Source organism: Pinus tabuliformis, chromosome X, assembly GCF_031772625.1.
Source record: "Pinus tabuliformis cultivar Carrire ecotype Pingquan chromosome X, CPIR1, whole genome shotgun sequence".
In the NCBI taxonomy this organism is placed as follows: Eukaryota; Viridiplantae; Streptophyta; class Pinopsida; order Pinales; family Pinaceae; genus Pinus; species Pinus tabuliformis.
The window spans coordinates 1746068360-1746140448 of NC_142308.1; the positions used below are offsets into that span (position 1 = coordinate 1746068360).

Below are 72089 nucleotides of genomic sequence, written 5' to 3' on the forward strand. Positions count from 1 at the left end.
GTTTTTATAAGTGAAGTTATTCGACTACATGGGCTACCCACAAAGATCATTTCTGATAGAGACTCTCGATTTACATCTAGGTTTTGGACAAGTTTGCAGTCGACACTAGGGACTGAGTTGAACCTCAGCACTGCATATCATCCAGAAACAAATGGGTAGACTGAAAGAGTAAATCAAGTTATGGAAGACATGCTTCGAATGTATGTCATGGATAATCAAACTCAATGGGAAAGGTACTTACCATTGGTAGAGTTTACCTATAATAACAGTTACCACAGTTCAATCGGGATCCCTCCTTATCAAGCTCTATATGGAAGGCCATGTAGGACGCCATTGAGTTGGGAAAAGTTGGAGGACCGAGTTATAGTTGGGCCACAATTAGTTCAAGAAATGGAGGAACAGGTAGGACATATTTGGCAAAGGTTAAAGGAAGCATAAGTTAGACAGAAGAGTTATGCTAATTCACATAGGATTGATCGCAGTTATGAAGTAGGTGACCAAGTTTTTATTTGTATCCTACCCAACAAAAGCACCATTCGGTTTGGGAAGGGGACAAAGTTGTCACCTCGGTTTGTAGGACCTTTTAGGATTAAGGAGAATATTGGACCAATTGCCTATCGTCTTGTACTGCCACCCGATTTGCATAAAACTCATGATGTTTTTCATGTATCTATTTTATGACATTATGTTTTTTATGAATCTCACAAACTGGATTGGAGGGAATTGCAGGTCTCGAACATGGGAACCATAGAGGTCAAACCATTACGCATATTGGATCGTAGGGTTTGACAACTCAGATGTCGCATGGTGGACTAGGTTAAGGTCCAGTGGGACAAGTATAGCCCAGGATCTGCTACCTGGGAGGATGCAAAGACTATACGTCGTGACTACCCCTCACTTTTTGAGCATCTGTGATGCCCATTTTGACTTAGATAGCTACCTATGCTAAGGCAATATTTTGCAGTCCATGTTATTTATTTATGAACGCTATGTAATATTGATGCATTTAGTTGGACATGTGAAACTACTTATATAAATCATTAGATGGATTAGGTATAGATGATGGAAATGTTTGATGTATGACCTAATGTATGACTTACTTGGTGATGATTTATCTAATGCATGACTTGTTAGAGTTATTGTTGTTTCATGTATGGCTTAAGTGGATATGATTTTTCTAATGAATAACTTAGCGAAATTATGATTTATGTAATGTAAGATTTATTTCCAGTATAAACTACAAATTTACACGTGGATACTAGACTTAATAACATGATGTTTAAGATCACTTATCTATATATATTATGTTGTTATATGTATGCATGAATGAGAACTAACCTGCAGATTGGAAAGAACTATATAATAGCCAAGATCTACTCTTCCATTGGGGAAGGTGGAGACATCTAATGAGGAAAGGTATGATGTACATTATTATATTACATTCTGTATCTACTTAATATGCACTCTTATGACATGGGTAAAATGTAAATGGCAGGTGACAAGACTACCTGACTGGATTATTCGATGACAAGTACCCAACCAGCGTTGTAGTGTGGTCCATATTAGGGTGTTGACCCTAGTTGTAAGGATGGGTGGAGGTATTTCCCACTATGTAACCTCCAAACCTAGAATCGTGGGAGGGAAGTGATGGACACGCTCCCCCTAGACGTGTGATGACAATTGCCAATTGCCTGCTGAGGAAGTTAGGTCAATGTAGTCGACACTTCCGCCATATTGGTTTTATCAGTGGTTAAATTGGTATAGCCGATGCCATAGTATATAGAAGCAGAGGATGGATAGGGTGGGAACGAAAGTAGGTTAGGAGGGATAGAAGGATATAGATTAGTTGGAGACTCTTAATGGGATGTGATGTCATTGTTTGACTTATCAAATTTTACTACTATAACTCTCTCTCTATTTTGTTATGCCTTATTGTCAAACTGCTTTGAACTCCTTGTATCTTTTCACTCTAACTTCGGGACGAAGTTTTCTAAAGGAGGAGTGTATGTAATGCCCTACTTAACCTTATCATGCAAATTTTATTAGTGTTTAAATTACCTGAAAATATTGACTTATAATTATCAAGAAATATTGGTACATACCTACATTGGTGAAACTGTAAATTTATTACTGATATAAATTTTATTATCGTTATTATTCAATTCCCAACTTGTCTTCTCAAATTTAAATTTTGATATGATATGGTCTCCTTCCATTTATTACAATTTAAATATCCATATCTCCAAAATTTCCTCTCAAATTTATTTGGGAGAAGATATGGTCCTCTCCAATTAATTACCAAATTATATATCCATATCTTATCCCCAAAATGTCCTTTCAAGTTTACTGGGAGAAAAATATGGTCATCTCCAATTAATTACTAAATTATATATCCATATCTTATCCCCAAAATGTCTTATCAAATTTACTTGGGAGAAGATATGGTCCTCTCCAATTAATTACCAAATTATATATCCATATCTTATCCCCAAAATGTCCTCTCAAGTTTACTTGGGAAAAGATAAGGTCCTCTCCAATTAATTACCAAATTATATATCCATATTTTATCCCCAAAATGTCCTCTCAAATTTACTTGGGAAAAGATATGGTAAGAAAAGTCAAATGAAAGGATGAGGGGGTAGTTATGACATTAATGATAGGTGGTTGAGGTGGATGGGAGAAAGAGGCATAAAAGGGGAAAGATGATGAGAGGAGAGGGGGATCCTTGGTCTTGGTTTTGGTTTTCGTTGTGGTTTTGGAGGATTTTGTTTTGGGAAGGAGGTGGAGAAAAGAGAAGGGAGAGAAGGAGAGTGTTTATTTAACTTGGACACACTATATCTGGTTGGACTTGGGCTTAGAGGGCTAGGAAATACTTCCTAGTTGGCTAGGAGGCAAATCCAGTCAGTTATTCAAGAGGAGCATCCCAACAGAATCAGGAGCTCAAGAGCATCTCAACTAAGCTTTTGGAACATGTATTCCTCTGTTTATTGGTTACTTAGTTAAATGGTTGAAATGAAATTCTTACTTATTTAATTTGTGGTAAATAAATTTTAATGGTATATTATCATCAAATAAATGTTTATATAGAAATAAGTTATTTCCCATTTTATTGTATTTAAAATTAGAGAAATTTAGTTTTGGTTAGAGGACCCTAGGAGGGAGCCTCACACTAATGGCATCGAAAGGTGACAATATATCGCCATTCCCATTGGCATTGGCTTGTGTTATTTTAAGAGAACGAGCCATGAGATTTTTGGGCCAAGTCTAAAATATTAACCTAGAAGCCAAACCTATCTTTTTATTTTTAATCCCTAAGGATTGTGCCATAACGAATCCGCTCAGAATATCAGTCAAGTTGATACATGTTTTTCAATTTTCAGCACAGGGTAATAGTTAATGCAATTGTCTAGATGGAGACAGTCTCTATCCAAATTAGTATTGGATGTTTGCAAAGGCTTACAATGAGGCAAAATTTGTACTTATTGGTGATGCAAAATATATGCATACCTATGAATACATTTACAAAGTATTATGATCCTTGGGGACCAAATATTTGTAAATTTTGTCAAAATAAACAAATCATGTCAGCCTACATACAATCATATAAAATAACAAATTCACTACGTAAAGTGAATTAAGGATAAAATCACAAGGAAAAACAACAATCTTAAAGAGGTCAAACAATTCATGATTTACAGGATAGATTTCCTTGTAACTTCTAATAAACGAAAATAGAAAGTGCATTCAGATGCATAGCTTTTACTCAGGGTGCAATCTTTTTCGAACCAAGACAACTTTTGCTACCTTATCTAGATGATCATTTCTAGCCTCCAATAAGGAACTAAATTTCACAACTCTGGTAAGTCAGGTGGAAATTCTTCTTGTTGGTGTCTTCTCTAACATGCGTGAAAAGCCCACATTGTTGCATGAACCAACATCCATAGTCATGAAGTAGCCATTGTACAAAAAGCACGACATTTATTAAAACTAGAACAAAACAAAACTACAATCTCTAAAACAAAAATTACCATGTGAACCTAAAAAGGTTGAAGGTTCAAAGCAATACATACTTGTGCATAATACTTTTGAAATGTTGAATGATATAATTCCCTGTAATTCCAGATAAAACAAATTGTTAATTTTTTGAAAGAAAGAAATTGAGCTCCACCTTGACTTCCAAGCAAAATGGCACAAGGCAAGTTCCAAGACCACAAAATCAAATCCCTTCCTAGAGAGAAATCATTATGGAACTGCTTTAAAACATCAAAGATAAAGAAATGAGAATTTCAAGTGCCCCAAAGAAGCATGTCCTGCGATATATATCAATCAATTGGGAAAAAATAGAAACTTATGAACAAATTCAAGAAGGACAATATAAAAAATTTGTCTCTTATCTATGGATAAGAAACTTAAACAAAGATAAACATATGACACAAATAAAATGAATAATAGTGTTTGTTTCTACCGATTGACATGATGAAGTGCAACCCATTGTGCCTAAAACTTCTATCTAGTAGTTAGACATCAATCAAGATTCTTTAGCATATTTGTTAGTATGCAAGTATTTTACAACTATGAACTCACCAAAAGAAGTTTACCAAGTGGAAACCAATACGCATAAAATGTTTTATATAGTAATTCGATACCAATCCATATTCTTTGGCATATTTCTTAGTGTGGAAGTGTTTTACAACTATAGATTGACCAAAGAATATGTGCATAAAAGGAGGTTGATTTCGATGTCTTTAACAATCAAAACCCTATTACCATATGCTATGAATCCTATGATAGGTATAAATTGGGTGCCGATTTTGCTAATTGACAGGGGGTTGTATGAGGACCTTCCAATATCGTATTGATTCCTGCCAAGGATAAACTTCCTAAATATGGAATCTACATTTTTTTCCTAATTACAAAACCCTGGATCTTTCATGGAATTGGCTAGTCTTCCAAGAAAATTGGCAAGCCTATTTTTGGAAATCAAAATCATTCAAAAAGGTTTGAGAGAAACAAGAGTTTTGAATCTTTAATAAGGTTCATATATAATCTGACATGACCCTGCAATTCTCTAACCGTTGAATTGAATCCAATGATTATAACCATGTCCACAACACCCAAAGATGTGTCTATGAAGTTTGCAGGTTTGTATGTTCTCTTCCAAAGGAAGCTAGGCGCAATAGTTATTGAGGCAATATGTTACAATAGTTTTAGAAATGCATGACAAATTGCTAGTGGACGAATGGTTAGAAAACACAACAGATTCCACTAATTTTAGAATTCTAAACATGTTTTTTTTTGTTTTTTGTTTTTTTGTTTTTGTTTTTGTTTTTTTTTTTTTTTTTTTTTTTTTTAAGAAGGGAACATACTCATAATTGTCCTAGAGATTGTGAAGGTATTACTTTTTAGTCGTAATACAATTTTCACATTAAATCAAGTAAGTAACTCAAATTTTGTTGTTCGATCATGTCACTATTGCCGCCTTTTCCGTTCCATCTTCCACATTCATATTAATGATGATACTATCAATTTGTCCCCTTGGTGTCTTTAAGAGTTTTATCTTCATTGTTAAATGATTGTTTGTATTCATTAATGAACCATTTTTTTCTCTTTTCTTGGGGATGATATATACAGAGATAAAGACAATGGATATAAAGTATATTGTGAATAACATAAGCATGTGATCACTGCCATATTTGTTCAAAATTATTTGAATAACAAATGTACAACACTAAAAGAAAGGTAGGAGGGAAATATTAAATTACAAGGTTGTGAGAAAGTTTTATATTCAAAAGTGAATCTTGCTTTATAGCACCAATCTGTTCATGTCCATGAGCATTATGAGAGATACATTGGTGCTCATTGTCAAGGACTTTAGTTGTCACATGAAAAATTGAGCTTTTATTACTGATAGGGAATGAATTTGCTATTTTTTTTGTATAATGATGTTCATGTCCATTGCATTATGAGAGATACAACTCTGCTCTTTTTTTATGACTTTAGTGGCCAAATAAAGCATTGATGTGCTATCACACTAATGAATGGTTCTCAGGACATGAGCTTTTTACATCTGGTGCTCCAAGGTGTTCATGACCATTGGAATTATGAGAGAATTTTTTTCGATTGATGTTGATACACATAAGAACAATGTTGCAAGATACAACCTAGTCTACAATAGTCTACTGGATAGGCTTGCCACCAATAGATGGACCAAGAAGAATAGATCTGGCAATATAGGAGGCAAAAATGTAACTTCCAAAACAACTAAAACCACCGACCCAAATCTCCAAACAACATAATAACTGAAACCACTCGCCACCAGCAGAATGGGCATAACATAAAACACCAACAACTCAAACCACCAGAAGCTAGAGTTGCAAGACAATAAACACTTCGAAGAAACCGAAGTTCCAAAACACAAAGGCACCAGACACCATATGCACTTCAAATTTCTAGAATGTAGGAGTAAAAGAGCACCAAATGCAACTTTAAATACACAGACCACATATAGGGAGATGACCTTACCACGAAGAAACCATCGCAGAGCATTTCACCGCCATTTACTAAATTAGTCACTCAAAACACACACAATTTACCATTATCTCCCCTAAGGCCAGGCAAGTGGAAAGACACACATCTTGTCAATTGTATTCTCTTAGAAGTTGGAAGACCTGAAATTTGCAAATTTCCTTTTGAATTCGAGTGATTAGGGAAAGTTTGACAAAAAATTAAATTTTCCTTGCCAAAGGCCTCACCATGTATGTACCATAATCGACGGGTCAAGTTACAAAGGATTTTCCAATGGAAATATCTTACCCATATTCTGATGATGTTGAAACCAAAATTTGCATGACAGTAATTTCTATTGGGCAGATCATGCATTCCAATAAATATAAAAATTTAAAATTAAACTTGTAAACAAATTTTTAAAAGTTGCCAAGCTCAAGATACAATATTTCAGACATGACAAATATTACACAATGTCTAAAACTTGGGTAGACTCGAGTAGGAACTTGGAATTGATTCAAAAAACAATAACTTTGACAATAAATATATTTTTCATTAATAAACAAAAATCACAACGTACCACCAAAAGGAATAATCAGTTGCCACCAATATTGCTGGGCAAGTTCACAATGTTCGACCCAAAGGTTAACTACTTGTTACCAATGTTTCTCAGAATTTGGCAAATTCCATGCCAACTGGTGGCCAGTTCGAATATCCTCAGTTAAACACTGGTTTAGACTCTACTCTACTCTACTCTGGTCAATCTAATTCAAATTTTCAATAATAACTCATTTAAAACTACATAGATGGCATTACAAAACACTTGAAACTCTAAACAATTAACAGATCTTATGGTTGTTTGTTGTGTAATTGGATAACAGATCAAGCCAAAACAATGCATTTTTTGTTTATTAGTCGTGAATGACTTGCAAATCACACACATTGGGACAATTTTACTTGTGTTTGTGACTTGCAAGACTGAATCACGCTTATGAGCACAATCCTAGAGTGTGGGCCTAAATTTACGCATAAATGTATTTTTCACTGATGTAAATGTTCACAACTGCCAACAACCTTTCTGAGCATTTGGCTAATTCCATGCCAACAAATGCCTAGTTTGAATCCTCTTGGGATTCTACACCCATGACTAACTCAAGTACACAATGTCTCTGTAATTCAAATTTCCAATAATAACTCATTTCCAAGTACATAAATGATACGACATATAACAACATAACTTGTAGTGTGGAGAATTAATAGGTCTTCCAATAGTCTCTCGTACAATTGGATAAGAAGATCAAGACAAAGTAATGCATTTTTTCTTTATTGATATAGAATGACTTAAAATTCAGGCTTGCTTGAGACAATTTGACTTGTGTCTATGTCTTACAAGATGGTGTAGCATTTGCAAAAGATCATTCAGCCGGGAGCTGAATTGAATCGATTCCTTCAAAATGGTGTAAAACTGGGGAATCAAACTCGAAAGAAACCCATCAAACAGTTAGTTTTAATAAATTTCAACCATTGCCCATCCTCCATATGTAGTTTGCATGGCTGAAACTACATACCACTAAACACCTTGGACTGTGGTAGTTTATAGGTCTTTCTGGTCATCTAATGTGTAATTAGAACAAATGATCAAGCCAAAGATATAGTTTCTTTGCTTTTAGGAGAGACTAACTTGTAAGTGATACTGTCATATTTATGAGTAAACTCCTAGAGTATAGAGCCGATTCAAATCAGTTTGTTCAAAGAGATTTTGCTCAGGGGTTAAAAGAGTATGGTGAACAATTTTTTCTAATCAATTCCAAATATAGCTCATTCTATTTTATTTTGTCCCAATAGGACGTGGAAATATATATTCTAGCAATAGTAGGAATCTAACTAAGCACAGTATTTAACATCTATTGGGTGTTAAGGTTTCCCCAAGTATTCCAACAATTTACATCCTATAACAGAAAATGCGGTCTAATACATGTAGTTTCCTTCACTATCATGTTGAAAAAAATGTATCTTTGATCCTCATCCTGACCTTATTTGATTAAAGGTATGCTAAAAAACTATCGAAAAGAAAAGCCATTTAAATTGAAGACATACAGATCACTAATCTTCCCCTACATGTAACAAACCATACGAGAAAGAGATAATGGTGGCTTATTGGTTGTTCTCATGAATAACCTCTTTAAAATCATTGCGTTGAAGCGGTTATTGGTTATTTTCACCAAAAGACGGTATAACTACATAATATCATAAAAACCCAAAAACAATTCATAATGAAAGCAAGCTAAGAATTTAAAGTAAACTCTAAAATGCCATGAAACCCTAACAAAACCAACTAAGGATTTTAAGTAAACTCTAAAATGCCACGAAACCTTAACAAAACCAACTCTCCTCACTAAGAACGACATAAGCACACAATATTACACAATCCCAGAAAAAGCCTGAAGGAAGATAGAATTAAGACTTACAAGAAGCCTTAAAATGTTATGAACCATGAAAAATGGGTATTTCGAATTGGATTAAAGACAAATACCTTGACAAGGAGCTTGAGGTAAATATCTTGGCTCTTGGGAGTTGTACGCTTAGTCTTCTTGCTCTTCCCACTGGTAATTAAATTGATACCCTACGATCCACAAATTTAGCAATTTTCAGAAGAGAAAATGTTAACATAGATGGATCCTACAGGCATTTTTCAAATAACCTGAACTCACAATCATTGTTGCTATAGAAATCAAACCCTTGACCCTCCTAAGGCCTCGCGAAAAATAAAAGAAGCAGTAAAAGCATGGAGGAAAATAAATAGGCAAAGATATGTGCATGTGTTTAAGGAGATTTTGGGTAGTATTGATTGATTATAGAACCCTGACTTGATGCCTTACTTTTTCTAATTTGGAAAAAAAACAGATTACCACGTAAATATCATCATGTTTACGAAAAGCTGACATTTAGGGGTTGAGGAGTTATGGGCAAACGAATGTGTGAAGTTGAAGAGTGTATAGAGGTTGGCACAACCCAAAAACCTTTGACTTCTGCATGTTGACTGGTTCTCTAAGTTTTACGAGTTTCCCAACACAGAAATGTTGGTATCTTTGGAGGAGTTGTGTGGAGGGTTGTGTGAAGCTGAAAAGCATACCACGATCACCTAGCCATAAAGCTTCGACTCTTACGTGTCGGTGGCTACTCTAAGTTAGACGAGCTACCAAGCATGGAAACATTGGTATCTTTGGAGGAGTTGGGAGCAAGGATGTGTGAAGTTGAAGAGGATACACACAATAAAGTTTTAACTGTTACATGTTGGCGGTATGTGTTAGAAAGTAAAAAACTACTAAGAATGTAAACATTTTTATTTGCATAGTAATGGACGGTCAAATTTTTAAAGCTAAAGCACATATGAGGTTTGACACAACCCATAAAGGTTCTAATCGTTTGTGTTGGTCGGTGCTCTTTGTTGGAGGCTTTGCCAAGGCGAAAACATTGGTATCTTTGGTGGTGTTTTCCGCAGACAGATCATGAAGATGCCTTGCAAGGGATTGGCTTCCACAGAGCAAATAGGGGAAGAGCAGGACCAACAATGACAATTGTTAGGTGGTGGTCATGTGGAAGAAGTTGAGGAGCAGGAGAAATTCCATGCTAGTTACCATGTGCCATGTGGTAAAAAATATTTCGCCAGGAGGATGAAAATCCATCGATTTGATTGGTTGGTCTTAACAATGTTTGCCGATTCCTACCCGCAAAGAGAAATGCCTATGACGTAAATATTACCAAAAATTGGCAAAAATTCCTTAGTGAATTTTGCACGCACAAAATTGGGAACATCACAATTGTGCTTAAAAATCTTGTTACTCGAGCCATTCAAATTTCTTCCTCTCAATACTTTTCCAAAGAAAAAGGCCATATTACCACAACCCTTAAAGCCAATGGTTACTTATCATCCTAGATAAAAAAGACATTCGATTCCACTCTCCACCCCAATCCTAAAATCCTTTATAGCAATTCACCCTTAGCCAAAGTCTCCCTTCCGTACATTTAAGGGGTTATTGATCATATTTCGAGAATCCTTTTTAAAAAGAACATCAAAACCTTTTTCAATCCCAAAAAATCCCTCAAATAGCTCTTCAGATCCGCCGATAAGAATGACCCTATGCTTAGCCCCGTAGTCTATGAGATCCCTTGCTCCTATGTAATGTCTTGCATAGGACAAACTGGGAGATCCTTCAAAGCTCACCTTAAAGAAAATATGGTTGACAACTACCATAATTGAATTATTAAATCTGTCATCACTTAACACTCCCATAATACCAAACATTTAATTTGTTTTGATAAAACCAAAATATTGGCCCTTGCCCCCTTCCACTCAAAACGTGTCATCATAGAAGCTTTAGAAATCGAAAAGCACCCTAACAACTTTAATGGCGAAGATGAGTATAAACTCAACCATTCTTGGAAATCCACTATCCACTTTTTGTCCTATAAACCCAATCCCCCTAACACTGATGTCAGTCCTAACCATCTTTAGTACCCTTTCCCATTCGTCATTCCCCTGATCTTCTTTAGTCTTTTTTTTGTACCTTGTTCCAACCCCCCTGCGCCCCCTTTTTCTAATATTATTCATCCTATCTAATTTCTTCTCTTAAAATAATCTATTCTTTTCTTATTTTTAATATTTTAATTATAATATAAGTAGTTAACTCTAATCCTAATGTAGTTTGACGTATATTTTCTATGAGTTTACCTACCTACCTAATATTTTTTTATCCTCTTAATGCCTTCCCTTTCTTTTTCATTATTGATTATTCTTTTCATTCTATTTCTATTTTAAAAATCTAATCTTTAATTTTATTTCAATCCCGTTTTAATTCTATTTTAATACTAATTTAATAGACATATTTATTTATAATCCTAATCTGACCAATACTCTTTTGTTATTGATAATCTATTTTTTAATTCTAATCAAATTCTATTTTAATTCTACACTATTTTAAAAATCTAATAACTTTAAATTCAACTCTACTTTAATTATATTTTACTAATATAATATTTTAAATTAATATTATTGTAATATTAATTTTATATCTAATAGAAATATTTAATTCTAGCGTCAATTTAGTTTGACTTCTATTTTCTATTATTTCACCAACCAATTTCAATTGTTCCTCTTATCTCTTTCTTATTTTAGTTTGACTTTCTCTAATTATTCTCCTAATCCATTCTTAGCTTAATCTTATTATTATTATTAATTTTTTTTTGAGACAAGGTTCGGTTGCTATATATTAATCTGAAAAAAGAGGGCAGCTTGTCGTACATAAGATGCTTCCTGAGCATTTTGAATCCAAGGAATTACAAAAAGTTTATTTTCCTTGATTCTTACTGTTGTTTTCCTTCCCTTAAGACTGCTTATACTACTGTAGACTCTTACAAACTGAAAGCCCCAAAATTTACATTTACAAACCATGACTAATCTATGTCGATATGGCTTATCTTCCTTGCAGTAGATCCTTCTGGGTCCAGGTCTGGTTCGATCTGCTTTGCACTAGAGGAGGATGTTGCGTCTTTGAGTTTTTTATCCATTATATCCTTGAGGATGGATATCGTTTCTTCGGCATGGCTGCATCTGTTGCTCAAACTATTAAACTGTTCATGCAGGGAGTGAACTCTATGCAAGAAGAGATTCATCTCAGCCCTGTATTTCTCGTGGAGAATTCTACATTGTTCTTCAAGCCTAGATTCCAGACTGCGCACTTGATCCTCCAGGGCTTGCTGTTGTGCACGCACCTCTTCGAATTCTGCTTGTAAATCCCTGCAATGGAAACACTGCTCTGGACGTTCCATTGGGTCTGGAATGCAGATGCTGACACTAATCCGCTTCTTATCTCGGTGCCTCTGGGGGCTTTTCTGACTTCTGGCGAAGGCCTCCGTTCGCACAGTGGCAGCGCCACTCTTGCAAACACAGATACCGCTTGAGGATAAGACCTCGAGCTTGTGAAGACGACCGCGAATAGCTTGGAGAGATGCAGCAACTATTCTACTCTTGGAGCTGTGACTATAACTTTCTCCTGTGGGAAGATGAGTCTGGACACCCGGGCCATATAAAGATTTTTGCAGAATGCTGTGTTGGGAGAAAGATCTGCGCTTCCCAATGTTCCACCGCACCTTCCAACGCATATCTTGATCAGGATCTGATCCCTGATGGTTAGGACGATTTCCTTCTGCCCGATGCCTGTTTCCCATGCTCTGCGTAGATTTCCTAATCTGGATTCTGATACAAATTCTTGCTACTTTACCTGTACTGTCCCCTGCACTGCTGATTTGCCTGCAGTCATGGATTCTGTTGGTTACAGTTCCCTTGGCATTGACTAGCTGCGTGGTTCTCATGGTAATGATTGGAAGGATAAGATATTATTACAGCTAAGACTTCCTTTGGGGCGTTCACAAGCCTTGTTGGCGTATTTGTCGGCAGCTTTATTTAGTCCACGTAATATATGGTAATATCGGACCTCCTCCAGTAAGTCATGAAGGATCTGGTTCCTACAGATGATTTGCTGCAGTAGTGTGTTTGGCGTGCTCTGCCTTTGCACCATGAGTCGGATGATGATTGCTGAATCGCCAAAGACTATCACCTTCTTAATTCCTATCTTGATCAGTTGGGTGAGACCTTGGAACAGAGCCAGTCCCTCTGCCCTGTTATTGGAGAGTTCTCCCAGCCCCCATTCGAAATGAAGAATAGTCTCGCCATTGGCATTGCAGATAAGTCCCCCTGCACCTGCTAGGCCAGGATTTGATTTTGAGGCGCCGTCGAAGAACATATAGAACCTATTGCACTTGCTCAGCCAGAGTGCGAATTCCTCCTCCTTGAGCCTCAGTTTCCAAGCACTGCTTGTCTCCTTCGATTGTAGATTCCCTTGCCTTGGTGCCTGGGAGCTTATTTTGTTTCCTTGTACATAATTGATTAAATTTCTTTCTTCAACGCTGTAATTGGCTGTCTCTATCTTGCCTTGAGTGTGGACTAGAATTGCTTCCACCGCTAAATTCTTAGCTTTGTGACACATGACTCTAGTATTGCATCCTTTGTCTTGAAATACCTTTCTGTTTCTTGCAAGCCATATGCGCCAAACAAGGGTTAAAGGTATGGTATTCCATATCCTTTGCGTTACTTTGCTCTTCTTTTCTTTCCAAGGACAATTTTTCCTCCAATTGTAGACAGTTTCTGCAATGGTTGCCTTTGGTTCCCATGTGACTTCCCCGATCGAGGCCATCTGTCTCCAGCAATCATCTGCTACCTGGCAATCTATGAACAGATGTTGTATTGTTTCTTCTGCTTGACAGCAGTTTGGGCACCTGGATGGGCCCATAATGCCCCGTTTTTTTAAGTTTTCTGCTGTTAGAATCTTCCCTTTCAGGAGAAGCCAGAAGAAGAATTTTACTTTAGGGGGGGCTTCAGCTCTCCAAACCAATTTCCATTGACTCCATATGACCTGTGGAAAGGCGCTGTCACAAAGGTGTTGATACCCTGCCTTGGCTGTATATTGGGTTCCCGTGGGGTCCCAGCGGTAGCTATCTTGCTTACCTCTTTGGGTCGGAGCTTTACTGTGCAGAAGGTTCTTTAAAGCTACAACGCTTGTTTCTAGCTCTCTAGGGTAGTCCGGAAGTTGCCAACCTTCCCAAGCTTGGGAATGGTTTCCCCAATGCGTTAATTGAGCTAGGCTCCATATGCCTCTGTCATTAAGCCAACTTGTGGCCGGAGTTGCCTCAATGTTTGATCCCATAGGATGTTGTCCTAATATTCTGTCAGTGGCGAAATTTATGCTGCTCCCCCCTCCTGGGACCTTTGATATGTTTTGGGACATAAAAGGTATGACTTTCTTGCAGAGTTTCCAGATTTTTGTGCTTTCTCTATTGGGGATGTTGGTGTCCAAGAGTTGATGTCTTGTGCTGTTTAGATACTTGGCCTCTAGGACCGTCTTCCACCATGCTGAGGCCCCTGAAATCAGTCTCCAAATTATTTTAGCTCCAAGAGCTAAATTCAGCAGTTTTGGAGATCTTATTCCAAGCCCTCCTTTCTCATGAGGCTGAATGACATTCTTCCAGCTAACCAAATTGAACTTTTTTTTCTCCGTTTTCCCTCCTTGCCAGAGAAAGTGTCTAAGAGCTCTTTCCATTTTTTGATGGAAGGCCATTGGAGCTTGGTACAAAGAGAAGCGATAAATGGGCAGGGAGGCCAGACCAGATTTTAGTAGTACAAGGCGCCCTGCTGGGTTCAACCACATAGAGCCCCATTGTTGGATTTTCCTCTTTATTTTATCAAGGGTTTCATTCCATGTATCGGCCTTCAGAGGTCCCGTACCCACCGGCATCCCTAGGTATGTGAAGTGGCTCCAGTTTAGCTTGTATGAGACTCCTAGAGTATTTGCAATGCTGTGGATGGTGTGATTTGTTGCGTTCCATCCATAGATGCAACTTTTTACCTGATTAACTTTCCCTCCTGAATAATCCATGAACTGATCTAGAATCTTTTTGAAACGCCTTGCAATGGTGACGGACGCTCCTCCCATCAAGAGGGTATCATCTGCAAATTGGGAGTGATTGATGTTCTTTGTACCTTGCTCAAATTTAATGCCAGTAATTAGACCAATTCTTCGGTTGTAATCCAAGGCTTTGCTAAGAGACTCAGCCATGAGGATAAATAAGTAAGGGGACAGGGGGCAGCCTTGTCTAAGGCCTCTGGAGGATTGGAAAGCAGCACAAGGTCTACCATTGATCAGAGGGGAGATCCAAGGATTCGAGATGCAGGCTTTGATCATATTAATGAAAGAGGGGTTAAATCCCATTTTATGAAGCACTGCAAACAGAAAGGAGTGTCTAACCCTATCGAAGGCATTAACAAGATCTAATTTTAGGACAAATCCTTTCTCCTTTCGGCTTATGCTTGAATGGATGGCCTCTTGCACGAGAAGAATGGAATCAGAGATGTGTCTATTGGGCAGAAAGCCTCCTTGGTTTTCTGAGATCAAAGAGGAGAGGTGAGGCTTGAGCCTAGTTGACAGAATTTTTGTAATTATTTTGTATGCTGAATTGCACAAGGATATGGGTCGGAATCTTGAGAAGGTAGAGGGCCTGTTTTCTTTTGGAATTAAGGCTAGATGGGTTGAGTTGGTGTATCCCCCCAGTTTGCCTTTCCGAAGAACCCAGCATATCATCTTTAGGAGATCTTTTTTGATCAGCTGCCAGTACTCCCTATAAAAACTAATTGGAAACCCATCAGGTCCTGGAGCTTTGTCTGGGTGAAGACTCCAGATTGCTTTTTGAACTTCTTCTTCATCTACCTCTTGCGTGAGCCTGCTATTCGTTTCTTGGGTGACTTCTTTAGTCATGTATTGGAGTAAGCTTGAGTAGTCCTCCTCACTTTTGTCCTCTGTCAGGAGATTTTTAAAATGAATAGTGGCTGCTTCTTTTATGGTGTCCTGGGTGTCGTAGCTGATCCCTTCACTATCTCTAATTGTGCTCACAGTGTTCCTGGCCTTTCTAACTGTCGCCTGCTTATGGAAATAAGATGTATTTTTGTCTCCCTCGTGTAGCCATAACTGTCTTGACTTTAACCTCCATTTGGTCTCTTCGTCCCTTATTGTTTGTCTCAGCTGGGAATACAGTCTTATCTCATTTTCTTTAGCTTGCTGGGAGAGGCCTTCAGCTTCAATATTTTGCTGTACTTCCTCAAGATTTTTCTTGATGTCTTTTTTAATCAACTCGGGCTCCTTGTAATTCGTCTTTGCCCAGGTTTTAAGAGCCTGTTTAGTCTGCTTCAACTTTGTTTCCCAGATATATGTCGGGGAGCCTTCTACGTGCTGGGTCCAGGCCTGCCACACCGCGTCTCTAGCTGCAGGAATTTGATTCCAGAGGGAACAATATCTGAAAGGGAGAGGTCCAAGCTGGCAATGACTGTGCAAGGTGAGCGTTATTGGATAGTGATCCGAGGCGGAGATGTTGAGGATGTTTGATTGGCCGGTAACGAAGGAGGACAGATATGCGATATTAATGAGGAACCGGTCAAGCCTCTCCATGATATTGCCTGCTCCTAGGCGCCTATTGCTCCAGGTGTACCTGCGGTTTTTGGGCTTTATATCGACCAGATCTTGCTCCTGCATAATATGTTCAAGTCGGTTTCTGAATGGGTCTGGGCTGAAGTTTCCCCCTCTTTTCTCATTAGCATGCAAAACCAGATTGAAATCCCCTGCAAGAATGAGATTGTTGTCTTGGTCTTCTTCTATATTTGTTTCCAAAGTGTTCCAGCACACTTCTTTTTCCCTGTATTGGTTCGGAGAATAGATATTGTATATTTTAACAGTCGTTCCATTTTCCTTGCTTTCTAGATTAACACTGATCCAACTCTGATGTATTTTGACATAGTTACAGCTCCATTTGCTATTGTCCCACATTGTTAGGATGCCACCTGAGGCTCCTCTTGCTTCACTGGCACAGCCACTGTAATGCTTTTGTTGATTGATGATTCTGTTGATTTCGGATTGGTCTTGCTTTGTCTCTTGAATAAGGATAATTTCCGGTTTTTCACTTTGGATTAATTCCTTTAGGGCTGCTATCTTGGAGGGGTGCCCTAGTCCCCTACTGTTCCAGGATAGCATTTTCATCATGATTTGCCGGTAGCATGGAGAGGTGCTCGCCTCTCTTTGCCTTTGTTATTGTTTTCTTTATCCGAATGTCCTAGTATGAAGGATTCTATAGGAGTCTGAGATCCCATGGCAATGTCCTTCTGTGCACTTTCTTCTCTATGCTGTTTCGCCGATTTTCTGCCAGGTCCGTGTTTTTTGGGTATATCGCTGGGCGCTCCATGATCCTTCGATGAACTTCTGGTGATCCTAGCGGAGGGAGTGTCAGGGGAGGGCTGAGAGAAATGAGGGGGGGAGGGATGAGGATGAGGATCAGATGGGGAGGGATCCTGCTCAGATTCTTCCTCAGAGAGGGCAGCAAAGGGATTAGAGGAAGGAGGAATGGAGGGATCAGAAGGTCGGGGGGATGAGGAGGGGTGATGAGGAGGGGGCTGTTGAGAGGACGAAGAAGGGTGCTGGAGGGATGAATGAGGTTGGATGGGATGCTGGAGGGAAGGCCCAGGGGCTTCAGATTCCGAAGGGTTCAGTGGTGGAGATGATTTTTTTCTTTTAACAGTTTCCCATTGCCCTTCTTGCTCTTCTGATCCTACATTTATGATTTTAGGGCATCTATTTGCAAAATGTCCATATTCGTGACATACCTTGCATTTGAAGGGTATCTGCTCGTAGTCCAGCTGCTGAATATGGCACCAATCGTCTACTTTCAGTTTGATTGCTTCCGGTAGTCCGCGTCCCAGATCTACTTCAACACAGATCCGCGCACAGGCCTGCAGGTTGTCCTTGGGTTCGCTGCGATCTATGTATTTTCCGACCGCGTTCCCTATTGCTTTGACCGAATCATCGCCCCAGCAGTGAAGAGGGAGATGGGGCAGCCTGACCCAGACTGGAACTGCGCTTGGTATGTCTAGCTCTGGATCGAAATCCGGGGTCCATTTGTTGAGATAGAGACCCCTGGAATCCATGAAGTACGGCCCGTTCCTGAAGATTAGGTCCTTGTCTTCCTTAGTTTCGAAGTGAAATGTAAAATATTCTTTGCCACAGAATCTGATGGAGATTTTCCCTTGGGTCTTATCAGCCCAGTTCCGTTCAACCCACCTTTGCACTGTTTTGGGCGAAGGCCATAGTCCTGTAAATTGCCCGATTAAGCCTTTTTCTGCTAAGGAGATGGCTGCCATGCGAGGGATAGTCGGAGGCAAATGCACTTCCTGTAACACATCTAGTTTCTTCACAAACTTGGTTGCAGATGGCCTTGGTCTTTGCTGTGGCAGAGATTTGATCAGTTTGGAGAAAGCATGTTGCAGTTCCGGATCCCCCCCAGGCGGATCCGGAGGATCCATGAGGCTGATCGATCAAGCAGAAGCAGCAGCAGGCGATTTCGAGGGCGGGCTCAGGCGCGCGCGCGCGCACAGCAGCAACAACGATTCTATATATATATTATTATTATTAATTAATTAATAATTATAATTCATCAACATTCACAACAACCCCAACAAGAGTGATAATAGTAAAAAATCTTGATCGCTTCAAGTCGTGGGATTATTTTGATGGAGCCTCAAGTAACTCTAGGCAGAGGAGAAGAGGAGGGTTCATTATCCTCCTCTCAGAATCTCACTTCTTTTAAGTAAAATTGAGTCTTCGTTCAGGGACAAATAATCAGGCATAAATACTAGCTTGCAAAAACATGTTGCTCTTCGCTTTAGAAAAAGATTGCACATAGATTTAAGTATAGGGGGATTCTATGTTAATAATTAATTGACTCAACAAAACACAAGCTTGCAGAAACATTTTACTTCTGCCTATAATGGAAGAAATAATGAGGCTCAAGGACTCGTTTATTTATTTTTCATGTTCTCACATCTACAGGGAACAAAACAAGGTAGCATATTGTCCCTCAAAAGACGGGATGGTAATGGAACGAGGTCTTTGGTGGATTGAGGAGTAGCGAGACAAAACTCATCTAACTTTTACCACATGCCATATAGGGATAGTCTTACTTGGGCAGAAAGGACATACAATTCTAGTACAATGACTTATTTTGTAGCTATTTTTTGCTTCACATTCTACTAGATTGCAACTCTTAGCAAGGTGGAATTCCTTATAAATGATTATTTATTTGAATGAATGAAATTACAATTATTTTCCTTGGAAAAAAAATCATAAATATTCACATTCCTTTTCATCCCTCTAACGATCATTTTCATTTTTTGATTTACTTTTTCCCTTTATACTTGGTTTGTCACTCTTCAATTCATCATTTGAGCTTTTTGTCCCTGAGGATGGGTGAAGTGTTCACCCAAAATGTCAAACACCTCAACGATATCACATAATGTTCCATAAGTTTGTGTCATAGTGATTTTCCCTTCTTCATTAATCTATGGTAAAATAACTTAGATTGGGATATTGTTAGTTATTACCTTATTTAAGCAAGAAACTTTGAAGACTAGATGTGCATTTGGAGAAGGCAACTCCAATTTGTAAGCTGTATTTCCAATCCTCTACAACATCTTATAAGGGCCATAAAAATTCAATGTTAATTTATCTAACTGCATATGTCATAAACCATCCTTTTTTGTAACAATCATCATTGGTGCAGAGAAAGCAATTTGGTTAGGTTGAGTGATGCTAGCCTCTTCTTGAATCATATACTTACTCTCACTCTTTTGTGCTTATGGTTACATCCAAGGCCCAATGTTAGATTGTATGCCTCTAGGTTGCAAATGAATAACATGGTCATGATCTTGAGTAGGTGGAAGACCCTTGGGCATCTCTCCAAATACCTTGGAATGATTGTTGTTAACTTTTCTGAGATCCACTAAAGCAAAGCATATAGATGTTTTAAATATCTAATGAGCACAATTGTGCAACTACACCACATTGTCCCTCTTTGATTACTTTTGTCATGCTATTAGAGATTATCACTTTAGAGTTTTAAGGAGAACTCATGAAAAGATCTTGAAAATTATGGGCCATTGTTCATAATGTTGGTAATGATATCCTTAATAAAACATCAACACCACCCATTTGGATTGCAATCATGGGGCTATCCAATAAATACTCCCCCATATTCAACTTAATACTACAACACTTCGTTGAACAATTTATTGTACTTCCATCAACAATCATAGTTTGAAATTATGGTGCTACAATACAAAGCAATTGAGAAGATTTGCCAAATTGTAATTGATGAAGTTATGAGTACTACTAGAATCAACCAACACTATTACCTTTTGCTCTTTGTTATATCCTTCTACCTTGAGGGTTTATGGACTATTGATGGCAACCAATGCATGACAAGATATTGTTGGAGTAGTCTCTTTTAGCTTTGGATCCTATGGCGGTTCCAATTCTTGATCTTCATAATCTATGTAGAATAATTTATTCTCACTACATTTATGTCCCTTACTATACTTGATTTCAATTAAAACATAATCCTTTTTTTGCTTCTTTCATCCATTTTTTCATGTGTTGACCTTGTTAATTGAGTGAGGTTAGGAGTGGGAGGATGATCTTCTATATAGTTATTAGTGATCACTCTTCTAGTAGCCATATTTTTATTTTCGACTTTCCTTGCCAAACTAAAAGCATGCTCTAGGGATTTAGGTTCAAAGAGATGCATCTCAGGGTTGATGCTTTCCCTTAAACTTCCCATAAATAGGTCTAACAAATTATTCTCTGAAATGTTCTTTACCCTGAGACTCAACTTTTGGAATTATTGAATATGCTCTATAAGTGGACCCGTTTACTAAAGATTTTTCGATTGACAAAAGAATGTATTGCTCTTAATATCCCCACAATGTGTTATCAATTCCTCAGTAAAAATGGATCAGGATATAATAGAATCCCTTTTCCTTTCTCAAAGCCATTAATACCATACAACTCGATCTTATTCTAAATACATGAATGCCATATTTACCTTCTGTAAGGCTGTCACTTTATAGATCAAATTATTGCTTAATTTGGAATATCTATGTTATATGATTGTTACCATCATACTTCCTCACATTGATCTTTGAAATTAAGTAGTTCATTGGTGCCGCATTGAATTCATGTATCTCGAGGTGATGAAGAATCATGATTTTGTGATTCAATATTTGTGTTATCTAATTGTGATAAAATACTCTGCATATATGATTGGGTCCCGACATCATTATTCTCCTTATTTTCAAGACTTCCTTAGATCTCCATGTCTCTTTAAAGAAGCCTCTCCAAGAGAAGATTTTCCATGAAATTCATGGATTTTTGTATTTCTTCCTTATTTGCCTCCATCTTTTGTTCCATATTTTTTTTACTAATCCTTGCACTTATGACATCTGACTTTCAAACTTGGGTACTCGGTACTGGTTTCTTCGTGAGTCATGGATGAAATTTTTAGAGGTTTGAGTGGTGAAATAACTTTTGAAGCACCCTTAGGAGATGTTTATGTAAATAATAATGCTCCTCTTTTTCCTCATTATCACAAATTTTGAATCACCAAAAATAGAGCTTTCAATCAAAAGCTATGCCAAATGTAAGTTACATATGTTTCAAAACCCAAATTTGTATACTATCTAGATGGTTGACAATTGTCCTGATATATCTCTAAAATTTGAGCCCTCTTGAATCTAAAATTTGAACTTGTAGTACTCTGATATGTCTTCTTTGTAAATCTGCAAGTTTGACCGAAATTTGGCATGCCAAGTGAGAGTTATGGTAACTTTCCAAAGACTTGCTGATTTTTGGCCTCTTCCCATGAGCGAACTTGTGTAGCATGCCACATGTCCAATTTTTCAAATATTATTCTTACCCGAGGTATCTCAGTATATCTCCTCATATCCTTGAAAATTTTACAGTGTTATACTTCTCTGGGAGAAAGCTACAACAACAATTCCAAGACAACTCGTTTAAAACTAATTTTAGGACTATTCACAAACCCTAAGTTCCACGAGGTATATCTCTAAAATTGTAACAAACCAAAATCTAACATTTTCACTAGATATACCCTAAGATCTCTCCAAAGTCTCTTAAAAAATTCATGGTTTGAAGTGATCGAGAAAAAATATTGTAGTGAAAATGTCAAGATCACTCATTTGAGGCTCATTTTAGGACCATTTACAAACTTCCACAAGGTATATCTTTGAAAGTATAAAATACCAAAATTTAACATTTTGATGAGATGTACTTCGAGATCCTTCCTTAATCATTACATAATTGCATGGTCTGAAGTGCAGAACAAAATTTATACTGAAAAATTGAATATTACTCATTTGAAATTGATATCAGGACCATTCACAAACCCTAACTTCCATAAGTTATACCTGTGAAAGTATAGTGAACCAAAATCTAAAATTTTGAGCAGATGTACTTCAGGATCATTTCTCAATTTTCTCAAAATTTCATGATCTGAAGCTTTCAAGAAGAAGGTTATAGCAAAAATTCCATGATGCCTCATTTAAATCAACCAAACCCTAGGTTTGTATGCTCTGTTACCAGATGTTATGAACCATGCACCTTAAAAATGATAAGAAGTCAATAAGTACAATTCACTTCAAGGGTGGAGCCTCGACAAGAGATGATGATTCTAACTCTAGGTCTCCTTAGTATGTATATAGGAGACAAATGAGACAATTATAATGAAAGGGTACAATGAAAGGGTTTGACCTACATAACAATATAATAAAAGAAATGCAATAACTCAATACTAGGGGTTAATAAGGGGTTCAGGGTTAACACCCGGGGGGGGGGGGGGTTAACATTGTATAAACTTGGACATGCCCTTCAGTAATAGGCATGAAGGGAACATATTGATTTTCACAAAATCATATGTCAATAACATTTGGTTCCTTAATCAACATTGGCCATCTTTCGAGTGGGATTACAAATGCAAAAAGGGATTGGGGTGACCATTCCATTGATTTATCAAATGAATATTCATATGAGAACTATCTCAGTGCAAAAATATTATGAGAAAGTGGGGCTTGAGTATGTTGAGTGGATATGGCTCCATGGATGGTTTTTGATAAAAACATGTGAAGAACTTTTAAAGGGTTTTGAATTTAATAGGAATGTTTAAGATGATTATTTAAAAAGTGTGTTGCGAGTCATGACAATAGATTGTCTCTATTGTCACGCCGAGTATCAAAGAGATGTTGTAATCTCTGTCTTGTAAATATTTTGAGTCAGTCAAATTACATAAAAATAAAAATAAAAAATAAAATAAAATGAAATAAAATAAAATTAAGAACGTGAAAACATTTTTACTTGGTGAAAAAAATAATGTTAAAATAAAAATAACTTTATGGTATTCACCTATAATATTCATATAGATTATAACCTATTTTTAGATTTAATCCCTCTTTGTACTTGATAAATCCAAATTATTATATTAATAATTTTACATACACATTTAATTTCATAATTAATAACTAATATATTATATTCAAATTACCCTAACAAAGTCATACATATATAATTAAAAACACCCACACCTAACTAATAGTCACCTTTATATTTAATAACTAATACATTTTTAGTCAAATTATAATAACAAAATCCTACAAATAACTAAGAAAGTGATACTTTGATTTTTTATTAAAAAAAATAATATAGTAAATAAAAAATTAAAAAATATTAAAAAAATAAAAGCATTACACCATTGTACATAAAGATAAAAAGACAATTAAATCCATTTTTAAAAATATTTAAAAGTAGCCCTTCACCAAAGTTTCATTCTCATTATGTTATACAATACAAATGACATAAGGGTGAACCTAATTAAAAATTATTTAAAAATAGACTGTCACTAAGGTGCCACTCATGAATAAAGCCTATATTATGCATCGGAGAGTCATGTTCTCCAAACAATACTCAAAAATAATCATTTCCTCCCAAGAAAACATAAACTCCAAGGAAAATAACTATTAGAACTCCAAAGTCAAAACACAACAAATTTATCTGGTCAAAATGCTGGGCGAGCTGAGAGCGCCCCGGCCCCGAACCTTGTATGTACTCTATCAAAGCTTCCGAGATGGTAAAAGCCCTTCCCCTCATGGTCACATGAGCCCGGAAATCACCAAGTGGGCGGAACACAACAACCCATGCCCCCGCGAGAATGAACGGGATATACATTTTTTTTCTTTCGATTGGTGTTAGTTTAGGATTGCTCTGAGAGTTTGAAATACGGGTCCCCTCATGGCCATATTGACCTGCAAATAATCCATTGGCGCGCTACCTGGTGCCCTATAAAGATCGCAAAGGAGGTAATTTGGATTCATTTATGCCGCCTTTAAAATATATCCATTGCATTGCGTGGAATAATCAAGCATGCCAGAGCTGCGAAGAGTAGTCTGTCGATTGAAACCAGTAGAAGGTTCTCGAGACATTTCTTTCGCCCCTGGTTCTGGAGAAGAACGGGGTCATACAAAGATAAAGGCTAAATTGAAAATTCGAGTGAAGTCTCGCTTAGATTTAAATTTTGAAATAAACGGAGAAGAGGGTTTGAAATTAGGAAGAAATAAAGAAGAGGGTTTGAGATTAGGAGGAATTAAAGAAGAGGGTTTGAGATTAGGAGGAATAAAAGAAGAGGGTTTTGATCAGAACACTGAAAAAATGGAAGGAAAGAAGAAGCTATCAGGCGAGGATGAATCATGCAGTGCTCCACTTCCCCAGAGGGTACGTAACTTCTATGCCCTTCATTTGGTTTTTTAAGTTTTGTTTTGTTTTGGTTTTTTTATGAGTTTATATTTGTTTGGTTTCTGATTCGTAGTTTTCATTTTTATTATTCATGGTAATTTCGGAAAAAGTCAATTTGCTGTAAAAAATAAAAATATGGTTGTTGGGCACACTATGCGAATAAACATAAGATTTGAAGGGCATAGCAGTTAATGGGCACACTTTGGACTCACGAAGATTTGAACATTACTGTTCGCTTCTCTCCTCCCTGACCCATCCCTTTGGAGGAATTTATTTGATCTATGTGATAAGGGAATTTTATGTCTCCTAGGTCACTGGAAACACACTGAGTCCAATCATAAATCAATAGATCACGATGGTTGTAAATTCGAAAGTCGCTGGTACAGACCTCAAAAACCTCTAAAGCCACAACTGGTTCCTAATAAACATGGAGTTATATTTGAATCTTCAGTTTCACAAGCATAATTATTTTTTTTGGCAAAAAATAAGCTATCTTGAATGTTCATGTCTATATTTGTGTCAACATATTTGTTTGGACATGGACATGGAGTTAAACTAGATGTCTAAATTATCAATTGGAGCTCCTACAGTGCCTGTGTGCTATGTGGCCCTTCTTGCTTAGCATTGTTGTCTTTGTAATGTCTCCTTAAATGCAAACCTATCAAAATGACAGTAGCATATCCTTGTTGGGGATTTTAATCCAAATCAAAGACTACTGCTACTTCAATGCTACTGGGGAATGTACTTGAGACGAGGGAGGATGGCATTAAAATCTCACACGTCTTTTACTGGAACTTATTCAATAATAATATTCTATCTCAGTTGTATATCTAAATGATGTAATATGATTTCAGTGTTCTTAGGTAATAAAAAAAAGGTATAATTTCATGGGAAACTTCAAAGCAGTTTGTTTGCATTTATAATCTTGGTTAAAATAATGGAAATTGTTTTCGAGCTTTAACATTCATACTATTTATTTTGTTGTATTTTGGGTGTTTAAAATTTTACGAATCAATATATTTGAATGTCTGCCTCAACGTAGGTAAACAATACCTATTTTTCTAGCTTGCCAAATTTATATTGTTTGCTGAGGATCCATATTCAGTGTTCCACAGGGGGGTGTGCCCCCCATGTTTCCCATGCCCTGGGGACCGCCTGTGAAGGTGGGGGTCCAACAACCTATGAAGATAGAACAAAGACGAGGTTAGAGCTTTGAGGAGTCTGAGACCCTGGTAATTAACTGTAATATTAAATTCTTAAAGTAAATTTAAGTACCATTAATTGTTTCAGGATGTTTGAGAGTGTGTTTCCAACCTCATCTGACTTCATATAGAGAAAATATAAGCACATCCCATTCAAAATTCAGCAGACTCAACAGTTTTAAGGATTTTAGGATTGGCAGGATTATAGTGTTTCCACTGGATTGAACAATGATGAATTTGCATGGGATGATTTATTATTGTTGGGATATTAGTTTTATAATTTTAGAGACGGGGACCCCTATGCCAGGAGCTTTGATGCCCCCCTGAATTTCCCTAAAATTTGGGGGTGCTCCCAGTGCCCACAAGCCCCTTTGTGTGCCTCCCTGCTCCTGCTTTAGTGGAACATAGTCCATATTTCAACCATTTTTGGCTGGATTTTGATTCTATGTATTTGGTTGTACTTAATTATAAATCTCTATCGACCTGCATGATTGAGCTATTGTATTAATGTATTTGCTTTTGAATGTTATCAAAAAACACAATGCTTTATAGAAAATCTATTTGAACAAAATTTTCCTTTTCATGGGTGAAGTTTTGGTGATTTCTTGATTGCTGAACACACAGTCAAATGCCGTAACTCATCTAAGACATTCTTAAATGATAAGGGCTTCTTAGGGGAAGGAGACCGTTGACCTGGGATATTGAAGTTGGCTTTTATGCTATATTTATTAAAAAGGACTCGTTGACAGGGAGCTGATAATTTCAGTGCTTATGGTGCAAATATTGTTCTACTATGCAGGTTCAGGTCAGTAATTCACCAGTTTACAAAGTTGATAAAAAATTAGGTAATGGTGGATATGGTCAAGTTTATGTTGGGCGCAGATTATGTGGAAGCACAGATCGCACAGGAGCGAATGCTTTGGAGGTAGGGATTGCCTAATGGCAACTAAAAACTTGTAAACACATAGACTACGTGGATGATATTAGCTTTCTTGTGAATTTGGATGAAGTTCTTGTTTTGAGCTAGAGTGGTTTCTTAAAAAAGATGTATTGTTTTATGTGTAGGTCGCTTTGAAGTTTGAGCATCGCAATAAAAGCTGTATCAATGGTCCACCTTATGAGTGGGAAGTCTACAAGTAAATATCTTTCTTACCCTTTGCTGTTTGATTTATTATGTTCTTTGCTCCAGTGTTCATTTTACTGGGTATGGTTATTTATATGTATTTATTGTGTCTCGACAGTATGCTTAGTGGAACTCATGGGTTGCCTCGAGTTCATTATAAGGGGCGACAGGGAGATTACTATATTCTGGTATGTTGGAGCATTATTAGTGGTAATACTGCATTGATTCCATTTTTTTGTCCATGGCACAGCATTTTTCCTGAACATATCTTGTTTATTGTTTTTTGTTATCCATGGTAATATCTTATCCAAATTTACAGGTTATGGATATGTTGGGGCCTAGTCTTTGGGATGTTTGGAATAATGCTGGTCAAGTGTAAGAAATCATTATTCTGTTATTGTTTTAATGTGTTAGCGTGGCCTATATGACATGTTCTAATTAATTGTTGCTGTAATTGTGATTGCCAATGGATATTTGAGATAGGATGTCTCCTCAGATGGTTGCGTGCATTGCAGTGGAGGCATTATCAATATTGGAAAAGCTGCACATTAAAGGGTATGCTTTGAGGTAGATTCTGTGTCTTATTGGAGTAATTCATTTCATTACATAAATACTAATAGTTTTTCTAATTTTCTTTTCTAGATTTGTCCATGGAGATATTAAGCCAGAAAATTTCCTACTAGGACCGCCTGGTACCTCAGATGAGAAAAAACTGTTTTTGGTAGATCTTGGTTTGGGTAAGTTTTATTTAATTTACTTTAGAGTCTTAAACATAACAATTTTATTATATAGCTTCACATGGCTGTCTTAGGATTTGCTTCTTGTAATTCATACCCCTTTTTGATTACATGATTTCAAAATGACATTAACCTGCATTAAATGTCTGTCTTTTAAATTTTTATCAATTTATTTTCAGAAGTCTGCAGAGAAACTGCAACATTGATTGGCAATAGTGAGATTCCTTATATATAGTTTTATGCATTACCTTTCTTTGTTTAAATTTCATTAGCAGATATTTAATAATCAACATGGGGATTCATGATGTTTCTTTTTTGTAGCAGGCTTGGGGTTTTTGTGTTCACACATATAGTGTTGTTCTGTAACACCTTAAAAGTTAAAACACTCTTTATGCTTTTACTTATTTTTGAGGATTACAGCGCTGCTTTGAATATTTTTCAAAACATATATTATTAAGGATAAGGGAGTTTCCAGGTAGAACTCAGCATATAAGAATAATCATGTGTGAAGAATAAAGCATGTTGTAGACATCATTTTATTTCCGTACCATCATAACTCTTGTTTGATCTAGTTATATATCAGAGAGAGGAATGGAGTTGAACATGTGACTGACCGACTCCTATAAGGCTTACGATCATTTTAGCTGAGGACTTTCAATTTATATGATATTTTGCTCTCTATTTAAAATTATTCTAGTTCATCCATGCAAATCTCTCAATTCATCACTCTAAAGTCTAAACAACTGGCCAAATAATTTGAAATTAATTAAAAATGCTGCAGGACCATGCATCGCCAAATAAAAGATCAATATTATTTATGGATAATTCAGAAGTAGAGAAACAAAAACTGAACAAAGGACTATTGTTAATTTGTTCTATATATAATTAATCATAATCCCATATTATTTCTATGTACACCACTAATGTACCTTTGTTATCCAGCTTCAAGATGGAAGGATGTGTCGACGGGTAAGCATGTTGACTATGACCAGAGGCCAGACATTTTCAGGTTAGTGTTTGCACTTGTGAATTCTATGATGGTAAATTTAGTTTTAATTCTGTCTCGTCTCAAATAAGAACTAACATTCTGTTAGTGATCAGGGGAACTGTACGGTATGCAAGTGTCCATGCCCACCTAGGTAGAACAGGAAGTAGAAGAGATGACCTTGAGTCATTGGCATACACCTTGATATTCCTTCTTCGAGGCAGGCTACCTTGGCAAGGTTACCAGGTAATTTAAGAATTTAGTGTTTTGATATTCATGTTTTCAAGATAAGGTCCTCTGTTATGTAGTTGTAAGGAGTATAATTTCTCTCATTCTTTCTTTTGCAGGGTGACACCAAAGGTTTTCTTGTTTGTAAAAGTAAGATGGCAACTTCACCGGAAGCAATGTGTTGTCTCTGCCCACCTCCTTTCAAAAAATTTCTTGAAGCGGTTGTCAATATGAAATTTGATGAAGAACCAAACTATTTAAAGCTTATAACCCTTTTTGATGGCATTTTGGGGTCAAATCCATCAATGAGGCCACTCAACACAGATGGGGCTCAGAAGGTATTGAATACATTTTGTTTAGGGTTTTAAACCTGGAATGTGATTGAGATTTTAACTTAGTTTGCATATCGAGTTTGTGAAAATGCAAGTGCAAGGCCTTTTATAATGATTTTCATTTTTGTCTGTTTTGCTTGCCTTTCTTTGTGATCCGTTTTGGCAAGTCCCTCTTGGGAAGCCTAAGCAACATTTGAAAAGTTGGATCGATTTTATTATAGGTTGGGCAGAAGCGTGGAAGAATTGTGATTGATGTGGATGAGGATGAACAACCTATGAAGAAAGTTCGACTTGGAGCACCGGCAACACAGTGGATTTCTATTTATGATGCTCGTCGGCCTATGAAACAGAGGTAAAACAATTTTTTCTATATTGAATTGAATGCCAGGGATTTAATCTTGCTAGCTTCTATTTAGAATTTTTGATGGCTTCTAATATTATTAATTTTTGAGTAAGCCCTTTTGGGGTTCTAACATTATGCTAATATTACATGAACTTCTAATACAGAATATTCGGATGATTGGTTATTGATTAATCCATAGTGCATAAATGTTCACTCTTACCTATTCTGATGTGCCAGATATCATTATAACGTGGTGGACTCTCGACTGCACCAACATGTTGAAAAGGGAAATAATGATGGCTTGTTTATAGGTTGTGTTGCATCAATGGAAAATCTATGGACTGTTGTTATGGATGCAGGAACAAGTTTCACTGCTCAGGTTTACAAACTTTCAAATGCTTTTTTGCACAAGGTTAGTTGTTTTTTTGTCATTTACATATTCAAACTACTTGTTTCTATGTTTCTGTTGAAAGGCTGGTGGTGGCATTGGTTCAATCTGAGAATATAACCCAATATTTGTGATGACTGTATCAGGAATGGATAATGGAACATTGGGAAAAGAATTATTATATCACTGCCTTTAGTGGTGCCTTAAATGGAAGCTCTTTTGTTGTCATGTCTAAAGGTATTCCATTTTTTATTTCAATCTTTGTGTTTTATGGCCGTAATTTTTAAGTTGAAAGACATGGAACTAGTATGCATTCGATTATCTGTTCATATGCCTAAATGTACTTCCTATTAGATAGTGTTTTGGAGATTTATTTATTTATTTTGGTTGTAAATTGAAAGCGTTTTTAACACACCTACAATTCAGGGATAACTTTTACAGAGAACTTCCACAAGTATAAATAATTAGGTGATCCGCCTTATTTATAATCAATGATGAACATGTGCCCCAAAACATTTTCTTGTTTTAGAACACGTTTGAATCCATGCCAAATTTACAAAGGCATGGATCCGTTTTTAAAAGTATAGAATCCTACAACCATTAGGAAAGTAGAGTCTGCACACAATGAACACATGAATAACCCAGAACACAAGATTTGGCAGGTATCCATCACACCCAAATAAATCAATGAATAGCATAAAGCGTCTCTCACATGAGGATTTACAAATGAGGCAAGGCCTCAATTGTATATGAGTGAGGTCTTTAGATTAGAGGTTCCCAAACCCATAAAATGTGGGACCACAAGATCACGCACAACCCACTAATGTTGGTTACAACAGCCCACTAAGGGTGAATAATAAATGACTTCAATGATTTGGGGCTGAAGTGCATGCCGCAAACTAAGCGAGGATTTGTGATTAGTATCCCCCAAATAAGTATATGGCGATGCTCTCAATCTCTTCACCTTTGAAAAAGAAATGGTGATCAGAGAGAATCTTCTTCGATGCATTGAAGATAATGACCTTGGTTTTACTTAGTTTGATTGCTACCTGTGCCCATGAGTTCCGCATGCAAGGCTTAGGGGTGGTGGTGGAGGGCACTTTGTGTGAGAGAGCTCTTCTTTATAAAGTGAGTCTCTTATCTCATACAATAAAAAATATTATCCTTCTAATCTTCTTCGATGCATTGAAGATAATGACCTTGGTTTTACTCAGTTTGATTGCTACCTGTGCCCATGAGTTCCGCATGCAAGGCTTAGGGGTGGTGGTGGAGGGCACTTTGTGTGAGAGAGCTCTTCTTTATAAAGTGAGTCTCTTATCTCATACAATAAAAAATATTATCCTTCTAATCTCACGACAAGTCAATGAATAGTAGAATATTGGAGTAGTTAGAACTCCTCAATCTATGGTTGACCATGTCACATATGGACACAACCCTCTTAGGGACAATTGACACTCCAAAAATAGAAAAAAAGTTGCATCCAAAGTCTTTGCGAGAGGGTGTACAACTAAAAATAGGCATGATAACTATGTCAACATATGAGATGTCCACGATAAATTTTCCCTTTGAGATAGTTGCGTGTAAAATATAATAAAATAATGTTAAACCTAGGAGGATGTGCTCAAGGGTCCACCTAGAAGAGCTCACAAAGAGCACCCTCGAAGGTGCATGAGAGATAAAACAATACATATTCCACCTATGAGAATGCTTCATATCCAACCTCCAAAAATAGCAAGTGATCCACAAGATGCATGTAACCAATCTACATGTGTGAATCACAAGGCAACCAACTCCATGTACGAATGTGCAAGATGCCAAGTAGATAGAGTGCTTCAGAAGAAATGAAGTATTAAAAACCCAAAAATAGCAATTGGACCACCTATAGAATACAAATCGAAGGAGATAAGGGCAGATTAGGGTTTTGACCATACCAAAACTCCATGAAATAATAAAATATTTATCTCCAAGGATAGGGAGAAGTGTTTCCAAAAGTGTGCCCTTCAAGAATATGCTCAAAAATAGTAGTAGGACCAAGTAGGTGCATGCAAAATCCACATGCGTGGCCTTCCAAGTATGCCATATTCTTCTCTGTAAAACTTCTCCATAGCCACCTCCAATAAAATAATATATATGCCAAGTCAAAGAGGTGAGGGCATTCTCCAATGAAGGTCAAATGATGACAAGTGTAGCTGAAATATCCATGCAATAAAGATGAGAGAGCACCTAGGAGAGGTGTGCCTTAGAAAAGTGTGCCATGTAACTACCTCAACCACCCACAAATAATAAAGTACTCTCCAATGAAGTGTGCCCTAAGAGAATGTCCCAAGAGTGGTTAGACCTCAATAATAAAATATTACTCCACAACCAAATCATAAATATGTCCAACCAATTGAAGAAAGGTTAGCGAGGTTGCCTGGTTAATTTACTTTATCCAGATCTCAAGAATAAATTTGACGAGGACTTGTGAGGGAAATGTTACCACAAAATCTACAGGCCTTGGAGAGGGAAACCCTGCAAGACAAAAGCTAGACAAAGTGCTAACAATGGGGTAGAGGCCCAATGTCACCTTAGCCAAAACGCCTTTCTCTTTACAGATTTTCACCAATGGGAGGATTCCCAGTAGGATAGGATCACCTTATGCAAGATATTCTAAGGTTAGGGTATAAGGTGATATGCTAGAATCTCTTCAGAAAGACCCAATTAGGTATGAGGCTTCAAGAAGCAATACAATTTCTATGAGAGATCTAGAAAGAAAATGCACAAGGCCTAGGATTTTTTGTTTTTGCTTAGGTCTAAGAGTTCCCAAGGTCAAGGAAATTAGGAGAAAATGCTTCTTATGATCTACTTCAACAAGAAATAATCTCATACAACCTTCAAGAAAGCCCCTAAGTTGAGGAAGAATAACTAGGGTTTCCTCTTAGGGCAACACCTAGGGCAAGTGTTTTGATGGATGAAATTTGAGTGGATGCCCACCAAATTGATAGGTTAGGTAGCCTAGACCTATCTTTTGATGTTTAGGTTCTCAAATCACCAAAAAACCTCCTCCCTAAAATTTCGCCCTAAGCCCTAGATTTTCACCCTAGCCTTAAAAGGACCGAATTTGAGAGGAGAAAGTTATGGAGAAAATTTAAGGTTGATCACCAGAGACTTGGGCACATGGAGTCAAGGATGCTCTAGAGAAGCCTAATTGGTCGTAAGGAGGTCGAAATTTGATGCCCTAGGTATCAAAATTCTAATAGTTACCCCTTCAATGATAAAGGAGTTTAATGGAGAGTTGTAAGAATTCTTCCACCAGGAACATTCATTACATGTTCTACAATGAGTAGCATATACAATTCTCAACTAGATAGCCTTTAAAATTAATTTTCAACAAATTAGGGTACAAATTGGCATAGTTAGAGCAACAATTCCATACATTAGACAAGATAACATGAAAATCTTCAACAATAGGCTCATACAAGATAACATGTAGTATATCCATCCATTAATCAAAGAAATAGCTCCAAAGACAATCCAAAATAACTTCCACACATGATAATGCATCCAAGATACTCCAATAACCAACAAAGAAACAAGTGCAAATTCTTTTTAGGGGTTCGAATTCTCCAAGTGATGATAATGAGAGGATCAAATGACCTCTCTTATTTATACATGTCTAATGAATTCTAATTTAGCCTAAAATCCCTTCTTAGTTGTAAAATGACGGGCAAAACTAATTGAGGTTACAAGCCAACCTCATAACTAATGCAAAACATAAGAATTAACCCACAAAGGAGGTGGAAATGCTGACGTCATGCCTAGGAAGACCCTTTTAGGGCATGTGTTAGGTCGAGTGTAGATGGCTCCATAAGTCACGATCTAGGGATTGGCCCCTAACCTCCATGCAAATCACCTTGTGGGCCCCAATTTTGTGTTTGGGGCAATATTGGGTCTCATGGGTCTCCTGGTGATATAATAGGTTGGTTCTACTCCATCGTTGAGGGCTCAGATGATGGTGCTATCCCGTCCCATGTCTCAATAGTGATACGAACCTCATCTAGGACTCATATCAACTACCAAAGCCTATGTATATTGTTAAGCCGGTTGGGGGCATGTTGGTCCAAGTGCATTATCTTATGAATAATGTGGGGCAAAGCGCAAATTGTAGGGGTGTTGTAGCTTCCTATGGAATGGAATGATGCTTTGTAAGTGATAGGAGTTCCATGGCTCTCAATGCTTCACTTGTGGGGTGTCATATTGCTCCTGCAGTGGACTTGAGCCCTAGTTAAGTTGCTCAACCCATGATGAAACCACCTGCTAATCACACACAATATCCAGCGCAACATCTTCACCATTAGGTACAATAAGCATTAGTTCATCTAAGTGAACCAAGCTTGTTAATCAAGGGCAATTTGACACTTCATGTGGGGCGTCCCTTCCAAATTTGGGGCTTTGATCTCGTAATAGTGTTACCTCCCTATGTAGGAGTGGCTAATAAATGATCCTATTAGGTGTTCCCAACCCCTAAGGGGAAAAACAAGTCCTTGGTACATCCTTTAATCAGTAAGTGGCATGTGAGTAATGATGGAATGAGATTGGGATAAAAGGATCTCGAAGCCATATGCCATGGGCCAAAGGGGTAGCAATGATAAGGAGATCCACATATTGGGTAGCAATGATAAGGAGATCCACATGCGCTCTTGACAAATCGGCGATGAAACATATGATTGATGCAAGTGGTGGAGATAAAGTGGCACATCACATCGGCTATAAGGTGGCTATCAGGGGCTGCTGTTTGCCGGTTGGTAGAAGATGAATAGGAGAAAAGTTCTCTAGGGGTACCCACTTTTGGTGGGTAACAGCAAAGATGAAGAAATTTCTTGTTTAAGGAACCATATACAAAGCTTGGTTGCAAAAATCAAGAAGGTAAAGAATAAGAAGTGACAACAAGAAAGGTTATAACTTATAACAGTTTATGAGCAAGGTTTCATTGATTATAGAAGCAATGACTGTCCCAATTTAGATGCAGAAGTCATCATATGTAAAAATCCAAACCTTGGAGAAAGGATCCAATACAGATCATAATGACATCTATGTTGGAATGCTATTAATGGATAAATCACTAGAATTGACACACGGTGAATGTTCCAGCACTAAAATCAAGACAAGGGATAGAAGGATGCCTTATTATCATCCAAGTCACAAGAGTCATTGTCATCAACTACAAAAACAATATGAATATAAACAACAGTCTTCATACAATGCAACAGTTCTGTTTGGTGTTTCGAAGATCATAAGGTTTCATTTTTTCAACTCTGACACTATTAGAATCAGAGCATCAAGTCAAAAAGTTACATGCAAGAACAAAGATGTATTGTTTTCTAGATTATGTTTTGAGGGCAAAGCATATTTGAAGGGAGTGGCAATGTGACAAATATGAAATATATAAATACACATTACACAATAATAATGATAATAATAAACTAAGGGACAAAATGCTTTACCTTTGTGACCAGTCGATGCATGTAAATATACTGTCACAAGGCTCATTGCAACACACATATTCATTATCATTTCACCTATATATCCTTCATGTTTTGGACATTGTCCCATAAATGTACTATTGTTCACTATGTGAGAGCATTTTGCAAGATCATGGCTTCAAATGCTACGTGTTAGGTCACAAACTTGTTTCTTTGACTCAGACTCAACCAAAGGATTTTTCACTTTGTACAAGGCCTCATTCAAAGGGCTCTTTTATTGTAACACCCATACCATCAATAGATTATTTTTTCATTGTCCATGTGGATAGCGTTATCCAAAGGAATTTTGCATTTGATACTTACAGTCAATACAGTGTATGTTCAGTTTTCATGCAAATGCCATTTACAGTCACAGTATAGGGTTTCAAGCATATGGTCACGTCTACTACCATATCCTAATTTATATATCTCTAGCTGTTTACAACACTATTTCCATCTTGTGTTACTATTTTACTTTGCAGCAAACATGTGGTTGAAATAACATTGGATTGTTCATAAATTACAGTGGATGGCATTATCTAAAGGAATTTTGTATTTGATACTTAGTCAATACAGTGTATGTTCAGTTTTCATGCAAATGCCATTTACAATCACAGTATAGGGTTTCAAGCATATGGTCATGTCTACTACCATATACTAATTTTATATCTCTAGCTGTTTACAACGCAACACTATTTCCATTTTGTGTTACTATTTTACTTTGCAGCAAAAACGTGGTTGAAATAACACTGGATTGTTATAAATTAGACACGGTGTACTATGCATTCATTTTAGTAGATTGACTCCCCTGATCAAATTAAATGACAAAATCATCATTGCATTGTTCTTATGTCATAGGGTCTATCTTGGCTGAAAAGGATGTTACAGTAAAGAGAAAAATATGAGGATGTATGATGCAGGTTTTAAATGGGCATAACCTTTCTTTGATAGAACCTATACAACGTTCTAACTTCTAAACAACCTGAACATAGCAGGGAACATTGTTGAAGTGAAATGCATGCATCGACAAAAATGGTCCTAATACCTTAAAATTAGATCTCTGTGCCATTAATATTTTTAAGTTTAAGAGTATAGATTCTGGAAGCTAGATATCTCGAAGTTAAAGAGTATAGAAGCTAGCATAAATGTTTGCTGGAGTTTGATTTAGCCATAGTAGTTCCTAAAATAAAGCAACCCATGTTGTTGCAGTTGGGGTATTGATTGTTACTCTGGACTGTTGGAGTAATATCTGTAATGTTTGTGCTTCTGGGAAATACTCTTGATGCTGAGGCTTTTGAGTGTTTACTAAACTTCCTTGTAGTGATCTGATGATGCACCGTTTTTTCTTAGGTACACTCTATACACAACAATCATATAAAGTGAGCGATTCTTTTCCATTTAAATGGATTAGTAGGAAATGGAAAGAGGGATTTTATGTGACATCAATGGCAACTGCTGGAAATCAATGGGGTGTGGTTATGTCAAGGAATGCAGGGTTTTCAAATCAGGTGATCTTTTTGTTCTGAAAAATTAGATAGCATTATTTTTATTCTTCACAGAAGTTCAGGTTGCATTTGCCATGCTATTTGCTTTATAATCTGAATCTCTTTAATAAACCATTATTTCTCATTAACTACTAGTTGCACCTGTTCAGGCTGTTGAGCTTGATTTTCTCTATCCAAGTGAAGGTATTCACAGACGCTGGGACAGTGGCTATTGAATAACTTTTATTACTGTAACACCTCATCAAGCTGCATTCATCCCGAGAAAGCCAAAAAAGAAATTGTCAAGTGAAGTACAGGAAACGCCTCGAACATCTGTTTTTCCTAGCACTCATGTAAAGGTTTGATTTATACTAATAAATTTGATTCATCAAAGTCTTTTAGGTTACTATAACTGCTGGAAGCTAATCTGCTATTTTTTTATTCTTTATTTTCAAGAAAAGTGGTCTAGGAATCTTTACATTTCTTTGGTTTGTTTTGGTCACATGATCTCATAATCCATATTTTGATTATCAAGTTATGTACAGAGTCAGACCCACTAAGGGCTGAACGGTTAAAGCAGATGCAAATGTTTTGATATAGGTGATTCGAAAAGTTGGAGGGATCATTTAATCTCTATTTCTTGTGTGAGATAGCTATTATTGGTGGAGATATCTTATATTGTGATGGCTGCCCCATCTTTATAAGGTTGTGCACTCCTCCATGTATCTCCTTGTCAAAATGCAACAACAAAAGCATTGTGTTGAAAAGTGGCACAAAAGTTGGCTAGTACCTTGTTATGTATAATGTTGGATAAGTTTCATATATGCTGTTCTGAGAAAGTTTATTTTTTAGTTATTTAGAATATTATTCTATTTATATTGATGAATTAGATGGTACTTCAGTTGTGCCAGATCCCAACATCAAATCAAAATGTAGGGCCCTGTACTGTATAATTGAATAAGTTAGTTGATAAGTCTATCATTGGGCCTTGATGCTGTACATACTTGAACATGTTATACACATGTTTTTTTTTGCTGACATTCATTAACATATTTTTACTTTAGTCGCCATTATTGAGGACATGAAAGATTTTTTCATTTGTGGTTGGCTTCAAAAATAATATATAAAGGTTGAATGCATAATAATTTTTGTTATATTCGATATTCTGCCAATATGCTATGCAGATTTTGTTTCTTAGTGTGTATTCACGTATTTGTTCAACTGTTCACAAACTTTTTTTTTTGTGATCAATGATATGCAGAGGCACTTTGAAGTTTGATGGGTGTTTCAGATTCTAAGAGGCTAAACTTGCATACACAGAAGTCTATATATAAAAGTGAAGATATGACAGAAGATAAATTCCATCATGCTCTAATAACCAACTAGGGTTTTGGTAAACAAGCTTTAGAAAATATAGTCTAGTGGTTCTTATGTGTATTTGTATTCCTGTAGCAGGAGAGTTCCAACAGGATTTGATTTAGACAACTTCCAAGAAAGTCAGTAAGGTAATTTTTACATGTATTAGCTACCGTTACAAACTATTTTAGCACACTTTGTGATGATGCTCCTTGTTTGTCACTAAGGATTACTGAGGATCATTGTTTCTTTGATAGCTTTGTGCACAAACATTAAATAAGCTCTTTTAATGATACCACAGTTGTGCATATTTGTTGTGATGACGCTTTTGTTCCCAAAATTGGTTAGATCCAATGTTTTAAAACTAGGACTCGGTCTCGGAACCGGCCGAGGGTCAACTCCGACTTGGTATCGACTTGGACTGGTTGATTCCAATGACCCGGTCTTTGTAAAAAGTACATTAAATATTTAATTTTAATGAAAAATCATATTTTTAAAGATTTTCATTCATGTTTCCAAACTCAAAGCATTAGAATAATAGAGAGAAGACAATACTTGATCAAAGCATTCTCATGAATATATCTATTATATCAAAATGGCACTGACTGCACTGTCCAATACATATAATATATAGAGATTAGAACAAAAACACATAACCAACGCTGCTCCAAAAACCAACTCATCAATTCTGCTCCAAAGATTGCCCAACAACTTCCCCAATGCTGCTCCAAAAACCAACCCCAACTGCTCACAAACTTCTCACAAATGTTCACATAAATGCAATGAGATAGTTGTGAGGAAATATGAGGGGGTCGGGGTCACCTTTATAGGCATGGGAGAAGGGTAGAGGGTCTAGGAAATAGTTTAAACAAAAAAAATTGATTTCAAGTCCGCCCAGCCCGCCTTTTTTCCCGCCGCTGAACGGATAATTGACCTAGTCGATCTGGGCAGGGGTGTATGGCTCGGTCAACCAGGCCAATTCTGAGTCAGACTGGCCTAGTTTTAAAACTATGGTTGGATCTCACCAAAATCCCCCAATACTTTATTCATATTTCCACTTTATTTTCACTGGCAAACAATGTCCTATCTAATGCATAAGGCTTATGGTGGGTCACACCATCTTTAGTGACATGAATTTGTGTCATACATTATGACAAACACGTTTCTTGTGTCACCTTTGTACAGGTGATGTATCTGTCAGAGGGTGACCCTAGCCAGGAAAAGTCATTTTGGGTTTTTTTGATTTGATGTGGGCTATTATAGGAAAGGTCTTGAAAGGCTTGTCTTGGTTCTGTTGTTAAAATGTTAGATCATTAAAGTAATGGTCAAATTTTGAAATTAGTGTACATGAAACAATTGTGTGTGGTATAATTTGAGGGTCTATAAAATGGCAAGTCAATAAGAGGACAAAAAAGGCTACATATATGGCGAGAGAGATATTATAGGAAGTGAAAGGTCATTTGACAAATAAAGAGTCATAGGAATTGGAATGTTTAGTTCTAAAAGCTCTATTATCTGTTCACGCGCTTCCAAATCCTTTTGCTTTTCGCTCTCTTTGTAATAATTGTCAGTATCTCATTTCATAGTATCTATGCGATTTAGTTCCAATGATAACATGATGCTGATGTGATTCAATTTGACAACATGGCATCAGAGCTGAAGCTTGTGTTTTTGGAAAGCAGAAGATGGATAGCTTTGAAATATCTAAATTTAGAGCAACACAGATCTTGTGTTTATTCATAGTGACATTTGTGATTCTATGAAACAAAATCAGTTTGAGGATCAATCTCTTTCATCACTTTCACTAACGATTTGGCAAGGAAGAATTGGCTTTGTTTCATGAAGACCATGTCTGCAGCACTTCACAAGTTAAGCCTTCAAGGCAGAAGCTGAAAAGTTCAGTGACAAAAAGATGAAGAGTCTGAGGACAGGTGATAGTGGAATATGTTTCAAGATATTTTTTAAAGATCACCAAAGCACCAAGGCATAAAAAGTAGCCGACTCTTCCATATATGCCTCAATAAAATGGGGTGCCTAAATGAAATAATAGAACCATGATGGTAATTGCTGGGAACATGTTGAAGATAAAGGCCTGCCTAACAAGTTCATTGCGGAAGCAACCAGCACTTCTGTTTCCTTATTGAATTGAAATCCAAGTAAAGCAGTTCTGAGGAAGGACATCTGAAGAAGTGTCACCCAAGAGAAAATCTTCAATCAAATACCTTATAATTTTTGGTTCTCCTGCTTATAATTGTGATACAAAACAAAAAGCTAAAAAGGCAACAAGTACGTATTTGTTCAATTCATTGATTTTTCAAAGGCCTATAGACTTCCTGATTCCAACACAAATAATATTGTTGTAAGTGGAAATGTTGACAGCAGGATATAGATTAGAATAGAACTGGGTGCATATACAACAGAATAGCTTGGGATATGGCTGGGTACATGCACAACAGGATATAGTCTTGAGTAGTTGCAGACGACAAGGTGGCTATGGTACAACTATAGGATACTGGAACAAGATTCTGGTACATATCTCATGTACAGGTCACAGGTACAGATCAGAAGTAGAGAGTACAAGATGTACAGGGTACAATATTCTCTTTAGCTTTGCAGGATCAATAAAATTTTGTAAAAGGAATCTTTAGTATCACATCATCAGAGAAGGCTGTACAAAATAGAATAGACTCTAGCCTCTAAGACATCTTCATTGGACTGCTGGAAGGGATGTTTTTAGCTATGTTTGTGATTGTTGTGACCATCAAGGGTGGTGTCACAGTGTTATGGCGTTATAGCAATGGTCACATTATGTAAATTGTTTATGTAATACATTAGCGTGTGTCAAAGAGAGAACATGGAATGAAATGTTATTGGGCAAGTAAATGGTAATAGGAATTGGAAGTTAAGTGTGAAAAGCTTAGTTATATCTTCATATACTTCCATATCCAATTTTCTTTTGTGTCATCCTCTTAATAATATTGTTACTCTTTGTCTCATTTCATGATCCTCAGTGATGTGATTGCAATGCTATTGTGATGTTGCATTTGAAATTCAATTATAAATACCTGACTTGTTTAATTGTCCTTTTATTTACCTTCCTCTTCCCTTGCTATGGAGAAGTATGCTAGATAGCTAATTCCACCTCGAGGTACACATTGGCTTCTACCCCTTTGGATGAATAGCATTGTAGTAGGTTTATTTATTTTGTTTCCGTTTACCTTTTTTATTTTTGCATTTCAATTTTAGTTTATTTTCTTTTTGATGTTTTGTAGTGAAGAGTTTTAATCTGCTTCTTTGGAGTAAGCATTTTTTCCTTGAATTCATCTTCCTCGTCCTTTTTTGAGGGGCATCATAAAAAATGTAGCTGCATTTTGTGTGATCTCTTAATGGTTTAGTTTCAGCTCTTTGGCCACCATTGACATATCCCATTCGCAAATATAGATGTGGTCCTTGAGAATTGGCTGTTCATTCAATGATCTCCTACGTGTTGGTCAAGTCTTTGACCAACTTGCCGTCATCTTCCTCTTTCAAGGGGCATCATTAAAAATCTAGCTGCATTTTGTGTGATCTTTTAGAAGTTTGGTTTCACCCCTTTGCCTACCGTGAGCATAGTCCCTTGAGAAATTAGATCTAGGTCTTCTCCTTTGCCATGTCCCTCGGAATTGGCTCTCCCTTCATCCATATACCACCTGTTGGTCAAGCCTTTGGCCAACTTGCCATTTCTCTGTTGTTGATCCCATTGCAAGTTGGCTATTGGATTACTACTTGGAAATTTCACTCCATTTGGAATTTGTTAAATGCAGCCCTTTCTTCTTTTTGCTAATTTAGATTACGACTTGACATCCTCGACCTTTTTGCCTTTTGGCATGATTTGTTTTTTGTGATTGTTATCTTGCCCTGTCGATCTGGCATCTTTAGCATCATAGCCACCCATCTAAATAACAGTTACATCGAGTGATTCATCCCTTTGCCTCTAGTCATTGGTGTTCAGTCTGCATCTCTTATTGATTTATCCTCCTAGCTTTGTGTGGTAATTTACGTGAATTTTTAATCTATGCACACTGAAGTCCATCCTACAGGCAAGTCTGTGTGAATGGAATGGAAAATTGAGGAACCTAATGGCGTGCATTCAGATAGGCATGCATCTCTAACAGATTGAATTATGCAGTCACATGAATTGAAAGAGGAAATTGTACATTTCATGCCCCCTCCACAGACGTGCATCATCTACTCTGTTGCATGTGAAATGCCCCATGCATTCCCTATAGTTCTGTGGGCATGGGGATATGAAGGAATATCCCTAAACGGTGAGAGGAATGTCTCCCAAGTGCCAAGTTTGTTTATTGATGTATGTAATATGGTCAGTGCTTTCATTTGAGCTGGTAATGCTGATGGCTCAAACTTAATTCTGGTTATTAGGTGCCTACTTTCTCACTATGGTTTGGGAGTTTGTTGCTGTACATGCTAAATGCATTAGGTACGTCTGGTTGTTCTTAACTTCTTTATACCATTCAGTATTTATTGATTTTTTTTAAAACTCACTTGAGAAAAGAAAAATGTTGCCTAGTACTAAGATGCAATAATCAAATGTGATGCATAGTTTTATGGATTTTATTGGTTTTAGATCTGTCAATATTTGTTTTTTCAAAAGAAAAATATCCTTATATTCTATTTATAATATAGATGTTCCAGCCTTTTGGCTTTTCAATACATGGTTTTTTATAACTCTGTCCATAACAGCTGTACATATCTTCCCTGCCCTCAGGCTTACATTACATCTAAATCTCTCCTGTTTTATCTCATTACAAAAAATGCTGTTTTCTATTTTTTTCCTATACAAAATGCACAAAAATACATCATATTCCTCTGATTTGATCCCATTACCAGATTGAGCTGTTGGCTATTTGATCCCATCTAAGTGCACGAAAAAATAAGCTTCATATGCTACCAGAACTAACCACTGCAAAATAGAAAAAATGTTTATATATATATATATATATATATATATATAAAATTGTTTTGTGAACCCCATCTCCCTGCCTCCTGAAATTAGGTCAAATTGTTAACTTGTCCCAGTAACCCACGGGATGTGGCATTCCTAAGATATGGTCACACTAATTGGCCATGTAGGGTGACTAGATGTCACTGAGAGAGAATGGGTTTGAACTGGGGGTCTTTTGCTCAGATCTCTGATTATGGTATTTCTCAGCATCTTCCACTGTACTTGACTGGATATCTTATTTTGCCATTTATCTGCTGAATCTAACAAATGGAGGATGGGTGTTGCGAGATGCTTTTCAACAATTTTTATCTAATAATAGCTTTCAATCTCTGAAGGGGCCATCTTTATTGTAACGGTTCTTATTATGTATGTGTTGTTGCTGCCTATTAGTTGGTCAACTTATTGTGAGTTTCATTCTTAATTTGAATTTCTAAACGCTATCAGTTAGTCTATGAGTAAATCTATATTTAGTGTTAGATTGCTGTTACCTTTTGTTGATGACAGATGTCATGTGCTGAAAAGGCTATTTAATCTTCATGAGGTTGTCCTCCCAAGATCTTCTTCCTTAGATGTTATAGCGAAATGATTGGGCTGAAAGTTGGTGCCAAAGTTGAGTGTTGCAGAGCTTCTAGGTTACTACTAGGCTGTCTGTCAAATATTAATGTTTGATGTTATCTGTAAACTAATGTGTCTTATAATTTTTGGAATTTCATGATATTGGCCATTGCATGTTGATGTAATGGATTATCTAATCTCTATTTTTTTGTAGATGTCCGTGAGCCTGTTATTAGTGGAAACTATCATGCGATTTTATTGTTTTCTGTTATTTAATACATTGTGCACTCACACAAACATATTCTCCTTAAAATAGAATTATAAATGGGAAGTTAATTGTGCTGAAAATTGGTGCACGAGTTATCTAATACCTAGCTAAATTGAATGCTGCAGAGGTTCCAACTTGCGGGCCTTTTTGTCAAAGCACATGATAGATTGCCAGTTTTCTAGTGCTTCAGTAGCTATTTCTATTTAGATTGCTGAATCATCTAGATCTTGATCTGTGCAACATACTCACACTGAGATGAAAAACCAGGCCCCTGTAAAGTTGGATCAGTTGCAACAGAAATTTATATTGCATGCCATTTGAAGTGTTGGACATCCAACATGTATGCATGTTTCCTTTTGCTGTCATTTGTTGACATGTTTCTGCTTCACATATCTACTTGCCATTTAGGATATGCAGACTATATTAATTTATGTAGGGCTTCAAAACTAGTTCGCAAGAAATGAAGATATGTGAAATTTTTGCTATATTAATTATTTCTGCAATAACTAGATGGATATTGTCTGAACTAATTGACATATCTTTTCTGATTGCTGACGAACTTTATGTCATCATGTACTTGCAGGAAAATGGATGGGTGTTTCAGATCCAAAAGAGAGATGACCTTGTACCTGTACAAGTATATATAAGAAATGAAGATCTAGCAGAATTCTTTGCATGCTCTATTTCAGGGTCTTGTGGAGCAAACTGAAACAACTATATTACATGGTTGTTTGCACATTTCTTTGCTTTTCAATATCTTGACAGATCTCAGCTGCAAAATGCAGCATGACACAGGAATTTGCAGTAAAATTGAAGGTAATGTTACAATCTTCATTGCTTCTTTGGATAACTGGCTCAATTGTCATTGCTTATGACTAAATTGATCCTTGCTGAGTATCCTATCAGCTGTGTTAAAGTGAAGGTAGTGGACTCTCCTGAGATATTTTCTAATGTATGTGAAGGGATCATCTGTGTACTTTTGTGTTTTATTTGATAATCTTGATGAGTCCTAATATCTCAAAAAGGAAATAAGTTTTGACAGTTCTTGCTGCTGTCTGTTACTGGGCTTAGCTTAGTTTCATTCTAAATTTGAAATTATAGTTCTTTTAATTTAATGTTGGCTTCTTATATTTAACATGTGTGTTTTCAGTATGCATTCGGATCAGCCAAAATTTGATATTCATTCCAATTCTTTTCACTCTGTGATGAAAGTTTGTTATACCAAACATTTGATATCAATTATATGGTCTTTTAGAACAGGGACACCCTAGGTGCAGGCATGGGGTTCCACAAGATACCATATACAAAAGAAGATGGTGCATTATAGTAACATATAGGGTTGAACTGGAAGGCATACGGTATGTCCAGTGAACAGCAGGTAGGCAGATCCTTTCACATTGATGGTCCAAATAAAAAGGTCAAATCGGGAGCCATATCTCATCAGGAAATGCTTAATACAAGTATTATTCTATTAGTTTTAGTAGCCGTTATTTGGTGAATGAAGACCTTAGCTATATCAGTTAAACGGAATTGGGTCAAAGATAGAATAGAAGTGGTATAACAAGTGGATGTGCTCCTGCCTTTGTTCATCGACTGGTTCCACTGCTTTCATCTTAAATGCCAGGTTATAACTTTTGCAAGTGAACTGCAGATCCAGAAGATTCTGCAGTTCATTCACCTTTCAAGCGGGTAAGAATAGAATAGTGATTGGGATCAGCTTTTAATTACTCATGTTGTGGTGTGGTTACTTCAGGGCTAAGTCAATGGGGATCATGCATGGGTTTTTGTTGCACATGAGCTAGAAGGGTACTAATTGTTTGATTTACATGACATCATGTAGGAAAGGCAAAGAAAAATGTTGCCAATGAAGATACTCTAAACAATGAAGGTACAGGTGGAGGCCCTTACCCTAACAAAGACCCCAATGGAGAACAGAAGACCATGGGAGACTATGGTAACCGTGGGACATGGCAGCAAAAAAGAATAGGAAATGTGAAGCAATGCAAGATTAATAACCCATCATTTCAAATTGAATTTGAATATTATTCTGATGGGTCTCACATAGAATGAAAAAAGAGAAAAGATCACAGAGAAAGGAAAATAGATCATATAAAAAAGTACAGAGATGGCTCTGATGAAGATAAGAAAAGAAGTAGACCAAACGGCTAGACAAACATGTCAACGTGGCCTACCTCTGGTGGTTCAACAAAAGCGGATGATTATTTAGTTACACTAGACTCATTGTGGCAGGGAATTGAGGAAGATTAGTGAGCAATTGCTTAGCTACACTAGATTCAAAATGGCAGGGATTTGGGGGAGATTAGTCAAGCAAATGGGCAACATTTAGAGGAACCGTAAGAGGCACAACATCAACTCAGAATTGAGAAGTCAATATACAGAGGTATTTTTAAGAGTTGGTCTAAGGTAGTAGATAAGTTCAATTAGTCATTTGGGTATTTCGATGACAAACCTTCAACCTTCACTAGTTGAAGGCTAAGACCATAAACAGGAGAAAATATGTTGACTATAATTCAGGTTAAAGGTTCTATTTGGACAACTCTAATATGAGTACCAAGAACTATCAAACCTACAGTACAATTTTGGACTGTGCTTTAGTAATCGGCAAAGTGTCTGAGAAACAACCCTAAAATATATAGGGAAGCCCTTTATGCAACCATAGAAATGGAGGAAGAAAAGGAAACTCCACGAGATAGAGATCATAAAATTATGTTAGAGGAATGAGCACAACATGAAAAAATTGGTTCATCCCAAAAGGCATGAACCAAAAAGAGGACTTAGTGGGAAATCAAGGTATAATCAAGATAGGAAGACAAATACGACATTCAGTTTTTCCAGAACATCTTATGCTAACAAGCATTCATGGAATTTATGGAAGCAAACGTTGATTCACCGAAAGAAAATGGATTTGAACCCTTTTGAGCTTCAAGAATAGTAGCAAGGGCATTGTCAAGGCCAAGAGATATTTAGAGCCCAAGTGATAGGATCAACTCCATTGTGAAACTCAAAGACCTTGAACAATTTGAGTTTCACAAAATGATTATTTACACACCTTGTGGAAGCAAGGTTGATTCTCCGGAAGGAAATGGAATCAAGGAAATAATTGGAACCCTTTTAAGAGTCAAGAATCGTAGCAAGGGCATCATTAACAAGGCCAAGACTTAATTAGGCCTTAACCACATAATAGAAACAACTCCATCGTTATTCTACTCAATATAAACATACCTGCAATTGTTTTGCATGCAAGGCATGAGGGCATACAACACCATTGTATTTTTGGAATTTCTAGAATTATTTGTTATTATTTATGTTGACCCAATACCTATGATACATTACACTACATGAGATGGAAAGAGATACATACCAAAAATGGCAAAATGACTATGCGAAATAAGGAATTGGATGCACATGGAAGACAACGATTTGATGACAACTAGAAAGAGAGTGAAGATGGTTGGGATTATGTTCATTAAAAACAAATCCTCGAGCCTCCGCTAAAAGCAATTAGGGAAAGGAGAGAAGAGGAGAATCAAATGAGGAAAGTGTTTGGATGAAAATGAAATAAACTGTAGTGGCCAAAAATATCTAGGAGTTGAGTTGGTAGATAAATTTTGAGATTTGAGATTGGGCAACTTCCATAGGCGCATATACCGTGTACAAAATTTTTGTTGTCATTAAAAGACCAATGTGGATCCACACTTGGGGCTTTAATATTAATGTGCACTCTATTCCTAATAGATGCTTAAGCCTTAAATATATTACTTGGTAGGGTTATAACACATCACCTCATTTCGAAAAGTTTCGTCCTTAACGCTTGCACTAAAAAGTAATGGACTTATATCAAATGCTAGGGTTTAAAAACAAAAATAACAAGTGTTTATATTCAAGGGATTTTTGTTATTTGAGTTTTCTTTGATTTTTGTTTTCAACTTGAAAGTAACCATGTCCTAGTATGTTCTTCACATCCTTGCACATATTTAGATTAATTTTCTTGAGGGTTCTCTTCTACATCGGGTTCCCATAAACTCAAATATTTCAATGAGGGGGGATAACATATCCATGATTAGGAGAGCAAATGCATATCTATATGAAATGCAATCCTCTACTCAGATTTAGCATGTAGAAACAAAAGTAAGAGAAGATATAGCATGTAGAAACAAAAGTAAGAGAAGATTATCTTCAGTGGATGGATCCATGCTAGGTTTGTAAATGCATATTTATATGAAATGCAATATTCAACTCTTAAGTATTAGAGCTAGGGTTTAAAAACAAACATAAAAAATGTTTGCATTCAAGGTATCTTTATTTTTGTTGGGGTTTTTAAGTTGAACATAATATCAACTAAGATTGGTTGTATTTATCTCTATTGCTTGTTGTTACTATTATGACCCCAATTTAGAAACGGTGTTAATATTTGGTAATAATGGCATGTGCCATTGCAATTTGGGATTCAAAACCAAATTGTAGGTTTGAAAGGTTATCATCTTGAGTTATATCTCTCAATATTGCTTAATTGCTAGTACTTTGTTATTTAAACCATTACACTATCAGAAGTGTTTTATATCGCTTTTGGCCTTAAAAACCCTGATCAACACTTTTTATCGGAAATATATGAATACACAGAAACACGGAAATACCCAGGAAAAACTCGCTCCACACATATACCCGGAACTCAAATATTATACATCCGCGTTAATATATATCGACGGATCTGTCCTTTGGAATATCGCCTTCCTATTGCGTGCTTCGATCATTGATTCCTGATAAGCTGATCTCCACCGTTCAATACATCGTCGATCCAACGATCAACATTGACTCGAATATTTAAACTGTTGCCAATTCTCCACCGTCGATCTGCGCGTAGCGGATTTGACGACCCACATTTTATTTTGGGTGGACAATCTATACGGGGATTAACCGCCTGATAAAGCGGCTTCCTTGTTCTCCTCGTGATACGTGTCGAATGGTGAATGGGATCGGGTGATCACTATTCAATACCACTTACAGTCCTTCCGCCACCCGAAATACTGTGCACTGTAGCAAACCGCTTTCACTATCCAATGGCTACGGTTGATTGCGATGTAACGGTTGCGATTTAATCGCATATCGCATAGTCGCAATCCTTCAAGCCAGACTCCTTTCGCTTCAAAGCGCCCTTCCGATCAGTTTTTCGGACTCGATAAAGTATAGTCCCTCGTCTATAAACGGTTCAAGTCCGGATTCCAAATTCGACTATGTTTTGCGCTCATTTTTAGTGTAAAATGGGTTTTTCTCTTGCGGGACCAAAACTATGTAAAAAGACTCGCCGACACGCCTCAAACAATGATATTTAAAAGAAAGGCCCCGACTTCTATCAAACATACGTTTAGGCATTTAAACACAACAAAACTAAGGAATAATCACCCGGCCTGAATGCAAAGAATCTGAAAGCATACAAGGGTTTCCGCAGACCCGATAATCAATCATAAACATAGCAATTTCATTCATTCAATATAAAACGATCACAGAGTCTCGCCTTGGCCGATTACACGAATTAAAAGACCTCTGTTTCAATTACAATCCACACACTATTCTACTCTCCTGAATCTTTCCTCTTTGGCCTGATTCTACAAATTAGTGGCCTCTATTCCTAACCTGCCTGTAGGCTTACAATTTCCTCGTGAATCCTCTCTCTTTGTCTCTCGATCCCACTTCCAGAAAAGAAAGGAAATTACATATATGTTCTATCTAACAGTCTCCTTCCACAAATGAAATTCACTATATTTTAAGAAATCAAGTCCTACTCGAACTAATCACTATAGCTAATTGGCTTGATCTCCACACAAGGAGGATCATTTGCCATTTTATACCCAATTCTATTCAGAATTAGGCAACAAATTAACCACTTACATAATTTGAAATTAATGCAAATTAAATAACCAATTCTTCCTCCAAACTTTCATTAGCCACAACATGTGATCACACCATCACATTGCTGGCTAGACCGAGATGCTCCTGCGTCACTAACTGCCTCCAATCGCCGGTTTACTCGTAATTCCCCATTCTTGCAACATCCTTATCAGGATTAAAATGAAGAAGGTTGCATCTAAGGTTCCCAAACCCCAATAAACAAAACCCTCGGGCCACACATAACTGCTTATGGACACTGAAGTGGAGATTCATGACCCTTCTTGCCTTCTGCACTTGGTCGACCTCCCATTTGACTTATACGACAACTATATAAGAAAAGGAGACCTGCTTCGAGTCGTAGAGTCTCGATTATACTACCTTATTGCCCCAATTGTGTACCCTTTCCCTGAGTTCGTGTCTTGGCTATGGCCACCTATATCAAACAGAAAAATTGTTGCATTTCATGCACCGAGGAGAAAATTTTGGAAGTCACCCCAGAATTGATCCAAAACGCGTTTGTCTACCATAAATCCCCAAAACTAGAGAAATTCACTGAGACCACACTTATTTGCAATTTTAATGGATTGAGTTGCAGAAAGACAAACCATATTCCAACATATTTAAGCTCCCATTGCTTAGTTGCCCTCAAATTTAGAAACATTCCCTATTTCCTTGTTTTCAGAAACTGTGCAGATTATTTTGGCCATATTTCTACTGTTGCTAGGTGAGGATGAAACAACAAATGTCACCAAAGTAGTGCTAGGGTTCTTGCGTTCAATGATGAAGTTTGCTATTGTTCTTGACATTCTTTCTTTTCTTGCTGAAGCTGTCAAGCTTCAGTTTAACTATTTTTACCTTTCCTCCTATATTAGATACTACATACTAGTGTATCTGTTCCTATACACTCATGGGGAATTTGACTACCTAGGCCTGAGCATCATAGACTTTAACAAGCAAAGAAAATATGTAGTTGACTGGGACAGTGCCTTGAAGAAGTCCAACAATGAAGGGTTTTCCCAATTTATTTCCACCTTTATGTCTACTGCATATAAGATCATCAACAATGTCTCCCACCCAGAGTCTCGGCTTAATAGAGAGAGCTCTTTCAACTCAGCAAGGATACCAGGATAGGTGGCTGGTTCCTATTAGAAGATTATATTGAAATCAGAGTATATGGGTCTAATATGCCTTCTTATCAATTACATGTGTTTATGCCTACGAGGATCATTGCCCTGGAGTTTAATAGGCAGAGTTTAAACGCTGATAAAATCCACTTTGTCCATGCTAAGAAATGTTATATGTTTAAACTTGCAAAAATTATGGGCACCTTCATTGTAAACGCAAGACAGGCTTTCAAACAGGTAGAAGTTATGTTAAAGGAGATGAATCTTGAGATAGGGGAGGTTTGGCACTATGATCCCCATGGTATTTAATCTAAGAGGAGAGAAATCAATGCTTTTGCTTATGAACATGAATGTAGACCTGAGTTAGAATGGAAAGCTAATTAAGACTCCTGACCTATCAATAAAGAAATGGAGGTCGAGACACTAGTCACAAGAGAGAAAGCTCATAAAAGGAGTGTTGATGAGTGTCAGACTAGGAGTAACTCCACCAATGTGATTGTTATTTTGCATTAAGATAGAACATGGATATATACATAGAGACAAAGACTATTTGGTTTCAGCGCCCAATGTCTCTTTGTCTTCCAATTCCCTTCATTCTGCTATTTACAATATTTACATGGATTTACCTAATCCGAAAGATTAGGTGTCAACATTCCCCCCCTAATCTGAAGGGATGTTGGTGAGTCCAAACATAATTTTGAATCTTTCAAACTTTTCCCTTCCAAGCACTTTGGTGAAGATGTCTGCAATCTACTCATTGGTGGAACAATGTTGTAGGTGGATTGTTTTGGCCTCAACATGATGTTAAATTAGATTGTATTTTGTATTGATGCGCTTGGTTCGATCATGGAACTTTGGGTTCTTGGCCAACTTTATTGCAGAAGTGTTGTCAATCAAAAGAGGAGTTGAATGCACTTGTTTCTCTTGCAAATCTTATAGAATTTTCCTGAGCCATAGAATTTCCTTCGTTGCTTCAGCTGTTGCCACATATTCTGCCTCACTTGTGGAATCTGTTGGAACTGATTGTTTGCGTGACCTCCAGGAGACAACTCCTGATCTAAGACTCATAAGTAGGTCAAGTGTTGTCTTGTTCAGGGTAGATTGGTTGTCAAAGGATTGACACCAAGCCATAGTTGTATTATTGTATCAGTGATTGTAAATGTTGATGATCCCTGGTACGAGATCCCTAGGTTGTTGTATAATAGTTTGTTAATATAATGAAGAAGGGTTGATTTTTTTTAAAATTATGATGTGCGCTAGTTGATTCATTGATGTGTGTAGATTCCACTGTGCAAAGTAGGATGGTTGAGGCATTTGAGTGTTAGAGATTCTAAGACCAAACCTAGAAAATCAACAACTCTAACATTAATACTAATGCTAGTCCTAATAGAGTTTGAGGCATTTGTTACATTACAAGGCATGGTCATGACATGGAATAAGTATTGGGAAGACCTTGTGGACACATAACAATGCGATGATAAAAGTAGCAAGCCATATGACTTGCAAACCTAGTGATACACTGGTGCTAGTGAAAGCACACAAATGTGGGATTAAAATGTATGCTGCATTTGAAGCCGAAATTAATGAAATAAAGATTATTGGGATGGGTAAATGTAATGAGAGGTATCACATGCTTAACTAAGGTTATGATGTATGTTAACAAAACATAGAAGGAAAACAATTGTTCCTTTATATAGGGGTAAATAAGTTGTGGAAGTGGCAACTCTTGAATCTAACAAAGTCTAGGAGTGGCAAATATTGAATCTAACAAAGTCTCTGATATATAATATTTTTATTTTTTTCATAATATTATATATGATTCATGTTAGAAAATGTTGTGATTGAACTCGACAATTTTGTAGTGCAAAAAAGGGTGGTTATGGCCGGCCAAATGTAGGAGATGTTTCTATTTCTAAAAGGTTGGTTATTTTTCCAACTCCTACATTTCTATTTTCCCATAATTTCTTTCATAGCTTGGAATATATGAGTAAGCTTCGACAAATTGTGAATATAAGAGTGCAAAAACAATACATTTATAAACAGGATTCAATGTCAATTCATTCCCTGTAGAATGAGTGTTTTTTTTTTCTTCTTCACTACTTTCATACATACCTCCTTTGAGTCTTGGTTAGTGTTAATCGATTGTAGTGTTCCTCAATGCCTTGATTTGGATTCTCAAATGAGGATTTTGGTATCCCTAGATTCCGTTGATCTACTTCTCCTCTTCTTGGGCTACTTGTTTCTCTTTTCCTTGATTTGTCCAACTCATGTGGCATGAAGGGTTAGGTTGAGATTATTTGCAATATCAAATTTAAGGTTCCTGAGCTAGAAAAGGGGAATAGGGATCCCTATTGATCGAAGGAGTCCCTTGCCATTCAAATGCAGTTGTCCCTTGGCACCATCCCATCATGTACATTTTCACTAGGATTTTTGTGATCATTCACACTTAGGAAGCTTGGTGCAATTAGCACAATATCCCTTGTTTCATAGCATGCATTGCATTAAAAGAATACTTGCTCATAATCCAATGTTTGAATCTTTCTATAATATCTAGTGACAACCCTTGTCTACATATGTGGTTTTGGGTTAGTGTTTTGTCTCCTTTTTTTTGAACTGGAATTTGCTAAAAGCATTGCCAATATGACTAAGTGAATCATAACCCCAAAAGTGGAGAGGAAGATTGGGGACTTCAACCCAAATTTGAGCCATGGAAAGAGAATTTGATGTTGGATTGCAAGATGGAGTCCAAGCCTTCATGCATAGACATTGTTGCCATAGAACCAAGGAACTGAGTTGAGGATTTGACCTTAATCCTCTACTAGTCACAAACTCTACAATGAATAAGTCCTTAGCATGGATGTAGGTACAAGCTTCTTCTTTCGATTTTTGGGTTCCATGCTCAATAGATCCACTGGATCTATTGATCTTGGCTAGAGGCCATTAAATCAATAGACGAGACCATTTTTTTTAGGTAGAAGGTGTTGAAGTATGTCACTAGTTTCGGTCTTCATATTGTCATTATTATATATGTCATTGTATACTTATTGTAAATTGTAAAAAGAAGAAAAAATCAATTATTTTTAAGCAGGGGTTTCATGCTCCATTTATATGGTCATCTACGTCAAGCATCGATTTGATGCTCCTAGGGTTTGTCAAAGTCAAGAAAATATTGCTTTGAGTCATATGTAAAACACACTTTTGGGCAATTTGTAACCAAGAGAAACTATTATTTTTATGTTCAAGAGTGTTTAGAGGCCTCCAAGACCAAGTTGACCCAACGAGTCTAAGTTGGCGCAATTGTGGCCATTCAAACCCCAGAAATGTGTATAAATAGAAAAACATTCGACCACATGTAAGGATATACACACTTGATAGTTGAAGAGGAAGAACGAACATCTTAGAAGGCTAGTAAAGAAGTGACAAGCCTTAGAAGAATTCAAATCTATGAAATATACCTGATATACCTCACAAGTGTGAAGTATGCTTGGGTTTTTGGGTTCTCCACGGGTTCGAAATTTGCAGAAGGTGTTACAACTCTTTGTGGATAGACAAAAGACTAGAAGAACCTTGTTTTGCTTCACTGCTATTGAAAGATTTTGTTCTTGTCTTGAAGAAAAAGTATTGATGGTTGGCTTGGTTCTTGGTCTTCTATTTTGGGTCTTGGAAGTCTCATTTGAATTGATTCTATAAGAAAAGTTACTTTTGGGTTGTACCCTTGGAGGGGTTTTGCCCTGGCTTGGAGCCTATATCATCTGTTCATCTTTATTATTTATGATCTTCAGTGTTTTTGCAATTATTTGATAATAAGAACATAATAATAATCAAGAAGAAAGAATAAAAGCGTCATAAGTAATTGTCAAGTTTAAGAGAAATCACCCTAATGTTGCCCTAATAGATTTCTTAACATGGTATCAGAGCTAAGGTTAAAAGAATAGGTAGTTGGAAGATCACTATTGTTTGAAGTCAAAAGAAGAGTAAGGAATTGTTTGTGATCTCCAAGAGGACCGAAGGAGAGGCAAGTCAAATATAAAAAACATTTCTGGATCGCTGTTATACCAATTACAGTGAATATAAACCTTTGGAACTAGTATGAACTTATGTGTAAGAAATCTGTGGGTTTTGAGGTTATTTAGAAGTTCGAAAAGCATAATAAGAGGACCATCTCAAGGCTGCAATTCAAAGCACGAAGTCATAGGGTTTTGAAATATTGCAAGAGGTCGAGCAACCCAAGAAGAGGCCTATTATCCTATGTCACAGGTTTTGTCCTCCTTGTCAAGAAAATCGAGTTCTATAAAATTATGTTTGGGAGGCCTTCAGTGGTATAGTAGTAGTCTTTTAAGTCAACAAAAGAGTCACATTGAAGAGGATACAATACCATAGGTTGGAGAGGCATTTCTAGCCTAGTATCAAAGTTTTTGCAGTGATTGTGGTAAGACTTAACTAGAGGGTTGAAGTTGCAGAGTAATAGCATAAGCTTGGTTCTAGATCTATTGGGATTTTTGAAGCTATTTTGTAAATCTTGAGAATTTAAGGTTTGACGGCATTTAGGGTTTCCAAACCATAGATGTATGTAAACACCAGGAACAAAAAAAACCCCAACTCTAATTGATTGTTACCTCTATGAATCCCTAGTTATTGGAATATGGCATTAGGGTTTGCTTGCTGAATAAGTATCCTGAAACCCTAATAGAGTTTTGCGAGAGGTTCTAGGGTATGTTCTAAACCCTACTTAAGGTTGGGATGAAGATGGATCTTAGGGTTTCGTGTCAAAATCTTAGCACAAATTGTTTTCGCTATAAGAAGAAACCCTAGACTAACAAAATTAACATCATGCCCTTATATAATTTGCTTGGTTGTGCTTATAATTGAGATACATGATAAAGAGCTATAGAAAGACAAGAAGATACATTATTCATGCCTGTTGATGACTCTGAGAAAGATGATGAACATGATGGAAAGAGGGAGTTGTAAAAAATCCTCATACAATAAGTTTGTTGATATTGGTCAACATTCGTTCTAGATTCTTGAAGAGAGGAAGAAAATACATCTTCTATGGGTAATATAGAATACTTGTTAGATTAGATATCTGAATATTGCTGTGTAGTTCGTTCCAGGAACATGGTGATTGATCTCCAGATCGATGTGACGCTGAGCTCTATAGGAATATTTGACCTTCGAAGAAGCAAGCAACAATAGAGGCTATTGTATTGACTTGGCATTGTTGAATAAATATTCATATGACATGGTTTTGCTACCCGAAAGGACATATTGCAAGGATGCAGATGACAAAATAATGTTTGGATTAAGTGGATGACATTATCATTGAAGAACATGTGGCACAAAACATAGCAGAACTCGAACTAATAAAGAAGTTCACTTTCCTAGACGAACAAAGGAGGCTTTAGCTAAGCTCTATATTGGTATCTTGGCAGGTATTAGTTGATACCTATATGTTTGTTGGGTTGGTACCTTGGCAGGTGGCCTAAATGGTACCTAGATCTCTATTGGTATCTTGGCATGTAGCCTAGATGATACCTATATGTTTTTTGGGTTGGTACCTTGGCAGGTGGCCTAGATGGTACCTAGATCCATGTAGGTATCTTGGCAGGTGGCCTAGATGACACCTAGATGATACTTAGATCCTTGGTTGAGTTGGTGTCTTGGCAAATAGCCTAGATGACAATGAGATCCTTGTTGAGTTGGTGTCTTGGCAAGTAGTCTAGATGACCCCTGGATCCTTTGTTGGGTTGATACCTTGGCAGTTAGCATAGATGGTATCAAGATCTCTAACATTATATTTGCTGATTGTGATACTCTTATGAGAACATTTCAATTTGAGAATATGCTTGTACGAATTGTATGAGTACCTCCTTAGTAAAGAGGGAGTGTCGAAGTATGTGACTAGGTTTAGTCTTCATATTGTCATTATACATATGTCATTGTTTACTTATTATAAATTGTAAAAAGAAGAAAAAATAAATTATTTTTAAGCATGGGTTTCATGCTTCATTTATATGGTCATCTAGGTCAAGCATCCATTTGATGCTCCTAGGGTTTGTCAAAGTCAAGAAAATATTTCTTTGAGTCAAGAAGGTCCTAGTCATATGTAAAAGACACTTCCAAGAAATTTGTAACCAAGAGAAATTATTATTTTTATGTTTAAGAGTGTTTAGAGGCCTCCAAGATTAAGTCAGCCAAGCCAGTCAAAGTCGACCCAGTTGTGGCCATTCAAACCCCAGAAAAGTGTATAAATAGAAAAGCATTCAATCACAGTTGAGAATATATACACTTGAGTTCAATCTGCAGTGGAAGAGGAAGAACAAAGACCTTAGATGGCTAGAAGAACTCCAGTAAAGAAGTGACAAGCCTCAGAAGAATTTGAATCTATGAAATATCCTTGATATGGCTCACACGTGCGAAGTATGCTTGGGCGAAATTTGCAGAAGGTGTTAAAACTCTTTGTGAATATACCAAAGGCTAGAAGAGACTTGTTTTGCTTCATTGTTATTGAGATATTTTGTTCTTGTCTTGAGGAAGAAGTATTGATGGTTGGCTTGGTTCTTGGTCTTTTATTTTGGGTCTTGGAAGTCTCATTTGAATTGATTCTATAAGGAGAGAAGTTCTTTTTAGGTTTTACCCTTTGAGGGATTTTTCCCTGGCTTAGAGCCTATATCTTGTGTTCATCTCTATTGTTTATGATCTTCAGTGTTTTGGCAATTATTTGATCATACGAACATAATAATAATCAAGAAGAAAAAATAAAAGCATCACAAGTCACTGTCAAGTTCATGAGAAATCACCCTAATGCCGCCCTAATAGATTTCTCAATAGAAGGTGGCTTGATTTTCAATGTCTTTCATAATGGGAATGAATAGGGTAGGTGGCTTGAGAACCATATGATGTCTTGGAGGCTAGGATTCATTGATGTCATTTTTCACCACTTCGATGAATGAAGCATAATAAATACTTGTGAACGAATTCACACCAATTGTTGAATGATCGTTTCCTAGTTGAGAAGAGTCCCCAATTGTTGATCAAGCATAAATGAAGGGGAGAATCACTAATGCCTTTGGAGAAGAGGAAGGTTGCAAGGATGTCTTCTTTGACGAAGAACAATGTGGTGTGGATTGAGAAGAGGGAGGTTTTGAGCATGTAGAGAGGGTTGAGACAACCATTGAGACTAGTAGAAATGCTTGCACACTCTTGGAGTGAGAGTAGTGCATTTTTATTAAAATGTTTTGTTTTCTACACATGAATATATTATTGAGAGAATATTATGGTAAGTTGTTATATAAATGGGCACATGAAAATAATAAAGTATACACGTTATGTCAAAACCTTATTTAAAATTGAAGCATAAAGCATGAAGGTAATGATAGAATATGAAGATCATCAGGCCTCAATAAAACAAATACACAAAAAGATTTGAAAAAATACACACATAGAATGAATTCCCAATGGTGCATGACATTTAATTCCATACCTTGCATTAGCGTGCGAAAATCGGAAGACACTTTATATGCAAGGTCTAGAATTCAGAAAGAGAAAAACATTACAAAATACTAATGTGCACTAAATACATCATATGAATTTGGGACCTCACAAGAAAATACAACGCATATCCTTGTTAGATTAATTGATGGATTTGCTTATAAATGGTATTACATTGTTGGGATACCCAATAAATTTGGAGAACTCGAGATTGAGCTTCAACGTGATGCAAAACTAGTAAGACAAAGGCCTTACAAGTTCAACCCAAGTACAAATCAAAAGTATATGAAATATTATAGATGTTTATGCAATAGTGATTTATCCAATTAATGAGTGAACAAGGGCCACCAATTGTTTTGTAGAATTTTTTTATTTATGAAAATCAATGAAAATATGACATTTCACTTCTCAACCATGGTTTCTTGAATCTAATCTTTGAGAGTTTTCAATCTTAGTGCTGATTTCAAATATGTAATTACAACAACAAACAATAACAAATACCTCACTTCACTTTAATCCAAATCACTAGGTAGCACAAGAGAAAGGGTACCAAACAAGTGTACTATGATTGCAACAAATTACAGCTCACGAAGCACACTTTTTGATGCATATAACAAATTAGAAATAAATTTCTTGCAATATAATATATGGTAGTAAATCTTCCCTTTGTCATCTTCAAGATATATTTTGAATTACCTAACCATTTCAATCCTATTTTATGTAAGATCAACATGAACAAAAAAGTGCATAAATTGAAGAATTAAGAAGATAATACAAACATAAAACAATGATTGGATACTATAAGATACCACAAATATGCAAGTACATAATGATTGGATTACGGAAACAATGCCTCTTTTTGTAGAGTAAATATTCTATTCCTGGAATTTCAGAGTATACAGACCAGATTCCACTAATTGGAATGGATCCTCCCCCCTAATGTGGTTGTCATATAGGTCGAAGCGGATGTCATCTAGGTGATAGACACATGCTGGGTCAACTGTTTGGGCCTCTGTGTCCATGAGAGGTTCCATTATGGCAGAGGTTTTGGCCTCTTGGGCCTGGGGGATCACTTCATCTTAAAAATCCCCTGAATGAAATAACAGGTGTACCAGAAGGATTAGGATTCCCTGATTGTCTCAAAGAGAGCATAAAAGAACGTCGGGGTGGAGGTACTATGTCGGAAAACCTTGAAGAATGTTCTAGACGAGTGATTGGTGGGAGAACGATGCAACTGAAAACAAGTTCAAAAATGGAGAGGCGGGAAGGTTTTTATAGTTGGCATGGGGGCAACGGTCGGGTGACGTCATGGAATGGTCACGCGTTAGGAAGTGGTTGGGCGATGGAGAGGGCAGGTGGATAGGAGTGGGGTGGGGTAGAGTTACTGTTTTTTCAAAATCATGCGCGCTTGCAATGCTGTCAGCGGATTGGTCCAGGTGGCGGGTGGTCCCCACTCTAGCCATCCTCTAGTGGGTCAGATAATGGGAGGGCAGACCTTGTGCCCCTCCTCGGAATGAATTTGGACTGTTGGATCTAGACTTGCGGATCTGTCCAGGGGGGGGTGGAGGGGGCTTGTTTAATGCTTGAGCAGGTTACCCTCTGGGCAGAGATGGACGATGATCCGCCCAAAAGATGCTTGAACTTTAACCGACATTGCGCACTTGCATAAAAATCACCCTTTTGGCTTGTTGTGCGCATCTGGTAGGGGTGTGATAAGTGGTTCTTGCACTGTTAAACCCTCCAACACACCTCCAGGCTTTGATAGTGGCCCTCACTGTTGATTTATCTATTCTGTGACTTTAGGAGGCTCTACCCATGATTCAAGGGGTGCTTTATAAGGCATTTTGAATCTAAAATATGGCTCTGACCCATCAATTTCTTGAAGCACATGAGGACATTGGCTCTGTTAGGATATTCCGACACATAGGATATAGTTAAGTTCAACTTGGTCTAGTGTAGAGTTAGGTATAGAGTTAGGTAAAGTGTGTTTCTTTACCGTTGTACATTTTGTAACTTACAATCCGACGGTCACGATATGTAGTGATCCGACGGTTCATTCTCTCCTCGGTATTACCGACACTTGATCCGTGGCTTGACACCCGATTGGTCCATGAGTTCCATTAAACCAGATGTAAGTCACTTTCGTGTGTTTGGAAGTGAAGCATGGGCCCATATTCCAGATGAAAAGCATAAAGCTTTAGAACCTAAGAGTGAGAAATGTACTTTTGTTGGATATTCTGAAGATGTAAAAGGTTATAGACTTATTCCATTTAAGTCCAAAAATGTTATCATTAGAAGAGATGTAAAATTTGATGAAAATAAATCGGCCTGCGAGCCTAGTCCGGCGGATGTGCCACCTCTTCCTATCTCTTCTACTTTTGAAAACATTTCTTCTTCAGATGATGAAAGTGAGGATGATAATCCTCCCCCACCTTCTCAGGATCCTCAACTTCCAAGATGGGTCCGTGCTACTCGGGATGCAGCAGGTGATCTTGCCGGTGATCCTACAGATCAGCGACGTACACGTTCTCAGTTTGAAAGAGCCTCTTCTTTACTGGCTCAAGCTCCAGTAAATCATGATCCTGACACTTTTGCAGAAGCTTCAGGCCATCCACATTGGGAAGCAGCTATGAATGAAGAATATCATTCATTGATGACAAATGATACATGGGATCTTGTTCCTCTACCAAAGGGACGCAAACTTGTTAGATGTAAATGGGTTTACAGAACCAAGTATGGACCAGATGGGAAAGTTGATAAACATAAAGCTCGTCTCGTTGCTAAGGGCTTTTCACAGGTTGAAGGCATTGACTACACTGAAACCTTCTCCCCTGTTGCCAAAATGAACTCTGTCCGCCTTGTTCTTTCCCTTGCTGCCTCTTTAAAATGGGAAGTCCATCAGATGGATGTTAAATCTGCCTTCTTGCATGGGGACTTGCAGGAAGAAATCTATATGGAACAACCCATTGGCTTCATACAAACAGACTCCAGCCTTGTTTGTCGACTTAAGAAATCCCTTTATGGCCTCAAGCAAGCTCCTCGGGCTTGGTATGCCAAAATGGATAGCTTTCTTTTAGAATCTGGCTTTTCTAGGTGTCATTCTGACAATACTGTCTACACCAAGAAAGTGGGCAACTCTCTTATCATCCTTGTTCTTTATGTTGATGATCTTATTCTTACTGGTAGTGATCCCAACCTTATAAACCATGTGAAGTCCAGCCTTAAAAAGAAATTTGAAATGACAGACTTAGGACACTTACACTATTTTCTCGGTCTTCAAGTCTTGCAATCCAAGGAGGGTATTTTCCTTTCCCAGTCCAAGTATGCTTGTGATATTCTTCGTCATTTTCACATGGAAGACTGTAAGCCAGCCCCTTCTCCCTTTCAGTCTCTTGTACTTCTCCTGAAGTTGATGCTACCTTATACCGTCAACTTGTAGGAAAACTCTTGTATTTAACCCATACTCGTCCTGATCTTTCCTTTGCTGTTGGCCTTGTTGCTCGTTTTATGCAAAACCCCCGTGAAAGTCATTGGAAAGCAGCTAAAAGAATACTTCGTTATGTTCGAAGTACAGTATAGTTTGGGATTCATTACAATGCCAAAGCAGCTCCTCTGTTAGTTGGTTTCACTGATTTTGATTGGGCTGGTGACCCTGATGATCGGAAGTCTACTGCCGGTTATGTCTTCACTCTTGGTTTAGGACCTATTACATGGGCTTGTAAGAAACAGGCTGCCATTTCTCTTTCGTCAGCAGAAGCAGAGTATCGTGGTGCCGTGGAAGCTAGTAAGGAAGCCTTGTGGCTTCGTCAGATCCTATCAGAGTTTGGCTTTGAGCAGCAGCATCCAACCACACTTTGGTGTGATAATCAAAGTGCCATTCAGCTATGCAAAGATCCAGTCCAGCATCAGCGCAGCAAACACATTGAACTACACATGCACTTCATCAGAAAGCTCATTCATGACCATGTTCTTGAAGTGCAATATTGTTCAACAGATGATCAGGTTGCAGACATCTTCACAAAGGCTCTCACAGAGGCGAAGTTCACTAAACTTCGATATATGCTTGGAGTTCAGGGAGTTGTCACTAAGGGGGGATAGGCTCTAGTGCCTCCTTCCTTCTCCTATTGTGTCATATTTGTAAATCCTTCAATCCTATCCCAAGTTGTTCTTAAGGGGGGATGTTAGGATATTCCGGCACATAGGATATAGTTAAGTTCAACTTGGTCTAGTGTAGAGTTAGGTATAGAGTTAGGTAAAGTGTGTTTCTTTACCGTTGTACATTTTGTAACTTACAATCCGACGGTCACGATATGTAGTGATCCAACGGTTCATTCTCTCCTTGGTATTACCGACACTTGATCCGTGGCTTGACACCCGATTGGTCCATGAGTTCTATTTAAAGCGCATGGAGGGTCATTGTTCGGGTAATCCGTGCATGAGAGAAGCTTATGTAAATTTTCATTATTTGATTAATAAATTGCCTGTAGTACCCACGTTGGGACAGGCCGTGGACTGTTTCCCTCTTTGAGGGTTTTAACCACGTCAAAAATACTGGTGTATTGATCTGTGATCTGGTTGTGAGCGGTGTCTTTTTGGTATTCTTTCTGAGGAACTTACCCTGTAAATTCCTACAGGCTCCAACTAGGGACAATGTATTGGATACAATGCACTGAGAACTTGCAGATTAGTTCCTTACTCCTTGGGCATGGAGTCATTTTATTTAGACTTTCATAAACATGAAAAAAAATAGAAACAAAAGCAGTGATGATTATTTACAAATGGCTCACTAGTATTTACAGTGAATAAAAGTGGATTCATTCAGTGCTGGAAGTAAAGCTTGAGAAACTATCCATTCATAGGAAGCCCAAGCACTTTTCCTTTTAGGTTCTCTAGCAGGAAGGTGTTATTCCCTTTTACGTCAGTGATCCTAAAAGGTCCAAACTAGGGGGGGACAAACTTTCCATGCTTTCCTTTCTGTTCCCTCCTAACATCCCATCTCAATACTAAGTCTCCTAGCTGTAGATATCTATCTTTTGCCTTTCTGTCAAACAAGGACTTCATTTTTTCTTGATAACAGATCAGATTCTAATTCACCTGTTCTCTTTTCTCTTGAAGTTCCACCAATTAATTTATCCTTCTGGTCAAAGCATTTGGCTCCTCCTCAATGTCTTGCAAGACTTTAGCCACTGACATGGCTAGGTTTATGGGAAAAATGGCTGCCTCTCCATAAACATACTCAAAAGGGGATTTTCCAGTAACTCTCTTAGTGGTAAACCTGTTCGCCCATAAGGAAAATTTTAGCTGTGAATCCTAGTTCCTCTGATTTTATGATACTGTTTTCTTTATAGTTCTTACCAATGTTTTATTTGAGGATTCAACCAATCCATTTCCCTGTGGGTAATAGGTGGTGGAGTGGCCTACTACAATGTTATACTTTTGACAGAAATCTATAAACTTGGTAGACTTGAACACCTGAGCATTTTCTGTAACAATCTTCTTGGGGCAGCCAAATCTGGCAAGGATGTTTTCTTCCATGAACTTAATAACTACCACATTAGTTGCATTCCTGGTTGGGGCAACTTTTACCCACTTAGTGAAGTAATCAATGGTGTGAGTATCCACTTGTGCTGATCGTTGGAGGGCGACTATATTTCTCCAATGAAGTCTAACCCCTAATGTCTGAAAGGTTCCTAAAAAAAAATGGATTAGAGGAAGATATGCTAATTTCTATTTTTCAGCAAACTTTTGGTACTTCTCACAGGCCCTAACATAAGTATGTACCTCACCAAATAATTTGGGCCAGTAAAAACCTGCTTTAAGGATCTTGTGCTGCTGTATCCCTCTAACTATAATGTCCTCAACGAAGACAATTATGAAATTCATCCATTACTTTGTGGATTTCCTCCCCCACTAAACACAAAAGCAAAATCCCCATAGGATCCTTCCAGTGCAATTAGCCATTCGAGATAGCACATTTCTGAGGTTAGAGCCTTGTATTTAATCTTATCAAAACTCACTAGACACCTCATGAAAAGTAGATAATGCACAATGTTTTTATACCAGGGAGATACAACATACTTCATTTGAATTCTATGTGCTGATGTTTCAATCTCTTCTTGTTGTTTCCAAATTTCCGCCTTCTCCGTCTCCTATTTCCAGTAAATTTATGCCCAATGCTTGGCAATTTGTTTCAGATAGAATTTTAGCTAGCCTTTGTCCTTTGATGAGCTTGGTAGGCTTGATATCCATGTCATACTCTTCAATTTTAGCAATCCATTTGCCTCTCTTCCCATCACTATCACCCTGAACTAGAATGCCTTTCAATGTTGTTGTAGGGACATAAGTTGTTATGTTTGATTGCATGACATAAATTCTGAAAGCTTTTAGGGCTTTGACCAAGGCATAAGCTTTGCTTTTCCAGAATGTTATATTTTAGCTCAACATCTCGCAACACTTGACTGAAGAATGCTATTGGTTGCTCATGCCCCTCACTATTTTTTTGCAACAAGACAACAACCACTGTGTGAGGAGAAGCAAAAGAAAAAATGAAAAATGGTTTTTTATAATATGGACTGACTAACACAGGAGCTTTTGTAAAATCCCTTTTAATTCTGGAGAATGTTTCACGAGACTCAATAATCCATTTCACTTCTTTATATTTCTTTAGCATTTCTCTGATCTCATTAACTGTCTCAACATAGTTAGGTATGAATCTCCTCAAAAATTTAATTCTGCCCAAGAAAACCTAAATCTCCTTATTCCTTGGTAGTAGTGGGATGTTGTTGATAGCTTCCACCCTTTTGGGATCAATTTTTACTCTCTCCTCTGCCACGATGTGCCCTAATAAATTTCCTTCACTTAGAGCGAACTGGCTACCCTAGCTACATGGATCTAATGACTAAGCTAGTAGAGACTGAGCCATCCTCTTTTGACAAAGTAGTAGAGTAACCTGTTTGGGTTGATGCAATGGTAGAAGAATATGAATCCATCATGAAGAATAGTGTTTGGGAAGTGGTCCCAAGACTGACAGATAAATCAATTGCGGGTGCGAGATGGATCTTCAAGGTTAAACATGTAAAAGATAAGAGCATAGAGAAGTATAAGGCCAAATTTGTGGCCAAAGGATTCTCTCAAGTTGAGGGAATTGACTATGAGGAAACCTTTCCTCCCATAGCAAGGTATTCATCCATTAGATCTATTCTTGCACTGGCTGCGCAGATGGGGTGGGAGATCCACCAGATGGATGTAAAAACAACATTTCTTAATGAGGTTATTGAGGAGGAGGTGTACATTGCGCAACGAGAAGTTTTTGAGACATTTTATTAGGAGTCTCATGTGTGTTGACTTAGGCGAGTATTGCACAGTCTTGAACAGGGACCCCGAGCTTGGTACACCAGGATTGACAATTATCTTACTGGTTTGGGCTTCAGAAAAAGTGAAGCGGATGTGAACCTCTATCATATTTTGGTAGAAGGTAAATTGCTTATCATTGTCTTATATGTTGATGATTTAATATTAATAGGTGATGAATAACTGATAAGCTCTTGCAAGGAGGATCTTGCAAGAGAATTTGAGATGAAAGACACGGGTTTCATGCACTACTTCCTCGGGCTGGAAGTATGGCAAGGTGATGGGGAATTGTTTGTATCTCAAGGAAAATATGCCAACAAGATACTACAAAGATTTTGCATGGAGAGTTGTAGGCCCATGGAGACATCTCTAGTGACCAATCAGAGGAAGGAGAATGCCACTTTAGTTGAAGAGGTGGATGCTACCATTTATCAACAATTAGTGGGTTCACTGATGTATCTTGTGAACACACGACCAAATATGTTCTATGCAGTCAACTAATTGAGCCAAGCTATGGTTAAGACAATCAAATTGTTTTGGAAGGCAACAAAGCATGTTTTACGGTACCTCAGAGGCACTACCCAATATGGATTATGGTACAAACGGACAAAGGGGGGGAAGTTGTGTGGCTTTACAGATGCAGATTGGGCAGAGAGTCCATCCGACCGAAAGAGTACATTAGGTGGAATTTTCAGTGTTGGGTCCACAATAGTTTCCTGGTACAACAGGAAGCAAATAGCTATGGCTCTTAGCTCTATAGAAGAAAAATACATGGTTGCAATTCAAGCAACATGTGAGGCGATCTGGATGAGAAAGATACTTGTGGAACTATTTGCTCAGATGATGGATCCCACTGTGACCTATTGTGATAATTAGAGTTGCATTAAGCTCTCCGAGAATGCATTATTTCACTATCGATCCAAGCATATAGATATCCGATATCGTCATTTATGGGATTGTGTGCAGAGGCAAATAATGTTGCTACAATACATTCTGCTAGAGGAACAATACACTGACATATTGACGAAAGCCTTGTCAAGAGTGAAGTTCGAGTTCCACAGGTGCAAGATAGGGGTGGTTGATAATCCCTTTCTTGCTGAGAGGGAGTGTTGAGAAGGGCAACAAGAAATTCTCATTTTGACTTTGCCTTGGTCAAATTGAGAAAATTCGAATTTCCATATCAACAGATAACTTGGATGTAGTGAACTTGTGTGAAATGGATCCTGTTACTCAGTTTACTTAGTAAATTTGACTTAGAGGGCTTGGAGTTCAGTTAAGCATGTGTGATTGCTAATTTGTAGCAATCAAGGTCAGTTACAAGTTGTATTCAGCTAAACTAGTTCTAATTGTTGATAGAACTAGTGGAACGCCAGTTGTGTAGTGAGACAACAGTCTAACTGAGTGATCATCCAGTGAACTGATCAATCAACCTAAAATAGCTAGTGCATGCAGAGAATTCAAGTTTCCCCACTGTGGTGGATATTACAAAGCAATGTAACATCAGGTGTAGACTATTCGAGTGTACAAGTGTTGCATCCAACTAGATGATTAACCTTGGAAATGACATAATCAATTGGAAGAAAATTCCTAAATAATAGGGGCCTAATTCCTCAGGATTTGCGCAAGGAAATAGGGGCTCTAGCTGAGGCAGGATTTGACTACGTTTGGGTCAAAAATTCTCATTGAGCAGAGATATAATACATTCTCTATTCATTTGATTAATGCAAACATGATTAAGGGGTTTTTAGCAGTATTTCCCCTAGAAAAATATTGTGCATGTGTGGTTTCTCTTATTGCATATGTGTTATCGCTGTTATAAAAAGTGAATTGAATTCCATAGATAAGTAGAGTAGGACTGTGTCTCTTGATTTTAGATCAAGTTTCATTATTAGTTACAATTCTATCTCCATATTTCTACATTGATGGTGCCAGAAAGGCAAGGGAAGATATGGGAGTCTAACGCAAACTGGCGTAGTAGTTACCACGATGTATGTAGCATCAAACCATGGAAACCATAGGGTAATTGAAAGTTAATCTCTCCCCAAGAACCAAGGCCCTTCATTTAGTACAATGCCTACTTCTTTCTATATATCAAATTGTACTACAAAAAAATCCCTTAGAGCAAAGGTAAATATCACAATTGGTGTCCATGAAGAAAACATCCATTGATGTAATGCTTTAGGTTTTGGATAGAATCCATTAAATATGCAAATGATGGCTCTAGATTCCAATGTTATGAATAAGGGGAATACCTGTGGGATATTGAACTCCATAGATGGGGCTTGTTCCATTTGTTCCAAATGTATGAGCTTGGAATGATTCGATTTAGATTTGTATTTTTCAAAGACTTCCCTGATACTACTTCCTTGGAAGCGCCTGATTTAATTGCATCTTTAAAGAAGGCTGGAGGCCCATTTGATGTTTTGATACCAGGAGCACCCCCTAGTATTATGGAGTTCAAAATAATTGTTGATACTATGGTCTTTTCACTGTGCAAAATCTTGTAAAATTTTCCCAACATAATATAAGCACTAAAATATTTTGGGAATCCCCTTATTCATTTCTATGTACTCCTTAAGTGAGGCCACAATATTAGTGGATTTGATCCAATTTTTTTGGGGCTTACCACTAAAATTTTCAATAAAAATACGAAAACTGTAGTCCTCTGTATGGACAGTCTCAAGGAGTGAAAGATATTCACACAGATGTGGACATGAATCTTCAGTGTGCAAATAGGGGTGGCACAATATACACTGACAAATTTGTGACTTGACAAATAAGTTAAGCCATAAAAAGATGCATGACACAAACCACAAGACATCTAGCCAAACACAACATATTAACCAATGCTCCACTAAAACAGGCTTCGTAGCCCTCAAAGAAACTCCCTCATAAAATTCTGGAATATATACAATATAACGACAGTTTGAGCAGGGGAAGTAGAATACCCACAATTTTCTTGTGAGGCAAACTAGGCATGAACAATGTGGCAGGAATGTGGTGCCATCATCACAAATCACTTCACAAATGAAGTGTCTTTTGTCTCTAGAATCAAGCAACTTGAAAGGCCCGTAGAATAAAGCCTCCTTAGTGCCACAAAAATCATATTCAGCGAATTCCATGCGAATAAAAAACGATACTTTGGAACACACCTCTTCAAGAATGAGTGCGCCATTAACGCCATTAGTAAGGCGATCCCACCAGAGGCCTGATGACTCAAGTCCATAGTCGTCCTAGAGACCCGTAGTGGGCTTGCATGGTTTGATTAGGCCCAAACCATTAGAGACAACAAACAAAAATCTAGCACCGACGCTTTCCTGTTGGACACAAATTGTCATTGATGTCAATATGGCAATATTCAAGAGGAGGAGACAGAGCATATCGGAGCCAAGAGGAGCAAATGGAGCCAAGAGGAGCAGACCAACCCAGAGGAGCCACATTGGAGCAAAGAGGAGCTATAGGAGGAGCCACATATATATATGCCATATATATGCCAAGAGGAGCCACATTGGAGCAAAGAGGAGCTATAGGAGGAGCCACATATATATATGCCATATATATGCCAAGAGGAGCAGAACTCATATAGATATGTTATCGGGCTTGTAAAACCCATGTATGCATGCTTTAACATTATCGGCAGTGAAAAATCTTATATATATGCATTCACAACTATCGGCGGGCACATATTACAAACACACTATCGGCGTAGAAGTTTATATATAAAGGCATATATATATATATATATATATATATATATATATATATATATATCGACGACATCGCTAATCGGCGGTTCAGCTATGTGCCACCACTAAAACCTCCGATTGCGATAATAATGCGGACCCGATGCAGAATTATGTTATGGTTGAATGCTATATCGCATCTGCCCATCGCAACAACACATAAAGGCATGACACTCTCCCGATCGCCGATCGCGATAAGGCTGCGGACCCGACGGGAATATAGACTGTGGCTTAATATCATATCGCATTCGCAGTGATCGCAAGTCATAAGGGATGGCGCTATAATCTGCCGATTGCGATAGAGGCATGGACCCGATGGACTTATTAAAAACAGTCTATAATATATCGCATCCAGAATGTCGGAACTGTTCAAGGTGCAAGCTCCGAAATCTGGAGCCGAAACTATTATCAAGTGAAGTGTAAAACCATATCGGGTCCGCAGAACTCTTGTATCGCATCGGAGCAGCGGAGGTAGCGATCGCCGAAATCATCCGGAGCCGAAATCATATTAGAGAGCAGCCTAAAGGGAGATCGGGTCCGCTAAACCTTCGCGTTACAAATCCGCCGAAGCGAACCTGCCGATATCCCGGACCCGAATTCAATATAGAGACGGGAGTATAAGAAGGTGTCGGGTCCGCGTTCCGTCGGAGGATCGGGACTATTGTTTACAGCGAGTGCCGATATACATCGGACCCGAAACCAGTATTAAAGGGAGTCTAAAGAGCATCGGGTCCGCTCCTCATCGGAGGTCGGAGTAAAGGGATTTATTGTGATCGCCAAAATCCGGACTTGCCGATAACTATAAAGGTGGGCGGATAAGATTTGAAATTTTGCGAATGATCATTTGAGCGGATTTACATGGGTTCCTGTGTAGTAATGTATATGTGACCGAAATCTTTATAAAGGGGTTTTATAATGTTTCCCATATATTATATGTGGCTGCAGGTTTAAGCCTTAAGACATATATTGAAATGCTTGTGTTGATTGTATGTGTGGACATGGTTGGGCGGTGGCTTCCGATAGACATAAAAGCGGCAATAAAAGGGTGGCTCTGATTCTATAAGTGTGGCGGGTTGATTAAAGTGCTCGGTGATGGTTGATTAAAAGGCTCGGTTGGTGGCTTCCGATGGTTGATTAAAACGCTCAGGTGGTCGCTTCCGATGGGTGATTAAACGCCTCCGATAAAGCCTGTAAGAAAAAATGAAGAAAGCAAAGAAATGGAAGCTGAAGTGTCAAGCGATCAAGTGAGGAGGAAGCCAAAGAGCCAGCACGTAAGAGGAAACGAATGGACAGGGGCATGGAGCATATAAAAGCAGCAAAAACAGAGAACTGTGTTGTCGTTGGTGGATGGCATAACTTGAGCATGAGATAGTGGAAGCAGCAGAAGAAAAGGGGGCAGCAGAAGTAGTGGAAGCTGAAAAGAACGCAACAGCACACCAGTGTATACCAAAGAGGTTGGAGCCTCAGAATTGAAAAGGATTGAAGTCCTTGGGAGTTGGTGCTCCTAAATCCAGGATTGGTGTCTTGGCAAAATAGAGTTGGTGCTCAGGAGGTTGGAGCCTCACCAAAGTCCAAGTTGGAGCTTGGCAACCAATTGTGACATTCTATTTATTGTATTTATTTTACTGCACAGTTATATTAATAAAAGCATTTATTCCTGCTGTTCATTTTGTGTTCTGAACATATATGATTTAACTAGTAAAACAATAGTGAGAAAAAGAAATACTGATTCACCCCCCTCTCAGTATTTCCAACATTTCCATCATGATCACTCGAAAATTCATCAACTCCCCTCGTCTCTTGTCCTTTCTCTTGTTGAGATTGGAGCTTTCGAGTTTTTCTTCAACTTCCTTACCTGGTGACTTGGTGTTTGCATCTTCTTTGTATGAGTTCTCACCCATATAACCAAGACCAATCTTTTCATTTGGTGATATTTGACTGTTGAGAATAACATCCAGGGTTTTAGAGCCTTTCATGTTTTTGTTGAGCTTATAGATAATTTAAGTTTCAAGATTTTCACAATTTTCTTCCCTTTCTTTTAGCTGACTATTCAAAACTTTTTCCACTCTTTTTTCTTCCTCTCTTCCAGTCTTTTTTCTTCCTCTCTTCCAGTCTTGATGAACAGGATTTACTTGGATGGTCTCTTGTTTTTCTTCCCGAGGTTATTAATTTCTTCTAA

General features: G+C 37.4%; 1 protein-coding gene and 2 long non-coding RNA genes across 4 annotated transcripts; all 3 read left to right on the forward strand.

The window, feature by feature from the left end:
• The first annotated feature begins 24071 nt into the window (after positions 1-24071).
• LOC149146771 (casein kinase 1-like protein HD16) lies at positions 24072-37402 on the forward strand. Its single transcript, XM_089449097.1, has 15 exons — positions 24072-24770; positions 26793-26918; positions 27059-27129; positions 27235-27304; positions 27436-27491; positions 27600-27671; positions 27759-27853; positions 28796-28862; positions 28955-29084; positions 29186-29404; positions 29620-29750; positions 29979-30153; positions 30276-30366; positions 36981-37138; positions 37285-37402. Exons 1-15 carry the CDS (start codon positions 24423-24425, stop codon positions 37348-37350), a joined length of 1875 nt encoding a protein of 624 aa, XP_089305223.1. The 5' UTR covers positions 24072-24422; the 3' UTR covers positions 37351-37402.
• A 354-nt stretch (positions 37403-37756) lies between these two features.
• Positions 37757-40930, forward strand: LOC149146772 (uncharacterized). Its single transcript, XR_016264683.1, has 2 exons — positions 37757-38619; positions 40125-40930. It is a non-coding gene; the product is annotated as an uncharacterized LOC149146772 (long non-coding RNA).
• Positions 40931-41196: 266 nt separating this feature from the next.
• On the forward strand, positions 41197-45271 carry LOC149146773 (uncharacterized). Of its 2 annotated transcripts, XR_016264752.1 has the most exons (4): positions 41197-42777; positions 42890-42947; positions 44421-44635; positions 44879-45271. It is a non-coding gene; the product is annotated as an uncharacterized LOC149146773 (long non-coding RNA). The 2 variants fall into 2 exon arrangements; XR_016264753.1 differs by lacking the exon at positions 44421-44635.
• Positions 45272-72089: the final 26818 nt, after the last annotated feature.

What these genes read in the sequence shown, in the direction of transcription:
- LOC149146771 (XM_089449097.1), top strand. Translation starts at nt 24,423, where the DNA reads ATGCCAGAGCTGCGAAGAGTAGTCTGTCGATTGAAACCAGTAGAAGGT. An exon ending in GAAAAGCTGCACATTAAAGG is followed by an intron (nt 27,672 to 27,758) that starts GTATGCTTTGAG and finishes TTTCTTTTCTAG; the next exon opens with ATTTGTCCATGGAGATATTA. An exon ending in ATGCAGGGTTTTCAAATCAG is followed by an intron (nt 37,139 to 37,284) that starts GTGATCTTTTTG and finishes GCACCTGTTCAG; the next exon opens with GCTGTTGAGCTTGATTTTCT.